General features: G+C 40.7%; 3 protein-coding genes across 8 annotated transcripts in view; 2 read left to right on the top strand and 1 right to left on the bottom strand.

Annotated features, from left to right (window-relative positions):
• The window catches only part of LOC143298134 (uncharacterized), a 34052-nt gene extending 28405 nt beyond the window's left edge, over positions 1-5647 (top strand). For 2 of the 3 annotated variants that reach the window (XM_076610855.1, XM_076610856.1), the window contains exons 2-3: positions 1-3984; positions 5114-5647. The exon at positions 1-3984 is cut by the window's left edge and continues 816 nt beyond it. In XM_076610855.1, the coding sequence (XP_076466970.1) occupies positions 255-3984; positions 5114-5508 (4125 nt within the window). In that variant the 5' untranslated portion in view covers positions 1-254 and the 3' untranslated portion in view covers positions 5509-5647. The remainder of the gene's footprint in view (positions 3985-5113) is intronic. The other variant, XM_076610859.1, reaches the window with a different exon arrangement.
• A 6487-nt stretch (positions 5648-12134) lies between these two features.
• LOC143298322 (uncharacterized) lies at positions 12135-42120 on the bottom strand. Its single transcript, XM_076611158.1, has 9 exons — positions 41931-42120; positions 33872-35705; positions 27491-28062; positions 27017-27170; positions 25841-26022; positions 25220-25280; positions 23259-23351; positions 20185-20309; positions 12135-18115 (listed from the first exon to the last, which is right to left on the bottom strand). Exons 2-9 carry the CDS (start codon positions 35181-35183, stop codon positions 17960-17962), a joined length of 2655 nt encoding a protein of 884 aa, XP_076467273.1. The 5' UTR covers positions 35184-35705; positions 41931-42120; the 3' UTR covers positions 12135-17959.
• On the top strand, positions 29816-65841 carry LOC143298323 (uncharacterized). 4 transcript variants are annotated; one of them, XM_076611162.1, is made up of 8 exons: positions 29816-29862; positions 39662-39757; positions 47185-47272; positions 50323-50441; positions 51845-51980; positions 57012-57184; positions 58794-59079; positions 60199-65841. In XM_076611162.1, the coding sequence occupies exons 3-8, from the start codon at positions 47197-47199 to the stop codon at positions 60456-60458; spliced, it is 1050 nt and encodes a 349-aa protein (XP_076467277.1). In that variant the 5' UTR covers positions 29816-29862; positions 39662-39757; positions 47185-47196; the 3' UTR covers positions 60459-65841. The 4 variants fall into 4 exon arrangements, with proteins under 4 accessions (XP_076467277.1, XP_076467275.1, XP_076467278.1 ...); XM_076611160.1 differs by lacking the exon at positions 29816-29862 and having other exon boundaries at positions 39546-39757; XM_076611163.1 differs by lacking the exons at positions 29816-29862; positions 39662-39757 and adding an exon at positions 42877-43335 and having other exon boundaries at positions 51848-51980.
• Positions 65842-72089: the final 6248 nt, after the last annotated feature.

Raw genomic sequence — 72089 nt, 5'->3', positions numbered from 1 at the left:
GTGTTCAGCCTCACAGGGAATTCTCCATCACCTCCCAAAACGAGAAGTTCATTTATTTGGTATTTGGAAATGCGCAAACAGTACATCTAGAATGATAACGCACACCCATCCAATGTGAACACACAGAAGACATAGAAATGCTACCATATTGACATGACGTAATGCTCACGCACAACAACCACATGTGATGATCATGGTCAGAGGAAAGGCATAGAATATCTCAAGCGCCCCAAACAACACAATAATAACCAAATATGACATTCTCGGTGACGCTTTACGTTGTAGGTACGAATGAAAACACGTTGAATGGAAAAGGTGAACAACACCAGCGGAACTCCCTGTTGAATTCCGACAGCTGTATAGAGAAAGAAGAGCAACGAAGTGCCCTGGTTGACGAAACGCTTCAGCAAGGAGAGGAAAAAGAAGATGAAATCAGCACCACTTCATCCTTCACTCGTTTTCACCGTCTTTGTCAATTCTTTGAGAATTCATGGCTGCGCATACTGCGGTCAGTAGAGGAGTGTATAAAGAAAAAAGAGCAGCAGGCAACGAAGGGCTTGAAAAAGACGCAGGAAGAACCTGAAGAACTGTACGACGATCTTGAAGCAGCCAAAGGCAGCGTTTCCAGTAAACTAGATAATTTCATTTATCTGCTGGGAAACTTGTCTGATGTTTCGGTTTTTGTATTGTACACTAAATCTGGAAAGCAGGACGTGAAACACGCGGGTCTCGAGAAGGCCAAAAAAAGTGCTGCGATTATCGACGACAAGGATGAAGAAGACGACAGAAAGGTGGATGAATGGCCCGAGGACAAGAATAAACGCCGAGAAAATAAACTAAGTGAAAAGCCTCCCAACTGTGTATATTATACAACCAATTTGAACGCCAATTATTCCGTCATTAAATGCATTGACGATTACTTGAAACTTCGGTCAAAGGACTTGGAGAGCCTGGAAAGTGTGCAGCACGTGTCCAGTTCGCGTAATCTTCGTGATTTCAAGAAGTACCTGGAGGAAGAATGTCTGTGGCCTGGCACTCAGATTCAGAAGTCCAGAGAAGACCCGGAACCCCCAGCGTCTGCAGGAGGTTTGGTTGACCACCAGACTAAGAGACAATCAGGTCAACAGCTGCAGCCAGACAAAGGTGTTACACAGTGTCAAGAACAGGAAGAGGAGCAGAACATACCAGTGTGGAACCCAGAAAAGCTTGTTCCGCCATTGATGAATGCAGCGTCTCGAGAAACTGACCAAAGAGACGCACGTCAAATGCCTACCGATATAACACAAGAAGATCTCGGCAGTCCAAAGGCAGAGCCAACTTTCTCACCACCTTCGCCAGCACCACAAGGAAGAGATTCTGATGAAGGAGGAACCGAAACAGGGCAGGTTCACCAGTCGAACGAGGATACAATGTCAGGTGATGGAAGGTCTTGCTCCCAGACTCCACAGTCAGTTTTGAGGTCAAACTGTGAATATGCACCAGTGGACCAGGCCGGTGACCGTCACCACCACACCATCCCCAACACGAGGTCTGGCATCTGTCATCCAGACACAGATTCGTTTGGTAGTTTTCCCCCAGAGTTTTCACCTGACAGTGATTTGACATGTGATGCCTTCCTGGAGACTTCATCTGAAATGACCCATGGAGGTGTAACTGAAGGTTCGGGTCACTGTTTATCTGAAACAACTCATGGAAGTGGTCTTGAAAATAATTCACGTGGCCATCCGCCTGAAACGACCCTTGGCGGTGTAGCAGAAAGTTCACATCACAGTCTATGTGAAACAAACATTGGAGTTATAACAGAAAGTTCACATCACAGTCTATGTGAAACAAACATTGGAGTTATAACAGAAAGTTCACATCACAGTCTATGTGAAACAAACATTGGAGTTATAACAGAAAGTTCACGTCACAGTGCATCTGAAATGACCCCTGGAGGTGTAACAGAAAGTTCGGGTCACAGTGCGTCTGCAACGACCTATGGAGGTGTAAATGAAAGTTCGGGTCACCACGAATCTGAAACGACCCCAAGAGTTGTGATTGAAAGTTCACTTCACAGTGCATCTGAAATGACCCTTGGAGGTGTAACAGAAAGTTCGGGTCACCACGAATCTGAAACGACCCCAAGAGTTGTGATTGAAAGTTCACTTCACAGTGCATCTGAAATGACCCCTGGAGGTGTAACAGAAAGTTCGGGTCACAGTGCATCTGCAATGACCCCTGGAGGTGTAACAGAAAGTTCGGGTCACAGTGCATCTGCAACGACCCCTGGAGGTGTAACTGAAAGTTCGGGTCACGGTCTGTCAGAAACGACCCATGGAGGTGTAACTGAAAGTTCACTTCGCAGCACATCTGCAGCAACCCATGGAGGTGTAACTGAAAGTTCACGTCACAGTGCGTCTGCAACAACCTCTGGAGGTGTAACAGAAAGTTCGGGTCACTATGTATCTGAATCGACCTATAGAGGTGTCACTGAAAGTTCACGTCATTGTGTATCTGAAACAAACATTGGAGGTGTAACTGAAAGTTCACGTCATTGTGTATCTGAAACGACCCATGGAGGTGTAACTGAAAGTTCGGGTCACCACGAATCTGAAACGACCCCTAGAGTTGTGACTGAAAGTTCACTTCACAGCGCATCTGGAATGACCCATGGAGTTGAAATTGGAAGTTCACTCCACTACATACATGAACCAACTGAAGCAGGTGTAACTGAAAGTTCGGGTCACCACGAGTCTGAAACAACCTATGCAGGTGTAATTCAAAGTTCGCATCACAGTGCATCTGGAATGAACCATGGAGGTGTAACTGAAATTTCACGCCACTACACATATGAACCAACTCATGCAGGTGTAATTGAAAGTTCGGGTCACTACGTATCTGAAACGACCCTCGGAGGTGTTACTGAACGTTCAGGTCACGATCTATCTGAAGCGACATACGGAGGTGTAACTCCAAGTTCAAGTCACCGTTTATCTGAAACGACGCCAGGAGGTGTCGCTGAAAATATTTCACGTGACCATCCATCGGAAATGACCCAAGAAAGTGGAACTGAAAACTCACCCCAGGATTCACCAGGAACGAGTCACGACGGCGTCAATGAAGCAACGAGACATGCACACATTGCTCACCCTTCAAGTCAAACGTCACTGGAATTGACGCTGGAAAACTCAACGCAACAAAGCACCGAGCACGTGCATCCCGTATCTCCACCAGGGTCTGTGTGCTGTCACACTCCAGTGTCCGTTTCCTCCCCGTTGTCCTCAGGTTTATCCCACATGGGGTATGATTATTCGACAATCTTGTCAGAATATGTTTCCGATCGGCACCCCACGACTGACAGTTCGGGTCCCCCCCACATTGACGCAGAGAATGACAGATGGACAGAGCAGAGGACCAGTTACACATCTGAATCTGGAGCGACTGGGTTCACGCATGGTTCTGTTCACCCACCTTGTCAAATTTCGAACGAGGAAGCTTTTCCTTCGACATGGTCGTCTCAAATTTCGATGGAACAGGATTTTCAAAGGCGACCACCGTCACGACCAGATTCCTTTGAATGTAGTTTCCAGAGACATGTTTATTTTTCAGCTCAGGCACACGGTGAGCCAGAGGGTGTGCGCGGTGGACGTCATTTCCATCCAGAAGACGAGCCACTGTCCTCAATGAACAACTCCCAGTCCCAACCTGCACGTGATGGCCGTGCATCAGCGCACCACTTGGCTCCTCCCCCAGACTGGCGCCATCTTGGAGCACGTGACGAGGAGGACCCCGCCCCCCCAGTGCGTCTTCCACCAATCGTAGTGCACTCTGCCAGTGACCTGCCGCCCTGGGCTACGAAGAAGGCTCGCATTGACCTGAGCGTGGCGGACAACCGTGACTTCGTTCCGCTCAGGACTCGGCGAGGAACTTTCGATGACGACTGGCCCAGTTTCTGTGGCATCGATGCTGCAGACATGGCTCTGGCGGGATTCTACCGTGCAGGTCAGTTTACCTTTCAGCCCCCCACCCCACCCCTGTCCCTGTATGTATGAATGTATGATAATCGTCGTGTCCGACTGTGACCATCAGAACAGCCAGAGGAAGCAACTGCTGTCCCGATTATCTGGGCCAGAATTTGATTATAGTGGAGAGTATCTTTCCTGACACTCCTTGTAAATTAAAAGTCGTGGAAATAATTATTTATTTATTTATTTTGCTGCTGTTGCTGGTTACAAGTGATGCATACCTATAATTATGTGTGTTTGGGTATAGGAGGGGCACACACACATACACACTCAGACAGACATGTAACATTTTACGCGTATGACCGTTTTATTTCTTTACCCCCACCATGTAGGCAGCCATACTCCGTTTTCGGGGATGTGCATGCTGGGTATGTTGTTGTTTCCATAACCTACCCAACGCTGACATGGATTACAGGATCTTTAACGTGTGTCTTTGATCTTCTGCGAGCGTATACACACGAAGGGGATTCAGACACAAGTAGGTCTGCACATATGTTGACCTGGGAGATCGGAAAAATCCCCACCCTTTACACACCAGGCGCCGTCACCGAGATTCGAACCCTCAGATTGAAAGTCCAACGCTTTAATCAACCATTCGGCTATTGCGGCTATTTCTGAAACAGAAAATACAGCTGATACTGAATACTGTTACTGAAACTGAAACAGTTGAGTGTTGGCCTAGAGGTAACGCGTCCACATGGGAAGCAAGAGAATCTGAGCGCACTGGTTCCAATCACACCGGCAGTCGCCAGTATTTTCTCCCCCTCCACTAGACCTTGAGTGGTGGTCGACGCTAGTAATTCGGATGAGACGACAAACCAAGGTCCCGTGTGCAGCATGTACATAGCGCACGTAAAAGAACCCACGGCAATAAAAGGGTTGTCCCTGTCAAAATTTTGTAGAAAAATCCATTTCGATAGGTAGGAAAACAAAACAAGATTGCAGGCAGGAAAAAAAGTTATTTAAAAAAAAAGGAAAAAAAAAAAAGGGTTGCGCTGTCAGTGTAGCGACGCGCTCTCCCTGGGGAGAGCAGCCCGAATTTCACACAGAGAAATCTGTTGTGACAAAAAGAGTAACACAAATACAAATACAGACATTGTGTGCAGGGTCCGGCCGCTGCGTGCGCTGTTTCTACTGTGGTCTGCAGCTGGACCATGTGGACTCCACGGACAACATATGGGACGAGCACGTGCGGGCTCGTCCGACCTGCGTCTACCTGCGAGCCATCATGGGTGACGACACGGTGCTGCTCCCGCAGACCAACATCAGCCAGCAGCAACAGCAACAACAACAACAACAGTATCAGCATGAACAACATCATCAACAACAGCAGCAACAACAACAACAACAGTATCAGCATCAACAACAGCAACAACAGCAACAACAGCAACAACATCAACAACAACAGCAACAACAACAACAGCAACAACAACAGCCTCAACAACAACAACAACAACAGTATCAGCATCAACAGAGGGAGCAACAACGGTGGCAACATTAGCAAGTGCAACAGTAGCAGCAGGAAAGTCTTGTGGTCTTCCTGACCCCAACACTAGCGCTGGTCCAGATTTTTTATTGGGATCTCTTACCTACACCGAGAATTACTGTATTTCTTGTCCAGAAAGGTATCCAGAGTTGTAAGACTCCGCTCGAGAGAAAACATCCACTTCGGTTCCCTGCTTTGCAGTTTCAGTTTCAGTTTCAGTAGCTCAAGGAGGCGTCACTGCGTTCGGACAAATCCATATACGCTACACCACATCTGCCAAGCAGATGCCTGACCAGCAGCGTAACCCTACGCGCTTAGTCAGACCTTGAGAAAAAAAGAAAGAAAGAAAAGAAAAGGGTGAATAAATAATAGATAAATACATAAAAAAGAACTACTAATAATGATAATATGTATAAGGCGCAAAAACTTGATGAGGTCAACTATAAGCGTGCATAAATAAATAAATAAATAATAATTTTATTTATTAAAAAAAGAAGAGTAGTAATAATAATAATAATGAATAAATAAATAAAAAGACAACAACTATGATAAATAAGCAAATAAATGTAAAACATTGAGACACACATTCACACATACACCCACTGCTTTGCAATGCAAGGGAAGTAATTTACCGTAGATCCTACCCAGCTGCATTAAAGTTACTTGAAACAAAACAAAGTGCAATGGTTAAAATAATTGATGCAGTTGTTCAGGCCAGATGTTCGAGATTCGTGGGATACAGAAAGGTTTTGATAGTTTCACGTTCGTTACCCTTATATGAATTTCACTTGGGGTTCACGTTCTTTTACCACATAGCAATGTGGTGAGTAAAGATATTGAACAAATCCCAGGAGCTGCCGTCTTAAATATTGCTGTGAACTTCTTTGAGAAAGCATAATTGTATGATTACGCAGATCAGACGAAGCTACTAGCGGGGCAAAATAATGTTGACTGAATGGTTTGAATGTAGAATTAAGAAATAAAATCGCTTTTACAAACTATTTTTTAAACTTAACCCCCCCCCCAAAACAAACAACAACAACAACAACAGAAACAACATAGAATATTCATAATATCAAAAAGAAACTTTTCTTGATTTCATGATACATATTATAAGTATACCCCCCCGCCCCCCGCCTCCGACACACACACACACACTGAAAACAATGGAATATAAGATTTGTAAAACACCTTTCGAATGCACTACAGTTATATCTGTGTACATACTTTAAATGGAAATAGTCATACCGTTTGTCATGTCACGTGCTGTTGTGATAAATGGAGTTTGATCAGTTGTATGGTGTGTGAACTCATGTTATTATACATTGGGGAGTAGTTGTATACTGTGTCATCTCACCTGTGTTTCTTGTCTATGGAAATGTCTTTTGAAAATTATACTCAGCTCCATACTGTATTTGTGATAACTGCAGAGTCAAGGGTCAAAATTATGCATACATACAAAGGGAGGTGGGGGGATGGGGTGGCACAGTCTACATGAGTCAGGCTTTGGTTGGTTTAAAGCATGCACTCACCTATAACCATTTAGTATTAGAAGTATCCCCCACGTCCCCCCCTCACCCCCCCCCCTGCCCCCCCCCCCCCCACACACACATAAAAATATACCGAAAATGTATGGTTTCATAGGAAAACATTACTAAAATGATTTTCATAAGAGGCCTATTATAGCTCTGATTTGCAGATGGAAAATGATTTCGTTTGAGACCCACGTATGTCGGTAATGTTTCTTGTATCTGTGGTGCTCACATAACGGCCGATCATTATACTAATTTGTCATATGTTAAAGTCTCACATCCCTGATCTGAAATCATCTTCAGTGTTGACAATCTTTAGTTGTCCATTGCTAATGTATGACTTTTTCATACCCTTGTTAAATAGTCCAGTTGGTTCGCTTTCATAGTTGTTAGGGTTTTTTTAGGGGGTTATTAGAAAGATGTCATATTGTTATGCTCTTTTCTCTTTTTTGTTTGCTTTTCTTTTGTTTTTGTTTTTAAACAAAAACTTCAATTAATAATTTTCTGTATGTAACACACACACACACACACACACACACACACACACACACACACACACACACACACGCACGCACGCGCACACACGCACGCACGCGCACACACTCTCGCATGCGTACACAGTATTTTTTTTCCTTCCTTCGATTTTTTTCCCTACCCTCGTCTGATACGACTTAAGTGAAAAGACTTGAAACTAAAGAACGAATGCACACACACACACACACACACACACACACACACACACACACACACACACACACACACACACACACACACACACACACACACACACACACACACACACACACACACAACACAAAATGAGAGATACTGTAAATGTTTGTTATACGTCGTAGGTTATTTTTACAAATGGAGTATGGTGATTGACTTCTATTATGTTGAATATAACCGGAGGTTCATTGTTTTTTGCGTTATTTCCTTCGTGTGTGTTGTGTATTGTGTGTTGTGTGTCAGTAGAGATATATAACAGGGAAGAAAAAAAATAAAACGAAATAAAATGAAGAAAAAAAACACACACAAAAAACACACAAACAACACACACACACAGGTACAAGCAGAGAGAGACGAGAGAGAGAGAGAAATCCAGATACTTGGACCTCTAATCCACACTGAGATCCCTATTCTTAATTATGAACGGTATCCAAAGATGTACTATTTCACTAAAGAGTGAGATTCCAACTGGGTCCTCTGCTTTTGCAATGCAAGGGAATACTCTGCCATACATTCCCACACTTGCTGCATGTTGCCACTTAAAACAAAAAGAATTGCAATTGTTCAACAAAGGGTGCAATTTTTAGGTAAGATGCTCGAGTTCCATGGGACAGAAAAGTTTTGATAGTTTCACGTTGTTGAAAAAGAAAAAAAAAAGTTATACGAGCTGAAAGAATGTGAGTGGCACTGTACTAACGATTTGTATATGTATTTGTATTTTTTTTTGTCACTACAGATTTCTCTGTGTGAAATTCGGGCTGCTCTCCCCAGGGAGAGCACGTCGCTACACTACAGCGCCACCCATTTTTTTGTATTTTTTTCCTGCGTGCGGTTTTATTTGCTTTTCCTATCGAAGTGGATTTTTCTACAGAATTTTCCCAGGAACAATCCTTTTGTTGCCGTGGGTTCTTTTACGTGCGCTAAGTGCATGCTGCACACTGGACCTTGGCTTATCGTCTCATCCGAATGACTAGCGTCCAGATCACCACTCAAGGTCTAGTGGAGGGAGAGAAAATATCGGCGACTGATTCATTAGCGGATAAAATAACTTTTTTTCTGATTTTCAAACTTGCAGCAAAACCAACTCAAAATTATCGTAATGTTGTGGTTTTCCCACAGTTCTTTTTAACTAACTAAAAAAAACAACAACAAAACTTTAGTGTATTCTATGACTATATCCTCGACAGAGACAGACAGACAGACAGACAGAGAGAGAATATAAACATTCTTAAAAAAAAAAACAAAAAAAAAAAAACCGGAGTGACACTAATCCAGATTCTAACTGGGACCTCTAATCCACATTGAGAACCCAATTTCTCTTCATAAACGGTATCCAAAAGTAGTACTTCTTCTTCTTCTTCTGCGTTCGTGGGCTGCAACTCCCACGTTCACTCGTATATACGCGAGTGGGCTTTTACGTGTATGACCGTTTTTAACCCGCCATGTAGGCAGCCATGCTCCGCTTTCGGGGTGTGTGCATGCTGGGTATGTTCTTGTTTCCATAACCCACCGAACGCTGACATGGATTACAGGATCTTTAACGTGCGTATTTGATCTTCTGCTTGCGTATACACACGAAGGGGGTTCAGGCACTGGCAGGTCTGCACATATGTTGACCTGGGAGATCGTAAAAATCTCCACCCTTTACCCATCAGGCGCCCTCACCGTGATTCGAACCCGGGACCCTCAGATTGACAGTCCAACGCTTTAACCACTCGGCTATTGCGCCCGTCCAAAAGTAGTACGGTTCCGCTCAAGAGTGAGATTCCATCGTGTCCTCTGCTTTTGCAATGCAAGGGAAGTAATCTACAATGCATCCTGCACTTGCTTGTATGTGGCCACTTGAAACTGAATGAATTGCAATGGTTCAACAACTGATTCAATTGTTAGGTGAGATGCAATGGTTCAACAACTGATTCAATTGTTAGGTGAGATCTTCCAGTTTCATGGGACAGAAAGCTTTTGACGGTTACATGTTCGTTAAAAAAAGATAATAATGATGATAATAATAATAATAACAATAATGAAGATGATGAGGATGATAATAGTATCATGATTCTACATGGGTTATATATATATATATATATGTGTGTGTGTGTGTGTGTGTGTGTATGTGTGTGTGTGTGTGTAAATATCTTAAACCTTTATCTTTATTACATATTAAAAATCTACGCTCCATATAGGCAAGAACAATCACACACACACACACACACACACACACACACACACACACACACACACACATGAGAGACATACGGACAATCAGACAGACAGATAGACCGAAATCAGACATTCGTAACAAGAGAAAGAGAGGCCTCTTCAGTTATTTCGAGTTTCTCCCTGCTTCAGTGGGAATGCTTTTTCTACATAAAGTGCCCGGCCCTGGTGGTATTCGAACCAACACTTTGAAGCACTGTAAAACCACCCTCCATTTGGAAAAACGCTTTGTGGTATCCCTGTACTAAAGAGTATACCCATGGAATGCAACAAGAAAAACGCCTTGTGGTATCCCTGCACTAAAGAGTATACCCATGGAATGCAGCAAGAAAAACGCCTTGTGGTATCCCTGTACTAAAGAGTATACCCATGGAATGCAACAGGAAAAACGCCTTGTGGTATCCCTGTACTAAAGAGTATACCCATGGAATGCAGCAAGAAAAACGCTTTGTGGTATCCCTGCACTAAAGAGTATACCCATGGAATGCAACACGAAAAACGCCTCGTGATATCCCTGTACTAAAGAGTATACCCATGGAATGCAACAAGAAAAACGCTTTGTGGTATCCCTGTACTAAAGAGTATACCCATGGAATGCAACAGGAAAAACGCCTTGTGGTATCCCTGTACTAAAAAGAGTATACCCATGGAATGCAACAAGAAAAACGCCTTGTGGTATCCCTGTACTAAAGAGTATACCCATGGAATGCAACAATAAAAACGCCTTGTGATATCCCTGTACTAAAGAGTATACCCATGGAATGCAACAGGAAAAACGCCTTGTGGTATCCCTGTACTAAAGAGTATACCCATGGAATGCAACACGAAAAACGCCTCGTGATATCCCTGTACTAAAGAGTATACCCATGGAATGCAACGAGAAAAACGCCTTGTGGTATCCCTGTACTAAAGAGTATACCCATGGAATGAAACAGGAAAAACGCCTTGTGGTATCCCTGTACTAAAGAGTATACCCATGGAATGCAACAAAAAAAAAAGCCTTGTGATATCCCTGTACTAAAGAGTATACCCAAGGAATGCAACAAGAAAGGTCTTCGTTCGCTCATGGTGTTGTGGAAAAAAAGATTTTTAATTAAGGAAGTGGTGTTGGTCCATTTGCAGGTGTTGTTTTTTTAATAATTTTTTTAATAATTATTTTTTAACCTTTCGCAGATCACCAACAGTTTTCATGCAGGAGAAACAAGTCAAGTGTATGCCAATTTTTTTTTTTTTTTTTTTTTTTTTTTTTTTTTTTTTTTTTGATTTGTTCTGGCTGTACAATCATCTGCGCCGTTTCAGTGGCATTACTCCCACGCCGCTCATTCCGAGTTCCCCATGCACACCAACACCTGGATTCGTCCATAGCGGTACCAGCGTCGGCAGTCCACAGGGAACTTTCCGAATGTCAGGTCGCCAGGAGGCCACACACCAGAGAAGACCCTGCACTGTTGCTGAGTCACTTCGCTGGTGTTCAGCAGTGCCTGTTCTGATTTCACGTACTTAGGACACCACCTTCTCTGCCCCCCTACTGACAATAATGGACAGAGTGTGCGCCTCCCACACCCACCTGCCCCCCACTCCCCACTGTGGTGACCGCCACCACATCCCCACATTGACAGTACCCCCATGAATCTGCCGACAGCGAAGGCCTTGACAGGACTCACCCCAAGCACGGAAGTGAAGAGGGGTCGAAAATGAGGTCACCATGAGAGCAGGGCATGAAAGGTGTATGCCGAATCTGAAACCTAATGTCGTGATAACTGCAATACGTCAGGTGCAACGAGTGTGCCAGCTGATTATTTTAGTCTTATTCAACTATACTAGAAAGGAAGGAAGGAAGGAAGGAGTTTTGTTTAATGTCACACACACACACACACACACACACACACACACACACACTGGTGATTGAAGACATTGATTGATTGATGTCACGCTTATAGCCTAGAGCGCCTATTCTAGGCGCTTTACAAACACGAAGTCATTTGCACAACAAGGCTGCCTGCCTGGTAAGAGCCGACTAAAAGCTGTATGTAGGCGCTCGTCATTAGTTTCCTGTCCCATTCAGTTATGCATCAGTCACGCACACACGCACACACACACACACACACACACACACACACACACACACACACACACACACACACACGAATGACAAATAGAGTCTTTAATGCGTTGGGCCTTTCCAGAACAAAGGGGATATAATGTATCAGTATAAGCATTGTACACTCAAAATTGAACAAAGGGGATATAATGTATCAGTATAAGCATTGTACACTCAAACTTGAACACGAATCAAAGCCTGTGAAACTGGTGAAAAAAAAACAGATAATTGAACGATCACGTCATCTCATGTTTATTCATGTTCGTCAGAAAACATTCCCATTTCCACAAAATCAATGTGCTGCCATCATGTGAACCAATAAAATCGATGAAAAAAAAACGAACAAGAAAAAACAAAAACAAACAAACAAACAACACAAACTAACAAACGATATTCAAAGTAGGCTTGCGTGTTTTATTGTCCCAAAAAAGACCAACGACATCTTAAGCAGTCATGCACGTTTTTCTATGTACTCATCACACGGTAATCATGGAAAGTACTGCTTTCAGACAATAGTACGCAGGGATATGCGCTCAATCTGGTCACTCAAAACCACAGTGTTCATTCTTACCACACGTTTATCACAAATGATTTAGCTGCCTTTGGTGAAATAGCAAAGTAAAACAAAGGGAGAGAGAAAAAAAAGCCATATCGTTACATGAACACACACACACACACACACACACACACACACAAACACACACACACACACACACACGAGAGAGAGAGAGAGAGAGAGAGAGAGAGAGAGAGAGAGAGAGAGAGAGACACTTTTTGACTCTTTACTGTCATTAGCTTAACAGCCCATGTGACAGGGGGGTGCAGGGGAAGTTACAGTGTCGTTTTATCCAATCATTTGAAAAAGTAAAACAAAACAGAACAAAAACAAAAACTAGCGCACCTAATGTTACAAAGGTTATATCAATAAACAACAGCCAACAAAATTGCACACACACAAAAAAATAACAACATCATCATCATTAGATTGACCATCCAAATACTAATTCTATCTGCTTCTAATTTTAACCCTCAAAGAAATCATTTTGGAAACCATTAATGTTTGTATATATTATGAATTAACGGGCATTTTGATCATTTATTTTCTTTTTCCGTGTATCTACTGCCTCTGAGAGGTATTTTGCAAGTGAGAGGATAATATTTTCGTCATTTGATGTTAAGACACTGACCAGGTCTTTCCTCTTTGCTGCAGCTGTTTTAAAGACTGTACAGTTTTCCCGAACCTCCTCGTATCCTTTGCAACTGAACATGAAATGTATCTCATCTTCTTTATTCTCGCCACACACTGGACAAGGAGATGTTAATCCACCTGTCTCAAACCATCTTTTATTAGCATTCAGCCCGACTGTTCTCAATCTAAATCTAGCAAGATTGACTCTGTGCCACCTGTTTGTTATGACTGAAATATATCTTTCTGTCTGAAATGCTGTCTTGAAGGAAAAGAACCAGCTATATTTATCATTACTTTCCATTTCTCCATGCCAATTTTGTTTATAGCATGCTATCAATCTATCTTTAAATTCTGAGATAAACACATTTTCGTAACCCACTCCTTGACACATCCAAACAAGTCCAAATCCATGTTCAGTTAGAGTTTTTTTGATTTGATAAACCCAGTTTTGTTTGCCTCTCTCTTCTTGCAGTAACATCATCTCATACGCTTGCTTACACAATCTGGAAGCCGGTAGCCTTGTCAACTTAATCCAATACTTTACACATTTTACGAAAGTCTTAACATACAGTGGGTATCTGCCGGTTTCCCCATATAGTGCTGTGTTTGATGAGTGTAGTGGAACGCCGAGAAAACGTTTAATGGCAAATGTGTGCACCCTTTCGAGTTGACTATTAATCAAAAGTCCCCAAATTTCTGCTGCATATGTCAAAACCGGTTCAACCTGTGTGTCAAACAATTTCCAGAAAAGGCTCATATCAATGGAATGTAGCTTCCGAAAAGATTTAATAATTTCTATTACCCCTTTTTTCCCTTTTTTGCTTGTTTCAGCCCAAGCAGACGACAGACTCAATTTCGTGGTAAATAACATCCCCAGATACTTATAGGAATTCGTCACTATTAACTCTTTATCACCATAAAACCATTTTTCATGTGCTGAAAGGTGGCCCCCATTTCGAAAAACTATAACATTAGTTTTTTCAAGATTTACAGTTAGCCGCAATCTGTCTGCCTCTTGCTTTAAAACAGTTAGTTGATTCTGCAATCCAATGGCCGTATCAGACAAAAGTACAATATCATCTGCAAATAACATCAAAAACAATTCTACTGCTCCTGGAATCATCTGAATTCCATGTCTACCCTTTTTTGATATTTCAACAGCAAGTTCATTAATGAAAAACGAAAACAACAAGGGACTTAGCAGACAACCCTGTTTAACACCATATGGACATTCGAAAAAATCAGAATAATTACATTTATCACGTACACACACAAGGACAGAATCATATATACTCTTAACGGCCGTATAAAGCTTGCCATGTACACCAGTTTTTCTCAAAATATCCCACAAAATATTACGATTTACAGAGTCGAACGCTTTTCTGAAATCCACAAATGCTACATATAATTTAGAATTTCGTAAGAGATAATTTTGTACCAAAGAATACAGTGTGAATATGTGATCTATCGTGCTATAACCAGCTCTAAAACCCGCCTGCTGCTCAATGTTTTTCTCTTCTGTTTCTGCCCACTTCGTAAGTCTTTTATTCAAAATATGAGTATAAACTTTGCTGATTACACTTGTCAATGCTACTCCCCTGTAGTTATCCGGATCATTCGTGTTGCCTTTTTTATGTATGGGGATAATAATGGATTTCGACCAATCATAAGGAAATGTCCCATCTTCAAACAATTTATTGAATAAAGAAACTAAGAATTCTATGACAGAGTTATTTGCATTTTTTAACATTTCACTTACAATGAAGTCTGGACCAGAACTTTTACCAGCTTTTAAATTCTTTATACTATTAATAACTTCCTGCTTAGTTATTGGGTCATCGAATAAAGGTTGCTCTCCCCTGTTCTCTTCGTCTTCAAACAAAATTTCTTCTTGTTCAAAACTATCCCCAGCTGCGTTAAAAACATTAAAAAAGTGATTATACCACTGCTGAGTGCTGATATCATTATAGATCACTGCTTTCTTATTAACCGATCTTATAATTGACCAAAACATCTTTGGGTCATGAACATTATTTTTTAGTCTTTTTAATCTTTCTTGTTCAAACGCTCGTTTTTTGTCTCTCTTTAGATCAATATACACTTTTCTTTCTTTCGTATAGTCTTCTTTCTTCTGCTTCCTATCATTTTCCGTCTTACATCTTTGAAATCTCTTAAGTAATCTCTTAACCTGTTTTTTCTTCTGTTTACATTCTATATCAAACCAATCATTAAACTCTTTCTTTCCTTTTCCACACACTCTCACCATGCACGCAGCAGCTCCGTACAACGCATTAGTAAACAAATTAACTCCCCTGTCCACATTCAAACATAACATGCGGTGAGCTTCACATATACTTTCTCTAAATTCATTACTGTCCAGCTCATCTTTAAACAGCTGAACCTTTTCTTCATTCCACACAATTTTGTTTTCAACAGCACATTCTGTCTTTGGTTCCTGGTCTTCTACAACACACTGATCATTCTCATATTTCAGTACAACAGGCAAGTGCCAGGAAAACAAACAAACATCAATCTGCAAATCACAACGCTTACATAAATTTTCTGAAACAAGAAAGTAGTCGATGACACTATTTCCATGTGGTGACACAAAAGTAAAATCCCCACTGGTGTCATTATTACAAGATCCATTTATAATCAAGAGAGAGAGAGAGAGAGAGAGAGAGAGAGAGAGAGAGAGAGAGAGAGTGAATGAATGAATGAATCTTTATTTTCCAACGGTGAAGACATTAGCACTTTGGCCGACTTACACATCTGCCGTTGTTCTAAGAGACACACAAACATGTACACACACACACACACACACACACACACACACACACACACACACACACACGTGTCTAAGCGTTTGCACTTTTCATGTATTCTTTCTAAGGATACTAAAAGTAGTAGTAGCAGCAGCAGCGGTAGTAGTAGTAGTCGCAGCAGCAACAGCAGCAGCAGCGTTAGTAGTAGTAGTAGTAGTCGCAGCAGCAGCAACAGCAGCAGCAGCGTTAATAGTAGTAGTAGTAGTAGTCACAGCAGCAACAGCAGCAGCAGCGGTAGTAGTAGTAGTAGCAGTCGAAGCAACAGCAGTAGCAGCAGCACCATGATTTAACGGTTTTTTTGTTGTTGTTGTTGTTGTTGTTTGTTTTTCAGATAATCGTGGAATTACAATATCGTGTTTATTTTCAAGCGAAATGTTGCATGTTTTCTCATCAAGATACAATGCATTGTCTGTCGGCAAATGATTTCAAGAATGCCATAATTTGCTCGTTCTACCTGTGGTGGTGGAGAGGAAAACAAAAAGTGGGGTTCGGGGGGCTGTGTGTGTGTGTGTGTGTGTGTGTGTGTGTGTGTGTGTGTGAGTGTGTGTGTGTGTGTGTGTGTGCGTGCGTGTGTGTGTGTGTGTACGCGCGCGCGCGCACGCGCCCTCCCTCATGAAACCGGACACCACTTCTCCACAGATGAAAAAAAAAAATCACAATCCAATGATGTTCCAAAGCTTCAAGCTTATGATGATATATGATAATACTATCAGGAGGAAAATGCCAAAGGGAAACTAAAAGATGTAATGTAGAAAGAAGAACACACACGTTGCCAATATTCGTACTTTTTGTTCACTTCACTGTTGTGTTGTTCTCATTCCTTGTAATACTGCTGTATCTTTTTTTCTTCCGCGCGGTATCATATCAAATACAAAACATGAAAATCGCCATCACATGCAGAATTATGTATACATTTGCTGTTTTTACATTCATATTCACTGCTAATTTTCACACATGTCAATGAACAGACTGCAATCATGTAACTTCAAAAGTAAAACAAAACTGATGTTAATACGCATTAACAAGCCACATATACATACAGCAAATATTGAACAAATACCTGAAACAATATGACTTCAAAGTTTTAAACAAAGTTTACACATATCAGAATGGAATCTATGTAAACTGCAAGTTCTGTTCGAAGCTTCCAATATCAAACATTCTTCAAAGAAAGTTAGTCGTAGGCAGACACATGAGAACTTCAAACAGAAATATAAACTAAGTTTGGGGTTTGGTTTGGTTTGGTTTGTTTTTGTTTTTGTTTTGTTTTTTGGTGCTGTTTTTTTGTTTGTTCGTTTTTTTGTTTGTTTGTTTGTTTTTTTTGGGGGGGTGGGGGGTTTGGGTTTTTTTTGGTTTTTTTACAATATGAGACCTGTACGTATACAGTCCCTGAAGGTCAGTGTTGGATCCAAACTCCGGAAATCCAAACAGAAATAAATGTAGTCCTGTTCAAACAATTTGATAGCACCTGAATAATCTAGTTTAGAATAAAAACGTAAGAAATCTAAACAAATATGAATATAAACACAGTTTTCTACAAATAATACGAGAAGTATACAACTTCTACCAGTGATACCTGTGAAGTCACACACACACACACACACACACACACATTTTGAACCTTATAATACACAGAATCTGAGATATAAGAAAAAGAAGAAAACATGTCACATATTATTATATCCCCTCTTTGTGATTTTCCCTCAGCTTTTATACACACTCTTCACTCTCTCTTTTGGATTTATAGTCAGAAATCAGAAACTGATTTTGATTTCGTGTACTTTTAAGGAAGTAACTGCTTTCCAATATCATCAAATCTGGACGTTCTGTCACAAAATGAAATTCAACAACAACAGCTGGCAGATGCCCGATGCTAAGGTCCACCCGGCATGGTAGTGGCCTCCCCTGCCTCAGCGCCCTCTACAGGCGGCGCATCGGGCGGGTCGCCGGAAACGTTGTCCATGCGCACGCGCACTGAGCCGCTCACGGACTGTCGACAAATCGCGCAGGACCTCAAGGCAGGGGCACACTGCACAAACCAGCCAGTCAGTCAGTTAACCAGTCCATCATCCATCATCATCCATCCATCCATCCATCCACCCACCCGCTTCCCACACCCACCCACCTACCCACACGCACCTATCTATCTATCCATCCATCCACCTACCCACACCCACCTATCTATCTATTCATCTATCCACCCACCTACCCACACCCACCTATCTATCTATCCATCCATCCATCCACCTACTCACACCCACCTATCTATCTATCCATCCATCCACCTACCCACAACCACCTATCTATCTATCCATCCACCCACACCCACCTACCCACACCCACCTATCTGTCTATCCATCCACCCACCCACCTACCCACACCCACCTATCTGTCTATCCATCCACCCACCCACTTACCAACACCCACCTATCTATCTATCCATCCATCCACCCACCTACCCACACCCACCTATCTGTCTATCCATCCATCCACCCACCTACCCACACCCACCTATCTATCTATCCATCCATCCACCCATCTACCCACACCCACCTATCTATCTATCCACCCATCCACCTACCCACACCCACCTATCTGTCTATCCATCCACCTACCCACACCCACCTATCTATCCACCCACCTACCCACACCCACCTATCTATCCACCCACCTACCCACACCCACCTATCTATCTATCCACCCACCTACCCACACCCACCTATCTGTCTATCCATCCACCCACCCACTAACCCACACCCACCTATCTGTCTATCCATCCACCCACCCACTAACCCACACCCACCTATCTGTCTATCCATCCATCCACCCACCTACCCACACCCACCTATCTGTCTATCCATCCACCCACCCACTAACCCACACCCACCTATCTGTCTATCCATCCATCCACCCACCTACCCACACCCACCTATCTGTCTATCCATCCACCCACCCACTAACCCACACCCACCTATCTGTCTATCCATCCATCCACCCATCTACCCACACCCACCTATCTATCTATCCACCCATCCGCCTACCCACACCCACCTATCTATCTATCCACCCACCTACCCACACCCACCTATCTATCTATCCATCCATCCACCCATCTACCCACACCCACCTATCTATCTATCCACCCATCTACCCACACCCACCTATCTATCTATCCACCCACCTACCCACACCCACCTATCTGTCTATCCATCCACCCACCCACGTTATCTATTCAGGCATGGGAGCACTGCACAAATCAGCCAGTCAGTCCGTTAGTCCATCCACCCATCCACCCACGTATGTATGTATGTATGTATGTATGTATGTATCAACCCATCCATCTACCCACCCACGTATCTATGTATGTATGTATCTATCAACCCATCTATCCACCTACCTATCTATCTATCCACCATCTATCAACCTATCTATCTATCTATCTATCCACCCACCCATCTATCCACCTATCTATCTATCCACCCATCTATCCACCTACTTATCTATCTGTCCACCCACCCATCCATCTATTTATCTATCTATCCACCCACCCATCCTCTATTCCTCTCCACAGTCCAGGCATATGTCACAAAGGATTTTAACTAATCAAGCAAGCAAGCAATCAAAAAAAATGAAAACAACAACTTATGACTGTAAAGAACGTTCAGTGATGCTTACGGTACGGGCGCACGCAGTTGCACGAGCGCGCGCGCACGCACACACACACACACACACACACACACACACACACACACCCCACAAAGACATACATCCCCCCCATTCCCCCCCCCACACACACACAACACCCCCTACCTCCGCCCTACACACACACACACACACACACACACCACACCACACCACACCACACCACGTTCCCCCCTCCCCTCACCCCCTACACAAACATCCACCCACCCCCCCCCTGCCCCCAACACACACACAACAACAAACGCATACACACAAGCCCCCACCCCACCCACTACACACACACACACACACACACACACACACACACACACACAAACTCTTAACGCAGCCCCGCCCAGCCCAGCCCAGAACAAGACCACCACCCCCACCCCCAAGCACCCCACCCCCAACACCCACCTCAGCGCAGGCCACGAGGTGACCGCAGGGCAGGAAGAGGACGCTGACCTCCTTGCTCTGACACATCTTGCACAGGGTCTCGTTCTGGATGGCGTCGTTCTCCAGCTCCAGACGCTCAAACACCGCTGTAGCGAAAAGAGGGGTTAAAAACAAACAAACAGACAAACAAACAAAAAAGGACTGTTAAAGGAGGATTAAACAGAAAGGTTTAAAGGACGAACACTGCTGTGGACGCAACGAATGGAAGGTTAAAAACAAACAAACAAAAACCGTTAAAGGAGGGTTAAAAAGAAAGGTTTAACGGATAAACACTGCTGTGGACCCAACGAATGGAGGGTTAAAAACAAACAAACAAAAACCGTTAAAGGAGGGTTAAAAAGAAAGGTTTAAAGGATGAACACTGCTGTGGACCCAACGAATGGAGGGTTAAAAACAAACAAACAATAACCGTTACAGGAGGTTAAAAAGAAAGGTTAAAGGATGACCACCTCTCTAGACCCAGCGAATGGAGGGTTAAAAACAAACAAAAACCGTTAAAGCAGGGTTAAAAAGAAAGGTTAAAGGATGAACACCTCCCTAGACCCAACGAATGGAGGGTTAAAAACAAACAAAACCGTTAAAGGAGGGTTGAAAAGAAAGGTTTAAAGGAAGAACACTGCTGTGGACCCAGCGAATGTAGATTTAAAAAAAATTTAAAACGTTAATGGACGGTTAAAACGAAAACACTGCTGTGGACCCGGCAAAAGGAGGGTAAAAAACACACATAAAAACAACCAACCAAACAAAAGAAACCGTTAAAGGAGGGTTTAATAGAAAGGTTAAAAGATTGAAAACACTGCTGTGGACCGCCAAGCGAAAGAAAGGTTAAAAAAAAAAGCTAACAGGAAACAAACAAGAAAAACCGTTAAAGGAGGGTTAAATAGAAAGGTTAAAGGATGAACACCGCTCTGGAACCGGCGAAAGTAGGAGAGAGTAACCATGGAGAGAGTTACCACTCTTTACTATAGGGTTAAAAAAACAAAGCAAAAAACCGTCAAAGGAGGGTTTAACAGAAAAGGTAAAAGGATGGTTTGGTAAGGGTAATGCCGGGTTTAGAAAGATAAGGTTAAAGGAGGATTTGATTATTAAAATAAAGTTTAATGGAGGGTTTAAAAAAAAACACGTTAAAGGATGGTAAAAAAAACCCAAACACATCGTTAAATGATGGTTAAAAACAACGTTAAAGGATGGTTTAAAAGAAAAGCTTAAAGGAGGGTTTAAAGAAAAGGTAAAGGAGGGTTTAACAAAAAGTTTAAGGGAGGGTTGAAAAAGGCGTTAAAAGGATGGTTAAAAAAAAAAAACACAAAAAAAACACGTTAAAGGATGGTTAAAAGAGAAGTTCAAAGGAGGGTTTAATTTTTTTGAAAGGTTAAAGGAGGACGTAATTAAAAGGATAAAGGAAGGTTAAAAGGAAGGTGAAAGAAGGGTTTAATAAAAGGTAAAGGGGGGTTTAATTTTTTTTTTCCAAAAGGTGAAAGGAGAATTCAATAAAAAGGGTAAAGGAAGGTTTAAAAAAACAACAACAAACATTAAAGGATGTGTTCAGTGAAAAGGTTTAAGGAGGGTTTAAAAAAAAAAAAGGTTTAAGGAGGATTTTAAAAAAAAAACCAAAAAAAAAACCCACCTACACCTCCTCATCTTCCTCCACCTCCTCCCCCACCTCCTCCTACACCTCCTCTTCCTCCTCCACCTCCCCCTCTTCCTCCCACCTCCCCCTCCTCCTCTTCCTCCACCTCCTCCTCTTCCTCCACCCCCTCCTCTTCCTCCACCTCCTCCTCCTCTGCCCCCACCTCCTCTTACAACTTCTACTCCCACCTCATCCTACACTTTTTCCTCTTCCTCCCACCTCCTCCTACACCCCCTCCTCCTCTTCCCCCATGTCCTTCTGCTTCTCCTCTTCTTCCACCTCTACCTCCTCTACACCTCCTCCTCTCTAACCATCTCCTCCACCTCCTCTTGTAACTCTTCCTTTCCCCCTACCTCCTCTCCACCTCCTCCTCTTCCTCCCACCTCCTCCTCTTCCCTTTTCTTCACCTCCTCCTCCACCTCCCTCTTCGGAGCAAAGTCTGACTGATGTTCACTTACGTGTGTATGGTTCATCCGCTTCCTTCTTCTCCACCTCCTCCTACACCCCCTCCTCCTACACACCTCCTCTTCCTCCAACCCCTCATACACCCCCTCCTCTTTCTACACCCCTCCTCTTCCTCCACCCCCTCCTCTTTCTACACCCCTCCTCTTCCTCCACCCCCTCCTCTTTCTACACCCCCTCCTCTTCCTACACCCCCACCTCCTCCTACACCCCCTCCTCCTCCTCCACACCTCCTCTTCCTCCACCCCTCCTCTTCCTCCACCCCCTCCTCTTTCTACACCCCCTCCTCTTCCTCCACCCCCTCCTCTTTCTACACCCCTCCTCCTCCTACACCCCTCCTCTTCCTCCACCCCCTCCTCTTTCTACACCCCTCCTCTTCCTCCACCCCCTCCTCTTTCTACACCCCTCCTCCTCCTACACCCCCTCCTCCTCCACCCCTCCTCTTCCTCCACCCCCTCCTCTTTCTACACCCCCACCTCCTCCTACACCCCCTCCTCTTCCTCCACCCCTCCTCCTCCTACACCCCCTCCTCCTCCTACACCCCTCCTCTTCCTCCACCCCCTCCTCCTCCTACACCCCTCCTCTTCCTACACCCCTCCTCCTCCTACACCCCCTCCTCCTCCTACACCCCCCTCCTCCTCCTACACCCCTCCTCCTCCTACACCCCTCCTCTTCCTCCACCCCTCCTCTTCCTCCACCCCCTCCTCCTCCTCCACCCCTCCTCCTCCTACACCCCTCCTCCTCCTACACCCCTCCTCCTCCTCCACACCCTCCTCCTCCTCCACACCTCTTCCTCCACCCCCTCCTCTTCCTACACCCCTCATCTTCCTACACCCCTCCTCTTCCTCCACCCCCACATCCTCCTACACCCCTCCTCCTCCTACACCCCCTCCTGTTCCTACACCCCACCCCCCCCTCTCGCACCCCTCTTCCCTCTTCTCCTCACCTGTCAAACAGTCGTCGCTGATGTCCTCTTCAGCAGGCAGTCCGTCACGGGCCAGCTCCTTGCGGTAAGTGTCCACAGGGGACGGCGGTTCCACTGCCAGGGAATCAAACCCCAACCGTCAGCCAATCCATTCATCAAACAATGTAACCACGAACCAATCCTTCCAACCAACCAACCAGTCAACCAGTTGAATAGATAAATACATGCTGGCTGGTTAATCAAAAAGTCGATCACTCAGTCAGTCATTCATCAATCAGTCAATTCATCGATCGATCAATCAATCAATCAATAATCAATCAATCTAATAACCAACCAACCAATCTATTAATCGATCAACCCACCGATCGGTTCATCGACTGGTCGGTTGATCGAGCAGTCAGTCGGTCGAGCAGTCTGGTTGGGAGCAGTTTCACTGCTGTCTCAAAGACAGCAACAAAGACGGAGATAGCTAGTTCGGTAGATAGCTAGAGAGAGAGAGAGAGACAGACAGACAGACAGACAGAGACAGAGACAGACAGACAGAAAGATACGAAAAGGTTGTGGCCCCTTGAGAAGGGGTAAGGTGAACATTGACAAATAACAAAATCATAGTAAATAATTTGAACAAATTACACTGAGATACAAGTAACTAAATGCACAATAAAGAACGTATTTTGAAATCTTCAGATAAGTGCAAAACGAACTGGCTTGCAGCATCCTCCTGGATTGGTGCCATAAGTAAGATAATAAGTCTCAATAAAATTGTTTGCTCGCAATATTTTAACTCTCTCCATACGAACGGCGAAAGAGACGACGTTAACAGCGTTTCACCCCAATTACCACCATCAAAATATTGCAAGCGGAAGGCTCTTATACTGAAGAGGTGAATGTTGACAAAGAATACCACAATTCTGACGACAGAAGCTAAAGGTTGGGTCATTCAGACACCCACTGGACATCCGAGGGGTCTGTGTCGAAGTGAAGAGAGGACTGGCCGTACTGAGTGAGTTAAAGGAACGAACTGATCTCTGATATGACTCAGGGCAGGACGCTGAAGCACAGAATGAACTTCATTTTCTGGTGAATTGTTGTTGCACAATGCTCACAGCACATCCCTTTCTCGACGTTTTTAAAAACTGAAATATCAGATATTCCAAATCTGAATCTTGTAACTATATACTTCAAATGCCTGTCAAGTTTCACTAACAGATATTTGGGAAAACAGTGCAAGTTGTTAACATACCTATACAGTTCGAAACTTTCACTTTCATGAAAGTGAGAATTACATTTTTGCTATCTGCAACCAGCCAGTCTTGCAAGAAACAAACAAATACATCTAGCTATGATGATTCTTCTACGCCCTGATTATTCAACCAAACTTATCCAAAACCAAGTTCATGCAGTTTGACTGATTTTTTGTTACCCAGTTGACTTTGTCCTTGTCAATTACATGTCATGTTATGCTTTCTTTGCTAATCTGAACTGTTCCGTCTGCGTAAATTTTAGCCAATATTTCATGCATTTAACCATGGAATTCAAGTACACTGGTTATGAAATTATGTTTGTCTCACCGTATAAGATATGATCAGGTCATTTGGTGTTTGCATTGATACTCCAAGATATCTTTTTTTTAAGGCAAATAAGTGAATTTTTTCACAGTGTACTGTAGCTATATCAAGACCCCAAAGAGACAGACAGACAGATAGACAGACAGACAGACAGACACAGACACAGACACAGAGAGACAGAGAAACAGAGACAGAGAGAGAGAGCAAACGAACGCGCGCGACGAACAGATATATATACATGTATGTATATATATATATATATATATATATATATATATATATATGTATATATATATATATATATATATATATATATATATATGTATGTATGTATGTATGTATATATATATATATATATATATATATATATATACGAACTCCTTTTGGAGCAAAGTCTGACTGAGGTTCACTCACGTGTGTAGGGTTCATCCGCTTCCTTCTTCTGCACCTCCTCAACAACCTCCTGCTCACAGATCTGCACACACACACACACACACACACACACACACACACACACACACACACACACACACACCGATAATAATAACAAGAAGAAGAAGAAGAACAACAACAACAACAATGATAATAATAATAATGAAGAAAAAGAAGAAGAAGAAGAAATGAACCATGTTTTTAAAAAATGCGCACAATCTTGCACGATGATGTAACTTATCATCTCACACACACACACACACACTCTCTCTCTCTCTCTCCATCTCTCTCTCTCTCTCTCACCCACTACACACGCACACACACACACACACACTTTCTCTCTCTCTCTCCCCCCCTCTCTCTCACTCACTCACACCACTCACTACACACATGCACACACACACACTCTCTCTCTCTCTCTCTCGCTCGCTCTCGCTCACTCACACCACTCACTACACACATGCACACACACACACACACACTCTCTCTCTCTCTCGCTCACTCACTCACACCACTCACTACACACATGCACACACACACACACTCTCTCTCTCGCTCACTCACTCACCACACACACACACACACACACACACACACACATACAGTGGGTGAGTAGCCAGAACGGTTCATGTTCTGCACGACATCGACGAACATCTGTCCCTTGCAAAGCCTGACATAGGGGCAGCGAGGGAACCAGCGACAGTGTTCAACCCACGGCTGGTCCGACCTCTCCCACGTTTTCAGGCCTCCTTTGCAGTAGAAGCAGCGCACCAGGTCAGCGTGACCTGAAACCAAACCAAACAGTACCAGTACCAGTATCAGTATCAGTAGCTCAAGGCCAAGGAGGCGTCACCGCGTTCGGTCAAATCCATATATGCTACACCACATCTGCCAAGCAGATGCCTGACCAGCAGCGTAACCCAACGCGCTTAGTCAGGCCTTGAGAAAAAATAATAAATAAATAAATAAAAGAATAAATAATTAAAAAATTTATATATATATACACGAAACGAAAAACTCCTTTCTTCTCTGCCACCTCAGTTGTGGTCCAGGGCAGCTTGTCACCAACCCTCGATAACAAAGAAATTGTCTTGTCTTGCCTTGTATTGTATTGTCCTGCCTTGTCTTCTCGTGTCTTGTCTTCGTCTTGCCTTGTATTGTCTTGTGCTGCTTTGTCTTGTCTTGCCTTGTCTTCGTCTTGCCTTGTATTGTCTTGTGCTGCCTTGTCTTGTCCTGCCTTGTATTGTCTTGTCCTGCCTTGTCTTCGTCTTGCCTTGTATTGTCTTGTCTTGTCTTCTCGTGCCTTGTATTGTCTTGTCCTGCCTTATCTTCGTCTTGCCTTGTATTGTATTGTCTTCTCGTGTCTTGTCTTCGTCTTGCCTTGTATTGTCTTGTCCTGCCTTGTCTTCTCGTGTCTTGTCTTCGTCTTGCCTTGTATTGTATTGTCCTGCCTTGTCTTCTCGTGTCTTGTCTTCGTCTTGCCTTGTATTGTCTTGTCCTGCCTTGTCTTCTCGTGTCTTGTCTTCGTCTTGCCTTGTATTGTCTTGTCTTGTCTTGCCTTGTATTGTCCTGCCTTGTCTTCGTCTTGCCTTGTATTGTATTGTCTTGCCTTGTCTTCTCGTGCCTTGTATTGTATTGTATTGTATTGTCTTCGTCTTGCCTTGTATTGTATTGTCCTACCTTGTCTTCTCGTGTCTTGTCTTCGTCTTGCCTTGTATTGTATTGTCCTGCCTTCTCTTTTCGTGCCTTGTCTTCGTCTTGCCTTGTCTCAACCCTTACCTGTGTAATAAAAGCCCGCTTCGGCCATTCTGGCGGCCGGGTGAGTGGCCTGGTGCTGCCAGCTGCCGAAGGTGTTGATTCGCACCTGTTTCACGGCCATGTCCGGCCGCTTGGGCCGCTGGGAGAAAATGCCCAGGTCTTCGTAGGTCACTATCTGTCAAAAGGTCATCATCATCATCGTCGTCATCATCACCATTTTCATCATCTTCATCATCATCATTATCTTTACCATACTCATTTTCATTGTCGTCGTCGTCGCTGTCGTCATCGTCGGCGTTATCGTTTGTCCTTGTGATCTTTTCATTCCAGTTATCACGGCGAGTGTTGGCTGGCTTGAATAGAAAGACACTACAGACGTGATGAATGATTGGTGAATGTTAATGCGCGCGCACACACACGCACACACACACACACACACACACACACGTGCGCGCGCGCACACATACACACGCGCGCACGAACGCACGCACGCACCTGTCTCTCCGCCTCCAGGTTCTCCGTCGACGATGCTTCTCCTTCACTTCCATCACCACCGCCACTCTCCCTTCTCTCCTCCCCCTCCCCAGGGGTGTTCCCCGATAGCTCAGCGGTATCCCGATTTCCAGTCCTTTGGCCGTCAGGAGAGGCGTCTGCGACAGTATCAGCAGATGAGGCACCTCCCGGAGCTGAAGATACTTGCCGAGTGTCAGCTGTGGACGAGCCTGTGTCAGCTGTACCCCTGGCACTCTGGGATCTCTGGTCTTCGGCAGGTGTGGAAACATCACCAGTAGTAGTATTGGTAGAAAGAGTGGTAGTGGTAGCAGTAGCAGAAGCAGTGGCACCAGAACTTGTTGCAGGAGCAGGAGCAGATGCGTCAGAGTTTGTAGCAGCAGCAGACACGCTGACAGGAAGAGGAGCAGATGCGTCAGAGTTTGTAGCAGCAGTAGACACGCTGACAGAAAGAGGAGCAGATGCGTCAGAGGTTGTAGCAGCAGTAGACACGCTGACAGAAAGAGCAGAAGTAGCAGCACCAGTGACGTGTTGTTGTTCAGTTGCTTCAGAGTACCCTGCAAACACACACACACACACACACACACACACACACACACACACACACACACACACACACACACACACACACACACATCTGATATCACTCAAAGTGAAAAGACGCTAAAAATTAAAGAAAGAACACACACCTAAAAAGCACAATATACAATTCTATTGACTTTCACATACATGAACTTCCCTCTACCCCATAACCTCCCTCCCCCCTCCCCGCCCTTCCCCCTTCACACAAGATCGACACTGTCGTTACAACACACACACATGGATATTTCAGCTGGGCGGGTTACAATGACAAGTTCATGCCACTGGCCCCCGAACATTCCTTCCGCCAAGTCTTCTTCTTCTGCGTTCGTGGGCTGCAACTCCCACGTTCACTCGTATGTACACGAGCGGGCTTTTATGTGTACAACCGTTTTTACCCCGCCATGAAGGCAGTCATACTCCGCTTTCAGGGGTGTACATGCTGGGTATGTTCCTGTTTCCATAACCCACCGAACGCTGACATGGATCACGGGATCTTTAACGTGCCCATTTGATCTTCTGCTTCCGTATACAAACGAAGAGGGTTCATGCACAAGCAGGTCTGCACATGTGGTGATCTGGGAGATCGGAAAAGTCTCCACCCTTTACCTACCAGGCGCTGTTACCGAGATTCGAACCCCGGACCCTCAGGTTGAAAGTCCAACGCTTTAACCACTCGGCCGTCCTTCCGCCACATCCAAAGCCCACACAACTTGACTCAACGTTGTAGAGTGCTTCGCTGCCCGCCCATTTCCTTCTACATGTCGGCATGGGTGCGTTGGTGTTCAGTGTTGTCATTCAGACTTTCTGTTGTTGTTTTTCACTTTCTTCTTCATTTTTTAATGTGAATATTTTTACACAAAACATGGACAGGACAAGGTTTTTCTCTGGGCTTAATCAGCGTGTTGGATTTATGCGGAGGTCTCTATTTTACATATAATACATAATATTATTTATCGAGGGGACTTGACTGTCATTTGAACACCTCGTCCGTCCTCCGTCCTCCAAACTTAACCCAGACACAACCAACTGCAGTGTGTCTGTCTGTCTGTGTGTCTGTGTGTCTGTCTGTGTGTCTGTCTGTCTCATTTCTCTGGGACATTGCCGTTCGTTAGACGATATTAATTTTGTTAAATGGAAACATTATGGGCGCTTCTGATGCACTGATATGGTGCATAGTCTGTGTGTGTGTGTGTGTGTGTGTGTGTGTGTGTGTGTGTGTGTGTGTGTGTGTGTGTGTGTGTGTGGCTGTGCGTGTGGCTGTGTGTGTGTGTATGTGTCTGTGTGTGTCTCTGTGTGTGTGTGGCTCTGTGTGTGCGTGTGGCTGTGTGTGTGTGTGTGTCAATAATGTTCCCAAGATACTGCACTCGTTGACTGATCGAGAACATTCGATGTTTTTCATCATGGCGATGGCTGACATTCTGTTCCTCTCCTGTTTTGTCTCCCTTTCCATGTTTCCTTTCAACTCCATCGTTTTTGCTAGTGCTTGTCACTTCGTGGCTGGCTTCCAAAACAAGTTAACTGTTCTCGTTATCAATCTGCGGTTGGTGGTACTTATACCATCACGGAAGTGCGAGGACGACAGTCAACTGTTCAACTTCTCTGTCTCTGTCTGGGTGTCTGACTTGCGGGAATTCCCAATGAGTCATCATCGTCAACGTCACCGTCACGTGACTTGCTCTATATAATTAGAAAAAGGACAAACTGCGCCACACATTGTCAGGAAATGTTTGGCCGCACAGCCGGTTTGGTTTTTGCCCAGCTGAGTGACGATTACAGTGAGTTAGAAAATGTTCTGTTTTCATTCGTTTTGATCATTGCTCTTGTTTTTGAAGTCTTTGAGTGGGTCAGGCTCCAAGCAAATTTAATAGTCATTGTGCAGGCTATAATGTGCTTCCTGTTTGATTGGTATGAATACGTTTTCGTTTCTCGATCTGAGCCACGTGCTTCTAATAAGCAAAAGTAACTGTGAAGCGATAGAAAAATTAGTTCCATTCGAGGACAGAACGAACGAACGAACGAATAAACGAACGAACGAAATTTTATTTCACGACGGTAAGAGACTGCTTTTTTACATCCGGCCCTCAGGGTGAAAAGGGGTAAGAAAATGCATGCACAAAAACTTTTTTTAATAGAAAAAAAAGAAAGAAAGAAAGAAAAAGAAGAAGAAAAAAATCTCCTGCCTACCCCCGCCCCCACCACTCCAAAAGAAATGAAAGCATGTTGAACACATAATTCAATACATCAATAGCTTACATGAATAGTACAAAGACATGAACAAAATAATACAGTAACAGAGGAGAAGGAAAGAAAGAATGAAGGGAAGAAAAAAAGGAAAAAAAGAAAAGGAAAAAAAGACGAAAAAAAGAAGAGAAAGACTGGGTAAAGAAACAGAGACAGGTAGACCTGACAGATGCACAGACAGGCAAAGAGGCGTAAACGCTATAATCATTGATAATCAATGAAACTGTGGATTATAGTATCGTAATAAAGTGAAACATGTTCGCAGATTTTTCATGAGATAAGCACGATATGTGTTTCTGAATGCTGAGATGCTTTGATCTGTGTTCACTTTTATACATAGTAACATATCATACCATAAGCAAACCCCTGCGTGAGAAAGACTGGACTTGAATTGACCAGTTCTATGATGCGGTACAGAAATCTTGTGTACATGACGGTGGGTATAAATAACAAATCTGTTTTGAAGAGAAGAGGCAGGAAAACCTGACGTTATTTAAAACATAAATAGAGCCTTGTCATATTTAAGTTTAAGTGCCTGAACCCCCTTCGTGTGTATGCGCACGCAGATCATCAAATACGCACGTTAAAGATACTGTAATCCATGTCAGCGTTCGGTGGGTTATGGAAACAAGAATATACCCAGCATGCACACCCCCGAAAACGAAAATGTTACATGTCTGTCTGAGTGTGTATGCGTGTGCGTCTGAAATCTGATTGAATGACACAGGAAACGATTGATGAGCGCCCAGTGGCAGCCGTCAGTCGGCTCTACCCAGGTAGGCAGCCTGTGGTGCAAATGTCCCCGTGTATGTAAAGCGCTTAGAGCTTGGTCTCTGACCGCGGACAGGCGCAATATAAGTATCCACATCAATCAGTCAATCAAATCCAGCGCTGACAGAGAAACCACAGTAAAGTAGACTGGCTGGCTCAGTTTCGGGGAATAATTGTCATCGGGGTTCATTGAAAAGTGCTTGCCAAATACACTCCGGCGTCTGCCTGCTTCAGTGACTCATGTGCTAGGAGTTTGCGGTTTTCTGGTAAGTAGAAGATTGCATGTCGTCATTCGTCTTGATGTTTAACTTATTGTTTGAAGCTGTTCGGAGTTGCTCAAGCTACAAACAAGATACTTTCTGACATCTGAAATAAAATGTAGATGGTATCCGTGCTTTGTTCTTACGTAGGATTAGGTTACGTATCAAGTTTTCGTCATTCATTTATCTATTTAGTCTTTTTTATTTACTCATCTGTTTGTTTATTTTTTGTGTGTAAAAAAAAACATTAATGATATGAGCATACAACAAAGTAATGTGAACAAACAGAACATCATTTTGAATATATAGGATACAAGAGACACACAAGACAAAACCTGTAAAACAAAAAGTAAATGAATAGTACAACTGATAATGAAACAAGGCAGACAAATCATGGCTTCTGACATCATACAGCATGGAATAGTGGGTATGCCATGTGTATACCCACGATATGAGCAAAGAGGAGCTTATTGAAATCTTAACACAAATATTAAATGCACTGCATCGGATACACTTTGTATTCCATAAGGTCCGTACTATAATGTGGTTCCAAGGAAGCGAGCAAGATTAGAGCTATAGGAAACAGTATCCGCATTCATTTTGGCAAATTTGTTTTTTCCATTATTTTGACTTTTTTTTCCATTAATTTTGTATGAATCGTGGAATTGTTCTTCAAAAACATAAGATACATATATTTTTTTTCAACTTAGTATCTGGAAACTGAGCTGCGTTCCACATGCATTGAATTGTGGAGGTTGTTTGTTCCAAATGCATTGAATTGTGGAGGTTGTTTGTTCCAAATGCATTGAATTGTGGAGGTTGTTTGTGGGATTTACTTTTGTACAGAGAGTGTTTGGCAAGTAAAATGATAAGACCGAAAAAGTCCTCGTTACAAAAAAGAAAAAAAGGAAAGAAAAAAAAAAGAGTGTGAGTTTCCAAATAAAAGAAACTATTGTTTGTTTTAATTGGACACTTTGTATATTATTGAATTTGTTACTGATAACTGTTTGAAGAGCAGACCAAAATCTCTGCACAATCTAAAAAAAAAGAAAAAAGAAAAAAAAAGTTCAGTGTATTCTGAATGTTGTCCGCAGAAGCTACATTTATAATCACCAGAAAAAGTTCATCTGTTTCAGAGGTATGTTCACTGCAATAATCCCGTGAACTATTTTTATCTGAATCCATTTTAAACTCGCATCTCATTTATGTGTGTGAGTTTTGTTTTTGTTTTTGTTTGTTTTTTTGTTGCTGTTTTTTTCTTCTTTTTGCTGTTTTGTTGTTGTTGTTGTTTATTTAAAAAAAAAAAAAAAACCGTTTCACGTTAATATTAATTTCCAACAAATCACGCCACTTGTTAGGGCATTAAGAATCATTTCATTTTAGCAAGTGTGTCACCATAAAGTCTAATCCAATTTCCCACAAAATGAAGGCCTATCATTATTGACGATTTTCTGGTATGTGAAGCAATGTCGTTTTGAATTTCAATGTTCAGGTTTTTTTATATGATTTAACAGACTTAACACAACCATTAAACAACAAGTGCATCTGCTATGTTTCCATGCTTTTGACTGAAATCTTCATATAAAAAGGAAATGGCTGTTTCCATGTACAAACTGAAAAATATTCCACTTTCTTTTATATTTTTCATCAGTCCATCTACTGTATAATAACATTTTATTTTAGATTTTAGTTCTGGTTCAGAAAGATTGGTTGTTGTTTTTTTTAATTTAAAGATTAAAAAAACAAAAACAAAAAAAACCCAGATATCTTTACTGCGTGATTGTGGCAACTTCTGACAAAATTCTCTGAAGGCTTGGAATCCGTGATCACATAATCTGTTCTCATTGTCTGGTGCTGGTGTGGGTCCACACATATCGAGATACTCAATAAGGCCTGCATGACAAATTGCTTTTCTTATAATGCCCATTTATGGTTAGATTTTTCTTTCCACTTAAGGACTGGCTACATTTAGTTTCTTGCGAGTATTCATTTTGTTTTGAGAGAGAGAGAGAGAGAGAGAGAGAGAGAGAGAGAGAGAGAGAGAGACAGAGAGAGAGAGAGAGAGAGAGAGTTGATATATTTTACTGAATAAACATACATGTTCATTTCAAGCCCCACCGCCATGAATAAGTGTGATCAGATAACTGAAAATTGGATTCTAGAAGCATTCACGCACAGCCCCCATGCACATTATAATTATACGTAATTTATACGCATTCACATGCATATAGACTTTACATATATATACGGAATCTATACGCATTCACATGCGTAGTTATAGACTTTACAAGAGAGAGAGAGTGAGGCCATGTAGGGGAAAGATTAGTAAATAATATGGAGACATTTTCGGCCAGGAAGAAAACACACATAAACACACAAACACGCGCACCCACCCCCACCCCCATCTCCTACACCCACACACTCACGCACGCGCAGACAGACAGACAGACAGACAAGACAGACAGGCAAGACCGACAGACAGACTAGAGCTGGCCGCACAGGCACCACTCACCAGACAGTTCAGGTGAAGAAGCGCGTCCCTCCGGGGTTTGACCCTCCGGTCTGGGGTGACTCTCAGAGATGGTCACTTGGTCGACGCGCGCTCCGGACACGAAGCGACAGGTGGGCGACACGCGTCTGTGGACCTCGTCCGCCCGCTCGCCCTTGAAGCGCAGGATGGGAACCCTCACCCCGCAAAAAGCACACTCCACCCTCCTCTCGGCATTCGGCCTCGCGGGATCCGGCGAGTCGGCAAGGAAGAAGCCGCTGCTGGCAATGGGAATGAGGTAGACACCGGGGGGCACCTGGCAGTCCTGGAACGATGCAAGACGGTTCCATTCGCTGCTGAAATGTGCGCGCTGTCTCGCGACATCTGCTGAGTGTGGTGGGGCCGGGGCTCTCAGCATGGATACCACCCACTGCTGGAACCCGGGTCTGAGGCGGGAGGTGCCACAGCATTCAGACAGCACCACCTCTTCATTGGTCACACCATTCCCGCCCGTTCCGCTTCCAAACTGGCGCTTGGAGAGCTCCTTTGAGTTCGACTCCGTTTCCTTGAGAAAGGCTTCCTTCATTTCTTCATCCTTTGGGATGAACAAGTCTGGATGCATTTCGGTACCCAAGCCTTTTCCAATTGTCGCAGTTTTTCTCGGAAGTGGTTCCAAGACATTTTCAGCGACTTTGATCTTGTCGACAGGAAGGCGGTTGCGAGATTTCATGATCAGAGAGACGAAGATGAGCTTGTAGTGAGCGTCCTGGAGGTAGCGGGTGGCGTCCGTTGTGGTGCCTGGCCTCCTTGAGGGTGCAGGGTACTCATCTGTCCTTCCTCCATTCACCATCACCCCACGAGTCGTCGTGCCGGAATCGGTCCCTTCCTCCTGTGCAGGGTCCACGTTTATCACGTGCTCCTCGCCACAAAGTTCAGAGTCACAGGAGTGTGTCGGAGCGCCCTGGAGCTCCGCTGGGTCGGGTGTCCGGCTCCCCTTCCCTTCAGCACCACGGTCCGGTTTCCGATCAGCGCGCGGTGTGCAGTCTCCTGTCATGGCTTCGGGTGTGGCGTGTTGGGGTCTTGCCCGCGTCGGGTGTTCACTGTTGTTTCCTGAAGGCCGTCCGCCCGGCCCGTGTTTTTCCTGCAGCGTGTGTCCTGCTCTGCCCCATCCTGCAGCCTCCGTTCTGTGAACGTCGTTTGAAAACCTGGCGGCTGGGCAGCGAGGCAGAGTCACTCCTGATGCTTCTTTTTCCTCGCTGTTCGTGTTTGGTCCATTGACTTGACCTTCTTTGTCGTTCGTGTTTGGTCCATTGACTTGTCCGTCCTTATTCTTCATACTAAGCGAAGATACTTGTAGTTCCTTGTCTTTTTCGTCGACTAAATTGACTTGTATTTCCTCGTCAAATGCTCGTCAACAGATAAGTGAAGAAAACAACAACAACAAAAAACAACAACAACAACAACAACAAAAAAACACAAAAAACAGCCGAATAACCTATTCAGCAGTTGTTATTCCGGACAGCTAGTCAACACGGACTAACAGAAAACGACGGAACCGGAACCTGTTTATTGAACTTTTTCTGCAGAGGGAAAGCTAAAGACAGCAAACAGCACGCTAAATATAACTCGGTTTTCTGTGGCAGTTATGTTCCAACAGGCCCTTTTTTTCTCTCTCTTTTTTTTTATCAATACAAATACGTTGTGCGACACATTGAAGTTGAATGCTGTTATAATAGGCTCAGCAGATGTGTGGACAGATCATGTTTCAGGGACGGTCAGTCACAAGTATGCACACAGTGTCCATGCAAGCTGTGCAGCACGTGAACAGGGGTGGGGCGACTGATGAAGTACGTGGATTCTGAAAGACAAAATAAACGCCTTCGATGATGATTTTGTTGACATTCAAAATCTGAAATGCTTCGTTTTACCACGACACATGTGTGTGTGTGTGTGTGTGTGTGTGTGTGTGTGTGTGTGTGTGGTAGTAGTAGACAAGACAAGACAACACAACACAAATACTTTATTTCGAGGATAATAGATAAGCACTGGTGTGCTTTTCTACATCCAGTCCCCGCCCTGAATAGGGTCTACACTGCACAATATTTAATAAAATGAAAGCATGGTGTTAGTAGAGATACATAACAGAGGAAAAAAATATATAAATCAAAACAAAACAACCACCACACACACACACACACACACACACACACACACACACACACATGGCATACAGGCACTAGCATGATGTTAGTAAAATGCATAGGAAAAAAAATGAACAAAATGGAAGATACAAACACACACAACACACGCCGCACCACAGACCAGAATGGGGGATAGAGGGTGAGGAAGGTTCTCAGGCAACCATACACATTTGACAAACAGTATCAATAAAATGAACGATTTACATTACACATTATGGCATAAGATGGGAAAGGCAATGTTTTTTTTTTAAGGTGGTTTGGCAATGGTGTTGTTTAATTGTTTCTGGGAGTGAGTTCCATAGGGTGGCGCCTGAGTAAACCAGACTGGATTTTTCTTGGAATTGGGATATGGACTTTGGGGGGATTCCTTGATGAATTTACAGAAAATTCGTCTGGTGCATTACCTGTCATAATCTTTTGCATCATGATTCCTTTATTGTACTTTAATCTACGGATTAGTGGGAGAATATTCGCTTGTTTATAGTCTGAGTCTAAAAGGGTAGTCTTTTTAAGGAGTACCAGCTTGAGCCCCCGTTTATGAAGATTCTGTAATGGCTTCATGGTATTCGTACTTGCGGAGCCCAATAGTGTTGATGCATAATCTATTGTAGACTGGATATGCGCTTGCAAAAATAATTTCCGTGAATGAAGGCCAAAGAAATGTTTGATTTTGGATAGTTGATGGGTTTTCTGGGCTGTCTTTTTGCAAAAGAAATTTATGTGAGGATTCCAAGTGAGATTGTTGTCAATTATGATCCCCAGAACTTTATGATCGCTGACCTGTTCAATAGGTTCGCCTTTAATTTGGATGGAAGGAAGATTATGTATAGTGTTTTGCCTCTTTTGTCTGGTTGTGATTAACATGCATTTTGTTTTTTGAGGGTGAAGAGACATGTGGTTTAGTTCGGTCCATCTAACGAGGTCATCAGTACTTTCTTGTAAGCCTTTTGCAAGAGTGACAATGTCAGTATGAGAAGTGTGGATTGTTGTATCATCCGCAAAAAGTTCGCAGACGGATTTCACAGGTCGTTTATATCTATTGAGAACAGTAAAGGGCCTAGAATAGACCCCTGAGGAATGCCATTATCAAGTGTTGTTGGTGCGGAGATTGATGTACTCATTGTCACGCATTGTTGTCTGTTTGTCATATAGGGTTCAAGCAAACTAAGACAATTGGTTGACAGACCATACAGATCAAGTTTTCTAAGTAAGAGTTTGTGGTCTATCACATCAAATGCTTTTTTAAAATCGACGAATAAAACACCAATATCGCTATTGTTATTGACATTGGTAATCCAGTCATCTACAATGTTGACCAATGCTGTGTGGCATGAATGCTTTCGTCTGAAACCAGACTGAGCTGGATGTAAACGTTCACTGACATCAAAGTGATGTGAAATATGCTTGTTGATGTGTTTTTCCAGTGGTTTTGAAAGAATAGAAATAATGGAAACTGGCCTGTAGTTTGAAGGATCTGTGGTGTCCCCTGATTTGTAAATAGGAATAACTTTCGCTTTCTTAAATGCGATCGGAAAGTAGTTTTTGTCAATACAGATTAAAAATGTACGTTAATGTGTCCGTGATAACTGGAGCGGCTAGTTTAAGAATTCTGCTGTCGATGCCATCCAGTCCGTGAGTTCCTGTCTGTTTTAGTTGGATAAGGTAGTTATAGACTTCAAATACTGTTATGGGTGGAATATTCAATTTAATTGAAGTGTTTTTATTACGACAATACAATTTTGATTTTTCAAGGTCATTCAGTTTTGTGTAATCTGTGGTAATATTTTTTTTCTAGCTATAGTGGAAAAGTGTGTATTTAGTTGATTCACAGAAACGTCTTTGATCGCGGTTGATTTTGACGAAGATTGCTTGTTGGTGAGTTGGTTTATAGCTTGCCACACTGATTTTGGGCTTTCTTTCGAGAATAATTCTCGGTAATATTTCCTCTTTTCTCTGCGCTTTTGTGAGTTTATTGCATTTCTCAATTTGTTCGATTATTCGTGGTAGCCCTGCTCTTTTAGATAGTCTCTAATGTAGCCTGCCTCTTTCAACTCTTTGGAACACCAAGCTGGTTTAGGGGTGTGTTTAACTCTTATAGTTTTGAGTGGGACGTGTTTATTATATAACTGTAAATATTTCGATCCAGTGTTCTATTGCTAGATCGGGGTCTGTTATATCATATACCGATGGAAGTTGGGAGCTACTCACATCATGTATAAAGAGCTGCTCATTAAATTTAGAGTAGCAACGAAGAACTGGCGAGAGGAAGCGCTGAAGACAATGTCTTATTGTAGTAAAGAAGGCGACTGGTCCGAAGTAGGAGAATCATGTGAAGAGGACGGGAAAACAAGTGAAATGTATAGTCAGACATAATGAACAAACTTCCGATAGAGAAACTAGTTGAAATATATGGTGAAAAATACTGTACAAATAATAAACAAAAATTGACATATCGTAAAAAGCCGAATATAAAAACAAAACAAAAAAAAACACTAAAGGATAAGCTAGAAAGAATATCAAATCATATATTATATCATCTGGCAAAACTGAACTCATCATAAAGATATTAGATCAAGAAGACAATAGAACAAATGTCATTCTTAGTAGACGAAGCTACCATATAAGAAAAGAAGAGAAAAAAAAGGCATACAACCACGACTGACAGCGAGCCACCAAGAACAATATTGAGGGTTCCGTAAACTATGGAACGGTTGAAGTGTCTAAAGACAGGATTATTAAAAGTTAAATATATTAGCCCTGCAAAAAAGTAGTGGGATGTAAAATCGCAGTATTCATGATCTTTCATCTAGATATGACTCAGTTAAATGTCCAAGGGCAGATACGACATAATATTAATAGCAAGAATAATGATAGTAATGATGATTTTTTTTTTTCAAAGCAGCTACCAATTAACATTTGTGGGAATGAAATCAGCGCAAATTGACTGATTGTAAAAGTGGTGATGCATACGAAAAATGTAATCATCTTGTTCTCCAAATAAAGATTTTAAAATTGATTTATTGCCCCTTTCTTTTATTTCATAAAAAGTATACACACACACACACACACACACACACACACACACACACACACACTATGCATACATATATATATATATATATATATATATATATATATTATATATATATATATATATATATCACAAATTAAATTTTTTCCTATTTAGTTAATAATAATAAGCGCGCCAGTGGACAACTTGTTGTAAAGTCCATTATCAAAGTCAAAATCAAGCTCATCATGAACTTATTGCGAATGTGGTGATGCACATAAAAACAACAGCAAAAAAAAAACACAAAAAAAAAAAAAAAAAACAAAATCCGAAAGTAAAAGGCCACAATAAATTATAGTTATGCTGACGCTAGCATCGGCTTTCCAAATAATTATAACAAATCGGCATCATTACTAGAATCGGGTTTTCCAAACATTACTAATGCTGTCACCGATCAGCGTTTTGGGTTTTCCCGATGTGTCGACGATCTCGTTACTTCTTATTTTTTGGTGGATACGTCGCAGGGGCCCTTCGTTGAATTCTATCTTTGGACGAGTACGATCGTATTCGTAACAAGTTAACTTATTCTTCTTTTCTTTTCAGGTTCCTTTCGTTTATACCTGTGACGACCCCGACCCGCAGTCTGCGCAGCGAACTGGTAAAGTGTGGGGAACCGGTCAGCTATAATAGCTGTCGAAGGTCAGATTAAATTGTGTGTGACGCTCGACTGATCTGCGTTTTATTGTCCATGTAACGTTTGGTTTAAACAAAACAAAACAAAAACAAAAAAACAATGTATATAAATCTATTATCCTGTGTGACTCAATACTGATTCACCGAATCACGTGTGTGTGTGTGTGTGTGTGTGTGTGCGCCAGTGTGTGTGTGTGCCAGTGTGTGTGTCAGTGTGTGTGTGTGTGTGTGTGTGTGTCAGTGTGTGTGTGTGTGTGTGTGTGTGTGTGTCTGTGTGTGTCTGTGTGTGTGGTGTTGTGTTGTGTGTTGTTTATTACTAATATTATTACTACTACCTTTTTCTATATTATAATTATTATTTATTTATTTATTTATTTATGCAAGCTTATCTATTATTTATTCCCCCGTTTTTTTTTTTTTGTTGTTTTTTTTTTGTTTTTTTTTTTTGTTGTTTTTTTTTGTGTGTGTGGTTGTGTGTGTGTGTTTTTTTTTTTTTTTTTTTTTTTTTTTTTTCCCAAGGCCTGACTAAGCGCGTTGGGTTACGCTGCTGGTCAGGCATCTGCTTGGCAGATGTGGTGTAGCGTATATGGTTTTGTCCGAACGCAGTGACGCCTCCTTGAGCTACTGAAACTGAAACTGAAACTGTGTGTCACAGTGTGTGTGTGTGTGTGTGTGTGTGTGTGTGTGTGTGTGTGTGTGTGTGTGTGTTCGTTTCTCAAGTTTCTTTCTTTCTTATTTATCTGTCTTTCCGCCGAACACGTCAGTGCACAGTGATATTGGATGATGATGATTTTTTGGTCTCCTAAATTACGACGTTTCCTCCATTATTAGACGAGGCATGTGATCGGAAACAACATCTATGATATCTATCTATCTTTCTTTCTTTTTCTTTTTCTTGCTTTCAAGTTTTGTATATCTACAATGTCTACTGAGTATCTATCTATCTATACTGATGTATACTAGATAGATAGATAGATAGATAGGTAGATAGATAGATAATTATGGTTATAGACCGGGAGGTGGGGAGTTATGCTGCTGCTGTGTCCAGGCCACTGATATATGAGGTGAATGATCCATAATTGGCTTCTCTTTCCCCATTTCGTCAGCCCTGTCTCCCCCTGTCAGTTTTAGTTATCAGTCTCCCCCCATATAGTAGATGTAACGTGGCGATAGCCTGAGCTTGAGATGGCCTTAGTGGTCGGCGAGGTTCTGCTGAAGCACCATGAGTTCTTTCGTGAACAGTTTCCTCCGGCACCGACCCCGTCCCCAAGTGCCCCCTCTCTTTCTGTCTGAACTTCACAATGTGATACCATTTTGATGATGCCAATGTACTACTATGGTAAGGAAACTAGGTTTCAAATGTACTGTGACACATTTGTCTGCGTAAAAACTGACATTTGACCATGTATTATTGAATCAGCTGGGCGGCCGTATTAATTGGTTGTATTAAAAGTTTGCCACGGCGGTAGGTATGGCTTACATATTTTGCCAACACTTAAAATGATTGCGGAATTCTTGTAATAAAATAAACATGTATAGTAGACAGATTATTGATAGACATGTAAGGTGTGGTTATACCACAACAAGATTTATACTCGGTATGAATTATTCCGGCCGCTGCATGTGTATTGCAAGATTTAGACTCCGGCGACTGGTATATCGGTATGATTTGGCTGATCACCGGTTCGGTCGTTTAAGGAACAGATATGAGAACACTCATCAGTTTGAGAAACTTCAGATTTATTTTGTCCATTTTGAAATAAATGGAATGGAAACGAAGACGGTATATTCTTCTGAAAACGATCAAGTACATTTCGTCCTCCAATGCGATGAAGCAGCAACACTCATTCGACCTGGATACTATAAATAGCCGGGCCTGTGTGTTAAAATTAATTGTTGTTGGAATCAAGACGAAGGGGAACTGGAAAACATAGACCTCAGCTCAGGGAACAAGACCAGAAACGGGGGTCAGGGAAGAGGGGGATGGGGGTGGGTCATAATGAATATATTAACCCAGGGAACATAGACCAGTGTGGAACATAGCTAGGCCTGTAGACACAGAGACCCGCTCCTAAGGGACCGGAAGGGGACAAAATCTAATTCTCACGCAGTCTCCCTCGATCGATTAATTTCTAGTATTAAAACAAAACAAACAAAGCTTGGTTAGCAAAGTACTTACCGTTGTTCACAAAACACAAACAGTTTGGTAGCGTGTCCAAGATACATCCATGCACACGAACTGTTCTTTGGTAGAGCTCATTTAGAGCAAGTTCACAGTTTCTGAGAAAAGCGTTTGTCGGACAAACCCGACATCTCACTTCCGTGACTTTGCCAAACGGGAAATCCCGAACGCGCCCTCTTCCTTAACGACTGGTGACGTCTTGTCGTTGCTAGGGACATCGTACGTGTTTCTTTCACACACACACACACACGCACAAAATGGGAGGAGCCAGCCACAGAGCGGGGAAAAAACAAAAGCTTTTGCAAAAAAACAAAAAACAAAAACAAACAACAAAACAACAACATATGAATGTATACGCATTGTATATTTTTCATTTCCTTTGAGTGTTGTGATTACTATAAGCACACATTGCCCTACTTTAAAAAAAAATATTTTTTTTAAAAAGAGAGAAAGAAAAGAACGTTAAGAAAAAAAAGATGAAAAAAGACACCCTGATTACAAAATTACAAATACAGCTGATACATAATTGCGTCATAACATCAATTATCTATTTTTTGTCCATTTTTTTCAAAAAAGATAAACGCCAGAAACAAAGATACCAACATGCATTACAATAGTACAATCAAGAGAGAGAGAGAGAGAGAGAGTGTGTGTGTGTGTGTGTGTGTGTGTGTGCGTGTGTGTGTGCGCGCGCGTGTGTGTGTGTGTGTGTTTCAGTTTCAGCTTCAGTAGCTCAAGGAGGCGTCACTGCGTTCGGACAAATCCATATACGCTACACCACGTGTGCGTGTGTGTGTGTGTGTGACAGAGCGAGAAACTGAGAGAGAGGGAGGGAGAGAGAGAGAGAGAGAGAGAGAGAGAGATTTAATACCCAACAGAGGATGACGTAAGTCTAATATTATGATGTAAGACACAAATCAAAATTTAATCAAATGTATCTATCTGTATTTCTGTGTCACCGAATCTGTCCATCTACCCGGGCTTTCATGCTATCTGTCTATCAATTTCGTATGTGTTTGTGTGTGAGGGGGTGGGGGCAGACAAATAGGAACAGAAACAGAATGAGAGAGATCTTTATACTTGTACATCAGACTGTAACAGCCGATAAAATAACTATGATAATCAAACTCGATCACAGTGTTTTTCATTGTTTTGTTGAATCCGGAATGCGTTTTGAGAAACGAAACGTGACAGATTTTTAATGGCAGAGTTTTCGTGTTCGTTAAAAATTATTCCAAGCATATAGTGCGTGTTTTATTTCAGTTTGACCTGCCTCTCCCACGATCACTGTTGTAGATAACTTTAGATCAGTGACATAACAGGAAGTGACCTTTTATTTGGATCTTGTGACTGGGAGTGAGGAATTCTCGTTGGGACGATCAGCAGGAGCTGACGAAAACTGGTGAGGAAAAACGATATCATATACTTTCTATCTGAAATGTTGTAGTTCATGTATCTAGAAGATTACAAAGTAAAGTGTCTGGGCTATAAATTTCTGCACAACTTCATCCATTGCGTTCGTCACAAAACCGGACGTTAGTGAATAGTTCAGCCCCTTCAGCTCTGTGACGTTCCTTATAAGGCAACATGGCGACTCTGTCCGCTGAAACTGAAAGTGTAGTAGTAGTAGTTGTTGTAGGGATTGGCATTTTTGCCTTTAGGCCTCACGGCCAATAAACGTCCCCTCTTTTTATTAGTATCTTTGTGGTCTGCACTGCATGCTTCATGTTAGATGTATCAAAGCAATTATTCGTCAAATGTATCAAACATATTACCGAAATTTGGATCGCAGTCCAGAAAGTTATTAAAACTGTTAGTATCTTTTGCAAATGTATCTGTAGGTGGTAGTGAATTCCACGTGTTAACAACACGAATAAAAAAGTTATAATTTTCATTTGTTAGTGCAAACGTGCGTTTTACTCCATGAAAGTTAAGAACCGAAAGAGTATTCAAAGAACGGACAAATGATAAGTGGCACGAAAGTTGAACTTATATGTCGAGCAAAAATTTTCAGTTGTCGCGGAACCAGAAACAAGAAGGCCAAGTCAAGTCAGTTTCTGCTGTCACAGAGGCATTTCTGCTGTCACAGCGGCATCAGGCCCCCCGCACATTTTAACAACTGAACTGAAGAAAAAAGTCTCGCTCCTGTGTGTGACCCATTCATTCAGAATCTCTCTCTCTCTGTATATATACTTTCCAGAATTTGATATTGTTGCTATACATAGTATATATGAGAGAGAGAGAGTGTGTGTGTGTTTGTGTATGCCTTTTAGTAGTAGTAGTAGTATAGGGACTGGCAATCATCTGCCTAGACCTCTTGGCCTTTTTATGTCCCCATCGAATCTTCATCTTCACTTCTTCCATTTTCTTTTATTTATTTATTTTCATCTTTTGTTTGTTGTTGTTGGGTGGTGTACACAAGTACACTTTGCCAAGAAACTTTGTTGTATTCATCATAGTAAAAAAAAAAATTTCTTTAAAGATGGTGTTGTCAAGGAGATTTTTGAACGTGTTAGTATTTTGTGCAAGTTTAACTTTGATTGGTAGTGCATTCCATGTTTGTGCAATTTGGTTAGCCAATGAATTTTTTCTAATGTTGGTGTTTCTAATGTTGTTTTAAAACAGATTTCAGACTTGAGAAAACGGCCAGTGCTGTTCCAGTGAATTTGATCTTTTTCTGGCTTTTCTATCACATTACTACTTCTTCTTTCTTTTTTTCTTTTTTCTTTTTTTAATTTTTATTATTTTATTTTATTGGAGTTGCTTAAAGATATATATTATTATCATTTTTTGTTCAAACAGGAACTTCCTTTGCTAAGCATGGAAGTTTTATTTATTGCAAACGTTTTGGTGGAGACATTAAAACAAGGGAAATTACTCTGCTGGGGAACTTAGTTTGCTTTAAACTGATCTTTCTCATCTTAAACATTACATTTTGAAATTATACTCAATACATAAAAAGCTTGGATTTTTTTTAAAGTGCATCACAAGTGAGTCTTGAAGGCCTTGCCTCTCTTGTTTCAAAATGTAATGTTTAAGATGAGAAAGATCAGTTTAAAGCAAATTAACTCCACTAGCATTACAGAGTAATTTCCCTTTTTTACTATCTGCATCAAAACGTTTGCAAAATAAATAAAACTTCCATGCTTAGGAAAAGAAGTTCCTGTTTGAACAAAAAATGATAATAATGACTGCTCTAGCTGTTGGGTCAGAATATCAGATCAAAGTGCCAAGTTTAGAGAATACAAAAAATATAAATATAACAGTAAATGCAGTTTGTATATAATTAGGCTTCATTCTTTATTTTTTTGTGCCCATCCCAGAGGCGCAATATTGTTTTAAACAAGATGACTGGAAAGAACTGAATTTTTCCTATTTTTATGCCAAATTTGGTGTCAACTGACAAAGTAGTTGCAGAGAAAATGTCAATGTTAAAGTTTACCACGGACACACAGACACACACACACACACACACACACACACACACACACACAGACAACCGAACACCGGGTTAAAACATAGACTCACTTGTTTACACAAGTGAGTCAAAAATCGGTGGCACTGTAGTGTAGCAATGTGCTCTCCCTGGGGAGAGCAGCCAGAATTTCACACAGAGAAATCTGTTGTGATAAAAAGAAATGCAAATACAAATACACACACACACACACACACACACACACACACACATATGGAGTACCACAGGGATCCATCTTAGGGCCAATGTTATTTTCTGTTTATGTTAATGACTTGCCTTGTTCCATGACATGTAAATGTGAAATGTTTGCAGATGACACTTCCCTTCATTCAAGCAATTCAGGTGCCTGTAAACTCACAGATGATCTTCAAGACAACATTCAGAGACTTAGTGATTGGACACAATTAAATCATATGTCCTTAAACACACAGAAAACTAAATGCATGTATGCAGCAGCATGACAAAAAAGACAAAGGATGAAACACATATTCAAACCACTTTTCCTGGGAGTAAATAGAATTGAAGAGGTAGAATCACACTGGGTGTCTTTATTGACAAAGATCTCTCTTGGACTGACCATATAACTTACTTAGGAAAACGTCTCTCCAGCAAAATATGTCAGTTAGCAAAAATAAAAAAGATCCTAGATGTTCATTGACAAAAGCTTTTTTTCTGTGCTCATGTTCTGCCAATCATCGATTATGCATCAACTTTATGGGACAACTGCAGCAATACAAACTTAAAATTTATTCATCGTATGTATAAAAGAGCATTAAAATTAGTATTGTTGAAGTCAAACTCCCTGACCCATATTGATTACAAACTACTTAATGTATTATCTTTCCACAACAGGCTGTTCTTCATCAAGGCTGTTTGCATGCATAATGTGATATATGGATATGCTCCCCAAAAGATAACAAACTTTGAAAACTAATGACCGCAGACACAACCATATGTTATGTATACCTAGACCTAGAAGCAACCTTTATAAATCCAGCTTCCTCTGGTGGAAATTTATGGAATAACCTTCCACTCATTTTAAAAGATACATGTATATCGAATAAAAAGTTAATGTGTTAAGAAAAATATGAAAAATCATCTTATTAACTGTCCAAAAGATGAACAAAAATACAAATCTCTATCTATTAGTTACCAATATCATGATTTGTGAAATGTTATATATATATATATATATATATATATGCCTTTGGTGGAGGTTTGCTTGGTGTAAGAGGGTGTATCACTGTATGTGTATATGAGGGGATGTGTTGTAAATGTATTGTAAATGCTAATTATGTGTATTTCATTTTGATTTTTTGCATGATTCGTATATGAACGGAAGTATAAGATTTTCAGATGGCTTGATGTAAAAGAAAGCAGTCGTTGCTTATTCAGTTACCATCTTGAAATAAAAAATTTGACTTGACTTTGACACACGCACATAGTGTTGTTTCACTTCACCATAAAATGTAATATCTTACCTGAATGTTTTTCATTCTGCATGATAACTGATGTGCACTCTTTTATCAGGGAAGGGTGTGCCATTTACTCATTCATTTCTTGCTTTGATATTTGTTGACGTTCATATGAATGAGCCAAAAGAAAATTTTCAGTTTTAATTGCATGAGGCAGACAATAACTGAATAAGGTTGGGTTGTTGTTTTTTTAACTGAATTGAATTGAATATCATCAGTGCTGTTGTCATTGTTTTTGCTTTTGTGTTTCACTTTCCAGTGGTTGTTGTCCTTAATGGATTGTAAATGTTGTGTATTTCAGAATATCTGAAAAATGAGTTCTGATGCCAGTTCAGGGAACGATGATCCACCCGAGGATCAACATACAGAACACAGCCGACAGTCTGAAGGTATGTGATCTTCCATGGTACTAATTTACCACTGAAACATTTCAATCACTAAATAATATTAGGTTATAATGTATAAATTTGTATATGTACAATTAAACCTCCCCTCCTCAGCCTCTCCTTCTCCCCCCACTTCTCAATGAAAAAGAAAAAAAAGAATCCTTTTGCAAAAGAGCAAGAAATGGGTACATGGGGTATAAAAGATCAAAATAAGGGTTTCTAATTGGTTATTATTCTGTGGTCACTTTTTTGTGCGTACCATGAATTTGAAAATGCACATTCTTGTCATCCAGTCCACTGTTAGCCACAGACAGTTAACGAGAGTGCATGCCACTATACAGAATAGATAAAGGCAGAAATAACTTGTCACTTTTAAAAGGGAGAAAATCACACTTAGAAGTTGATGAGGCCCAGGGAGGGTTTTAGTACTACGTTAATCCATGATATCTGACCTGCTGAGTGAACCTATTGGCTGTAGCTTAACTCACTCAGTACGGCCAGTCCTCTCTTCTCCTCTACACAGACCCCTCGGATGTCCAGTGGGTGTCTGAATGACCCAGCCTTTAGCTTCCGTCATCAGAATTGCGGTATTCTTTGTCAACATTCACCTCTTCAGTTTTAGAGCCTTCCGCTTGCAATATTTTGATGGTGGTAATTGGGGTGAAACGCTGTTAACGTCTTCTCTTTCGCCGTTCGTATGGAGAGAGTTAACTTGAACCAGTTTGACTCGGAAAGTATACTAACCAGCTAGGGAGAATACAAAGGAACATTTATTTTTCAGAAACATTTACATAAAAAAGCAGATGCCTTTGGAACACTTCCAGTATCAATAAATCCAAACTCTTTTTGAGGACACATGAAATCTTTAAAGCAAGTTTTCTGAAACATTATGGAGAAGACTGGCCTGGGTCTGACTGGAGAAACCATCAAAAGCATTTCAAGGGAACTATTAAAAAACAATAGAGGCAAGACCTTCAAGACTCATTTTTTATACGCGCTTAAAATCCAGTAATGGAATCTTTTTGTTTTAAATATGGAAAACAAATCATTAAAGCGTGTTCTGTATGAAATATTAAGCTTGGGAGGGAAAAAAAGGCATACTAGCAGAATCAAATCATGCATGTTATTGTCAGTTTGGAAGCAAGAACGCTTACAGCGTATCTGACGTCATATGACCAAATTTATATTCAAAGCAATGTTTTATTTAGCTTGATAAATATTGTATTCGAGGTTATAACATTTTTTAAATCACTTTCTTTTTTTTATATATATCTCATTTATTTTAAGAAATTCTTTTAATCTGGCGGTAAAGGAGATGTTGCCATCGCTTCAGGCACACTGCAACATGTAGCTGTTTCTCCAGATCAGCACAAGCCAGTCTACAGCCGGCTGATCGAAACATGATACTGTTGATTCAGTTTTACTTTTATGTTCATTCCAGTTAATCCAGTATCCACTTTTGAATTTTCATATGCAGTAAACAAGTCAGTGGTGTACTTAGTGTCATTGTATGTGTTCTGTCCAGAATTTGAATTTCTTTTCTTTTCATTGTGAACAAGAAAAACAGCGTTATATGCTGTCTTCTAAACAAACGTAGGTTCTGGCAACTGAGAACAGCCAAATTATGTTGTTGTTTTTTTGGTTTTTTGGGGTTGTTTTTTTTTTTTTTTTTTTAATCTGGAGCCTCAATGAAATAAACAGTTAATGATTCAGAAATGCGACTGAAATCAGAAGACTTAAAACCCATTGTTGGTATTTATAACTGTGAAGATTTTTTTTCCTACATTGTTTGATCCATATTTGGTATTGACAGACAAATTATATCCAGAGAAAATGAATTTGTTGAAGTTTACCTGAGACACGCACACACATGCACACACACACACACAGACACAGACACAGACAACTGAATACAGGGAACTGAATAGACTCACTTTGTTTACACAACTAAGTAAAAAATCACCTAATGGTGACATCATGGTCAACATTTTGGGGGGAAGGCAATATACCTCTTCTGTCTTCAGTCAAGGGCACACAACTTCAAGTCATGGGAGACTATTTCTACAGAGGGCAAACAGGAATCACCAGCCTGGAATTTTTGGAACCTGAAGGGCAAAATGGTTGTTGCTTGCTTGCTTCCTATTAATAGAATTTGACTGCACTGTCGCCAGTATTTTCTTCCCCCCCCCCCCCCCCCCCCCCCCCAGTAGACCTTGAGTGGTGGTCTTGATGGTTGTCATTTGGATGAGACAATAAACTGAGATCCCGTGTGCATCATGCACTTAGCATGTGTAAAAGAACCCATGGCAACGACAGGGTTATCCCTGGCAAAATGCTGCATACAGTACAATACAATACAATACAGTACAATACAATACAATACAATGCAATGGAATACAATACCGTGCCTCTTTTGGATGACCAAAGAAAAAGCTCAGCACCATTTGGGACCTGCTGATTTGCTATTCTCTTCATCATTTATCTGATATACTAAATGGCTAAGTGATTCCACATCATAGCTTACTCCATCAAAAGAGCAGTATGTACCAGCCTCCATTTAAGCTTACATGGTCTTCGGCAAGCAGACTAGGTTTTAGTCAAAGCTTTCAGGTGTGAAATCTCTTAGAATTGCAGTATTATAGTGAGTCATGTCTGCCTAAGACTGTCGGGACAGCAGAGGAGGCAGCTGCTGTCCCGACTATCTGGGCTTGAATTTTCCATGGAGTGTGTCTTGCCCAAGTTATATCCCCTCTCTCTTGGCCAAGAGGGTTTTAGGACAGTCGGCACTGGGAGGGTTCCAAGTGTTTTTCTCTGTGCATGTAGAGTCAGGTTATTCTGTAGCAAAGATTATGCAATTGATGGGAGAGAGTGTTCTCTTTTTTTCTTTTTTTTTGTGGTGTGTGTGTGTATGTGTGTGTGTGTGTGAACTAAATCACAGGTGGGGTTTTTTTTTTAAGCAGATGGAAATTTTGCAAACTGTAATTGTTTTGTTTGAAATTCCAGTCTGCGGGAGCAGCATGTTGATGCAGTTTGTGTGGATGTGTGTCTGCCAGAGGAGGAGTCTGCTGAGAGTGAGAGTGGCAGTCATTCCACTAGTTACAGCACAACGCCAGTGCCTGAAGAAGATGAGGGGGACATGAGTCTAAGAGGAGAAGATGACTTTCATAGAAGCGTAAGTTTTTTTTTCCTATTCAACAGTGAAGAAAACAAGAGACAAAGCCTTCAAGACTCACTTGTGCTTCGCGCTTTGTCCAGTAAAGGAATCATGAGGGAAAAAAGTGATAAAAAAATCATTGAAAAGTGTTCTGTATTAAATATAGAGAGAGTAGAAAGAAAAGAAAAAAAAGGCCCACGAGCGGGATTGAACCATGCATGTTCAGTTCTGAAACAAGTTGACTAATCCCCACTGCTGGGGCACATCTGACATCATTTGCCTAAATTTGATACTTACAGCAATGTTGACGTTTTCTTCTTTGTGTGATAAACATCATTTTATTGGACGTGATAACACTGTTTAAAGCATGTTTTTTGTGTGTTTTAGTGTATCTCAGTTAATGAGTTATTCTTTTATTTCGTCATTGCTATCACTTCAGTTACATCGCAACACATGGTAGATCTCTAGATCTGCACAAACCAGTCTACAACGGGCTGAAAGAAACGTTCGATTCAAATTTTCGTGTATGTTCATTCCAGTTAATTCAGTGTCCACTTTAGAATATTGTGTGCAGTAAACACATCAGTGGTGTAGTTAGTATCACTGTATGTGTTCTGTCCAGAATTTGTATTTCTTTCCTTTTAATTGTGAACAAGAAAAACTAGGTCATGTTCTCTTCTCACCAAACACTTCTAGCAACTCAGTGGGATGCGGTTTTTAGAATTTTCGGATTTTGGAATGAATCTCAACGAAATAAACCAGTGATGATCTGCAAATTCAGCTTCATTCAGGAGACTTACAACCTATTATTGGTATGACTGTGAAGATTTTTTTTCATGCTATGTTTAAGCCAAATTTCGTATTGGCAGAAAAAATTATTTCCAGAGAAAATGGCAATGTTAAAGTTTACCACAACACACACACACACACACACACACACACACAAACAAACAAACAAACAAACACACACAACTAAACACCAGGTTATAACATAGAGTCACTGTGCTTACACACATGAGTCAATAATGTTGGGGTTCATTTACTGAGTTGTCTTCTGTTTAAGATAAAAAAAAAGAGAAAGAACTGCCCTTAAAGGATACACTAAGAGAAAAGAAAAAGGACAGAGTTTGTGTTTATAATCAAATAATAAACTGAGTATGTGTGTGTGAGAGAGAGAGAGAGAGGCACATATTTGTGCAATCACACACACACACACACACACACACACACACACATATGTGCAACCTCTTCTCAGTTGAAATGAGTCAGACATTTTAAACCATTACATCAGACTACGGTAGACATCCATGCTTAAATAGCACCTCTGCAAACACAGACAGCCATACACACACACATGGGAAAGGAACTGTGCATCCTGAGAAAGCTGGAAATTGTGTAAATTAGCTTGTGTGATTTTGCAGCAGAGATTGAGGCATCCTGGGAGACAGGACTTAACAACAACCCACGCTAGGCTTGACACCTTCAGAAACACAGGCTGGCCCCACAGCCAGAATCAGTCACCAGAGGAAATGGCCAAGGCAGGATTCTACTATACAGGTGAGATTGAAAGAATGCTGAATTTAGTGCAGCCCCCTGACTGCTATTACCAGCATGTCTGATGGGATGTTTAACAAATTTCTTCTTCCTCCTCAACTGACTTTAACATGTCAAAAAACTTTTTATTTTCATTATTTAATTTTTTTTAATTTTTTTTTTTAATTTCCGTGTTTATAATATAATCATAGACAACTGACAAAGGTACGTGTATATTTTAGAGAGGAAAAGGGGACAAAATAGATGTAACAAGAGAGACAAGGCCTTCAAGACTCACTTGTGATGCACTTAAAAAAAAAAAAAAAATCTAATCGTTAAAATGTGTTCTGTATATGTTATTATAAAGCTTCGGGTTAAGAGGGAAAAAAAAAGTCCTAACCAGATTCGAACCCCGCGTGTATGGGTGAGAAGAAACTGTCTTACCCATCACACTATCATGGCTTCTTAACTGACGTTCTAAAATTTAATATTTGAACATACTTTTTTAAAGGGCGATAAATCAATTGCGGTATTCGCAGTGAGAACGCTGTTTAAATCATATTATTCTGGTGTACCTTGGGCATTCAAAAAATCTTTAAGGGCAATAAAAAATTCTTTTTAAGTCTGCGGTAAAGGAGACGTGGCTATCGCCGCAATCACACTGCAACATTTAGCTGTTTTCTCTAGATCTAAATAGATGTACAAGTTTAGTTACACCCGCCGGGAATGTAGTACGACACGGTCGATTCAATTTCTCTTTTATGTTCATTCTAGTTTTATAGTTTTAAAGTTGATATGAAAATTGAGTATTTTGCTAAACTAATAACATGTAGAATCAAGTACAAGTACTTCTAAACATCGTAAGAAGTGAAAAGGACTTCATTTTGAGAAAAGTCAAGACTGGAATTTTTTTCCTTTCATCGTGATCAATTCAAGGGTATTAACTCGCATGGTTTACAATTTTTGACTGTGAATTCCGACTGATCCTGTGGATATTTTTATGGCAGTTTGGGGCTTAATCCAGTAAGTGATGAGGCGTTCACAAATCTTTCTCTGAATAAATATTTAATGGTCTCCTTCTCCAACTTTCCATCACATGTTATCGTGTATTGTCCTTCGAATATAGGATTGAACAGGCAGGTCAACAACTTGAAACAAAATGGCGTCGTTTGCGTTCGCGAAGAGTATGAGCACGCGCTTTGAATGTGTATAAATATGTGTGCACAATTGATTTTTGCCCATGACCTTCAGGACTCAGCCAATAGATCTGTAAAGTCCACTCGTATTGATTTTAGTATTTTCTGAAAAAGACCACTTGGGTGAATGAACATAGTGAAAGCCCTGTACACTGAGAGTAAAACACACAAGCTTTTTATGTATTGAGTATAATTTAAAAATGTAATGCTTAAGATGAGAAAGATCAGTTTAAAGCAAATTAAGTCCCCCAGCATTAATTACAGATTAATTTCCCTTTTTTACTATCTGCACCAAATTGTTTGCAAAATAAATATAACTTCCATGCTTAGCAAAAGAAGTTCCTTTTTGAACAAAAAATGATAAAAATGACTGCTCTTGTTGTGTCAGAATATCAGATCAAGTGCCAAGTTTATAGAATACCAAAAATATAAATATAACAGTAAATGCAGTTTGCATATGATTTGGCTTAAAAAAAAAAAAAAAATTGTGCCCATCCCAGAGGTGCAATATTGTTTTAAACAAGATGACTGGAAAGAACTGAATTTTTCCTATTTTTATGCCTAATTTGGTGTCAACTGACAAAGTATTTGCAGAGAAAATGTCAATGTTAAAGTTTACCATGGACACACACACACACACACACACACACACACACACACACACACACACACACACACACACACACACACACACACATACACACACACACATATCACACACACACACACACACACACACACACACACACAAACACACACACAACCAAACACCGGGTTAAAACATAGACTCACTTTGTTTACACAAGTGAGTCAACAAACATACAAAAGAGAAAACACATAATGATAATTGAACATGGTATTCTGACATAAAGTTAAAACTATTGCAAATACATAAATAATTCATTTGATCAGATCATGCAAACATGCAAGGAAACACCCATTTCTCCCCCCAGAATTATCATTTGTATAATTATATGTTGATGTATATATACTGCTTTTACGTACTCTGCTTCAGTTATGTTGTTTTTGGGTTTTTTGTGCTTGTCAGTACTTATGTATAAACAGTAAACCAGTCTTTAGTCTTGAATTACTTTAAATTTGCACCATCATTACACGCATATACAACACGCACACATGCATGTACTCACACACGCACGCACGCACCCCACACCTCCAACACACACACGCCTACACACACACTCAACCCGCTCCCCCCCACACATACACTCAAAATCTCAGTGTCCTAGTTTAGATTTAGACTTTATGATTTGAGTAGCATTTGCTGTTAAATAGGTTTTTGTATATTGTTTCCAATCAAAGGTAAGTATGGCGACCATTTTACCTTGAGCTATGCAAAACACAGGTGATTATCACGTTATATTCTTCAATTTTGCATCATCAGATAATATAGTGTTGAAATGAGTGAATGTTTGGGAGGCATTTATGTAATTACTGTGAAGAAACCTTGTATCTTTCTTGTTTTATTTTCTCTTCATCTTCTCAGTCTTATTGTTGTTAGTGTGGTAGTGTGGACTGAAGTTCCAATTACCGCCCGTTTTGTTGTGTTGTGCATTATTGAGGTAAAAAGATTTGGAAGTTTTTATTTTTTTTTTTTAATTAATGCTTTTCTTTTTAATTTATTAACCAAGAGTATTTGTAGTATTGATGAGTATTTTAATTTTATTTTTAGGATTATTTTTGTTAAATGATTAATTTTATGGATTTTACTTTAAATTTGATGTGAATAGTCCGATTTTAGTTTTTACAGAGACACCAAGAAGCCGCCATGTTCAGCACCCTGTAGTAGTTTAGCCTGTTGTTATAAAGGTAAATTTTCTGTATAAAATGATTACAGATGCATAAATGTTAGTTGGTAGAAATAGATGAAAGATACTATTTTGTTTGTCTGTAGAATTATAAAAAAGATGATGCCAAATTGAGTAGATCTGGTTAAGATTTTCTCCAGGTTTTATAAAACGAAAAACGCGGGAGTGGAAAGTGGATTTGAGAAAGAAGAGAATAGATCTGAGTTCAGATATCACAGGAGCCACTGTTGTCTGTTGGTGCTACAAACAATATTGTTAGTGTTTTAATAACACTGTCAGGTGCATGCTGGGGTGTTACTGTGGTTGACACTGATGTTTGATTTGCCATTTTGGGCATCCACGTGTGGATCTTATTTTTGAAATGTGCCAAGAGATCTCTGGGACTGTTTCTTGCAGTCTTATATTTTAAGTTTTATAAGATGTTACCAAAGAAAAGAATAAGGGTTTTGTGTGTGTGTGTGTGTGTTCCACAGTGTTTTGAAGGGTGTGTTTTGTGATTACCTTAAAGATAGTTTATTCTCTAAATGGCATGATTTAATTGTCACTACCTAGGAGTGACAATTGATTGTCTCTTTTATATAATGAGTATTGAGATAAGCTGCTGTGGCTCTGATGTATGTTAGATTGTTTTATTGAAAATTGCCGTTGGCTGCTTGTTTTGTGTGCAGAGGCGCGGCAGCAGCGGTTTTTTTTGTTGTTTTTTTTTGGTTTTTTTGTTGTTGTTTTTAGAGGGATTTGGATTAGGAGTAGGAACAGCAAAATTTGGGTTTAGTAAGGGGTTAAGATTAGGATTTGCCAAATTTTGGGACCGGGTTTTGTTGTTAATAGGAGGACAGGAAAATTTATAGGTTTTTTTGGTTGTAGTTTTTGTTTGTGAAATAATTGTGGGAGAAGTTAGAGATGCATGGTTGTGTGTTCTTGCGTTTTTTTGATTTTTTGACACATTGTCCACCCCATAAGCCCCTTCTAAAATACTCCTTGATTAATAAATGGTTGTTTGAATATGATAAAGCAGTCTCTGTTATAATCTGTGTATTGTTAGTGAGGCTGTATATTTGTTTTGTAAATTTTTTATTGTGTCCTGATTAGACTGTATGACTGGGTGTTGATATTGTTGTTTGTCGTATCCGTGTGTTGTTCTGTATTACTCGTAGTCAGGTGAGTGTGTTGTGGGTGTGGTGGGATCCTGCAAATTATAAATTTAATGTGAGCAGCTAAGCCTTCATTTGTTTTCTAAGGGAAATAACCCCTGGGCTTTATTTATTTATATGTTAAATACTTATTTTATTGACTCACTTGTGTAAACAAAGTGAGTCTATGTTTTAACCCGGTGTTCAGTTGTCTGTGTGTGTCTGTGTGTCCATGGTAAACTTTAACATTGCCATTTTCTCTGCAAATACTTTTAAATAAAATTTAATGTGAGCAGCTAAGCCTTCATTTATTTTCTAACGGAAATAACCCCTGGGCTTTATTTATTTATATATTAAATACTTATTTTCTTCTTCTTCTTTTTTCTTTTTTTTTTCTTTTTATGCAATTTAATCTCTTTTCTATTTGTTATATTTATTGACTTATTTTATTTCATTTCATTTAATTTATTTTATTTTATTATTTATTTATATTTTATTTCATTTTATTTCATTATTTATTTATTTATTTTTGGTTCACACTGCCACATTAGTAATATAGTATGTTTACTGAAATCTGTTCACAATTTTAGCCAGATGTTTTCAGAATCAAGCCAGGTCATTGCTTTGAATCGTCAGGTGTTCAGTACACATGCACACACATCTGGTAAACTTTTGATTATTTTGTCACAAGGGAATTTTATTTTAGGGTAAATGCAAGGCTTCAACAGAAACATACAGGAGTTAAATTCTCTTGCGAACACACACACACACACGTTACACACGTGTGTGTCTGAGTGTGCATAACTATGCACACTATGTAGACATACATTGTTGCGAGCTTATCCTGCCTGCTGTATAAGACAACATGACATCTAGATCTTTAGGGTTTGGATGTCTGCACAGGTCCTGCAGATCTGGTGAGATGGTTTTGCTGTGGTGAGGGTCTCCAGGATTGGGAGAGTCAAGACGACCCTTTGGAAGAGCATGCACGGTGGTTCCCTGCCTGTACTCACATCGCCACCTTCCAACAACAGAGAGCTGAAAACACGCAGCGCAAGCAAGACAAAGAAACTGAGGTGAGTGTTGGCGATTTCAGCCAGCCAGTCTGACAGACATTCTGTCTCAGTGAGTCTTTTCAGTTTCACCTCTCTATCTCTCTCATTCTTTCTTTGTGCGTGTCTCTCTCTAACACACACACACACACACACACACACACACACACACGCAACAACAAATATGCAGTCTCACAGATGTGAAAGGACGAACAAATGTACACAGGCCAAAAACCAATTACATGAAATAAAGAGTTATATAATCATTGACTCACTTGTGTAAACAAAGTGAGTCTGTGTTTTAACCCGGTGTTCAGTTGTCTGTGTGTATGTGTGTGTGTGTGTGTGTGTGTCCATGGTAAACTTTAACATTGACATTTTCTCTGCAAATACTTTGTCAGTTGACACCAAATTTGGCATAAAAATAGGAAAAATTCAGTTCTTTCCAGTCATCTTGTTTAAAACAATATTTCACCTCTGGGATGGGCACCAAAAAAATAAAAAAGAAGCCAGATTATATGCAAACTGAATTTACTGTTATTTTTTAATTTTTTTTTATTCTCTAAACTAGTCCTCTTTTTTTTATAGTCTCATGCGCTGTTTCTCGGCTAATCTTATCTTTTTTATTATTCCATACAGATTGGTAACACACATTCTGCAACATTTGGAAAAAGGTGTGAGAGGAGAGTTGGGGAGAAGCAGCCATAAATGTATTAGTTTTGACAAAATGAGTGATTTTGATATTGCCACCCTATCTATTGGTGTTAATTGTCTCCTTACCCAAATCGTGAATAAATGTAGAATGTTTGTCTGCTTTTCTGTGTAGTTTAACTGTGCACATTTTAAAAAATCGTTTGTGAGCCAAACGCCTGGTATCTTAAATTTTTGGTTCACTCCATTTGTAAATGCTCCAAATAATGAACAGGTGAGTTTTTACAGCTACCCTATCTTCTTCCAATCTGGTCTAATGTATTAGTACAAGATTGGAATGACTTTTGTCAAAGATGAGATAACTTTATTTTCTCACAAAGAGAAAATAAGTCAGATGCAGCAAAAACACAACCTGACAATTACTGAATTAAACAGCAAACACACACACACACACACACACACACCCAAGAAAACTTTCAACATTACTTTATTAAACAAGAGCTCTGCTCTTTTTTCATAACCTAAAAGTAAAGGTAAATTGCAAACATGTTTTTAATATCATGTAGAGGGACAAATGGAGCCCACACAGAGTGCTTCTGTGCAAGCCACGTTTATTCCACCAAACAGGGATCAGCCGGAGTTATTTCCCTTCGTTCATCTGGATACGCAAAGCACTACAAACACATGCATCAAACTATAATGTTGACTTAAAATTTGGTGTCGTATATAACGTTGACTTAAAATTTGGTGTCGTATATAACGATTTGGTTTCAGTTCAATACATAGAAAGACACATGTACACTTGCGAGTACTAAGTTTCCAAACATTGTTATTGAACACTGACTTCAATCCTGTGTTTTTACAATTCATACATTGTGCATGGTCCTGCAAAATGCTTGTAGTTTTATCCACACTGCCGTCACTTTTTTTTTTTTTTTTTTTCTCAGAAACTGACTCATGCATATGTACATCAATTCCCCAGCTTTCCATTGACCCACACCTACTCAGGCGACATGTCCCGGAAAGTTCAGCAGAGACTGAGGAAGCAATGAACGTGCACCCACACAGACCACTGCCCAAGCCACAGTACGTATGGAGTGAGCATGGTCTTGCACAAGAGAACATGGCGCCTGTCCAGGTGTCAGAATCTGAGGGAGATTCAGATCGACCCATGCCAGCATCTGAGACAGCCAGTCCATTGATGGCAGAATTTGAGTACAGCAAAGAAGGAGTTTGGTTGTCAGGATCACCGCCTGTCACTGAAGAAGGCAAGCATGTTTGAATAGACTGTATGTCTTCCCCCTCCTCCACCTCCCCTTCCCTGTAGAAAGATTATATATATATTGTTTTTTCAGGTCTGAAATAAGTATAAATTTGTGTGTGTGCATGTGCTTGTGTTCTTCTGTCCACATAATGTGATTTTAGGGGGGGGGGGTTGGGGGGGGGGGGGGGTCCATATGCAAAGGAGCAAGAACCTAGTACAAAATAAACTGTGAACTTAAATCATGGTGGTGTGTCCATCGAGATCGATGATGACCATCGTTGTCATCCAGATGGGGGATGGGGGGAGGGTGGTGGTGGGGTGGGGGGAAGGATGCTCATGAATCTATCTGTGAGTGCGCAGATGGCTGAATAGTCCAATCTATTGCCCCTGACTTTCTAGCCTGCCTCTTCTCAACAGCTGCAGCAGTCCTCCACTTAAATCATAATGTTTAACTGGACTGCGAAACAAACTTTCAGAAGTTTTTAATGGCAGTACAAAATTATCAACATCTTTAAACTTTTTTTTCCAAAAATCTGGGTAGAAAGGGCTTTAAGGCCGCACATTCAAAAAGCTAATGTGTATTTGACATTTGTCCTCCACAGTTGCATGTGACGTTTTTTATTTTATTTTAAAAGCATTAAGTGTTTACCTGTGAAGTAGTGTGTGTGTGTTTGTGTGTGTGCATGCGCACGTGCGCACTACATGTGTGTGAATGAAGAAGTAAATGTATAGGTGTCAATATATTTTTGTGTGCAAACATGGCTGAACTAAACTGACATTGTCATGAACTTTCAACACAATAACATTTGCAGTAATATAAAACAAAGAGTAGAAACAGCAAAACATACTCCATCACCTACAAAGTAGATGTGTCGTTATAATCGCTCAGAAAACCTGAACTCGCACAGTACAATAGGAAAAGAAAGATTCATTATTATAATCGTTTGGAAAACCTAAGAAATTTGAACTTGCGGAGTCCAATAGGAAAAGATAAATCCATCATTATTATCGTTTGGAAAACCTGAGAAATTTGAACTTGCAGAGTCCAGTAAGAAACTTTCTGCTAGCAAGCCTCTTCTGACATGTCGGGATCAGAAGTGAAGATTGCAACACTGCTTTCCAGGTACAAGGTGCCTACACTGCAGAGCCAGGGAGAAGGAAGTCCTGCAGGACTGTGGTCACTGTGTCCTGTGTTCTTCCTGCGTATTCTGCAAACAGTTCTGGACACACCACCTCGACCAGAACGGAGGGAGGAAGCGATGCCTTGAGTGTGGAAAGGAGTTTGAGTCCTTCACTTTTCCAGCTTACCACCATTTAGCACTGGGTTTCCGGCTGGAAAGGCCCCGGAATACCGTGTGTGGATGTTACAGCAGGAGGGGGTAATGGCGGGCAATGGCATCGCTGATTGCAACCATTGCTGCAGGAGGATGTGATGGATACAATACATGCTGAAACCACTGATGCATGGCCACTGTCCATCTCCAAGTATGGCATACATGCACTACCCTCCCCTTCCCCATCTTCCTCCACTCAGTCCTCTCCCATTTACATGAACCATTTTCCATCTTTTTTTCTTTTTCTTTTTTTCTTCTTTTTTTTTTTTTTTTCTTTTTTTTTTGAGCCATTTTCCATCTTATTCTTTCCTCCCCACCTGAAGATTTACTTACCCCATCATCCCCAAACCCCCTTGCATGCTTACTTTAAGATATTGTACATTCCCAAATGCTTACAATCGCTCAAGACATTCTGGTTTTTTGTTTTTGTTTTGTTTTTTAAGTGTGTTGCTGTTGTTTCAGAACTTTCTTTTTATTGTTGCTATCATTGAGCTTTTTGCTTGGTTATGGACTGGAGCAAATTCTATTGATTTTTTTTCAATTTTATTTTCTACCTTTTGTGTGTGTGTGTGTGTGTGTTTGTTTTTTGGGTTTTGTTTGTTTGTTTTTTGTTGTTTTTTTTGTTTGTTTTTACATTTTGTTTTTTTATTTAACCAGTTATTTCATCTTTGTTACTGTATTGTTTGGGTATATTTACATTGTTGTTAACTGCTCATGAACATGTATTAGTAAGCTAGGGTTATTAGTTTGTATATGTAGTGTGTTTGTACATTTTGTTGTTAGTGCTTACTTTGTAGTTTGGAGAGGATAAAAATGAAATATATATTGTTCTTAGAATCCTTATCAGAATCGTATGTTTGCTCTGAACATTCTTCATTTCATTTATTTCTTACTTTTGACTAACTGCCGAGATTGATTTTTACAGTATACTTGGTGATTTTTTTCATATAAAGATGTGCCATGATTTTTACAGTGTACTTGGTGAATTTTTCCATATAAAGATGTGCCATATTATAACAAAGTTTGTTAAAAAAAATTTTTTAAAAATTTTTGTTAAGATTTTTTTTTTTTAAACCCTACCCTTCAACCCCCAATCCCAAAAAGAAGAAAAGAAAAGAAGCCAGCTACTTTTTGCTGTGGATCAGCAAGTCAAGGGAGATAATACATGACATGAGAACGGCCTCCAATCTTTGCTGGGTTTTTTTGTTGTTGTTGTTGTTGTTTTTTGTTTGTTTGTTTTTTTGTTACGACTAGTACTACTACTACAGTTTCTACTATTGCTGTGTTTTTGTTGTGGGAAATTTCAACCCAAAGTCCCATGCAAGCATACAGTTTTAATTGTTTTTCCATTCAAAGAAAAGGGGGGGACCAAATTCTCAAGAATACGCGTTGTTTCTCATTTCTCTGGTCTTGTTGAAGAAAGCTCATGGCGTTTATGATATGCCTTGCGTTTTGTTGACTTTTTTTCATGCAGGTATTTTCATTATTATTTGATATAGATAAACAAATACATTGTGTGTGTATGTGTGTGTGTGTGTATATATATATATATATATATATATATATATTTGTAGAGGAGGCAACTGCTGTCCTGGCTATTTGGACCAGAATTTGATTATAGTGCAGAGTGTCTTCCCCAAGTTGCATCCCCACTCTCTTGGCCAATAAGATTTTTGGACAGTTAGCGTTGGGATGGTTCCCAAAAGCCAACCAGCACCCAAGGCTGCCGCACTAAGAGCCAGTGCAGTTTGGCTCCTAATGTGAGAGTCATAATCCTTCACAAAAGACAGACAGATAGACAGATATTTCTTTTCTTATTCAACCTTTAAAATGTTGCAGATATTGATATTTACATGACCAGTTTGCATGAATCAAAGCAGAGATTCTATATCATGATGATATTTTTCTAACGAAAAGAAGAAATCATTTATTCTTGTTGTTGATTACCAGTCAGCATGTGTGATATATTATTAATATGTGCCTTTCCCCTCACTTCTTCAGGACTTGAGCTTTCCAAGTTAAGGGTGTGTTTGTTGTGCTTTCCATGTTTTGACTTGAGCATTCCAAGTTAAGGGTGTGTTTGTTGCGCTTTCCGTGTTTTGACTTGAGCATTCCAAGTTAAGGGTGTGTTTGTTGTGCTTTCCATGTTTTGAAGACACACTGGTTGTTTTGGTTTTTTTATCATCATCACAACAAGAAAAAAAAAGTATATATATATATATATATGTGTGTGTGTGTGTGTAATCCATGTAAACAAAATGAAAATAGCCTGTGATCAGAAGAGAGATATAGTGATCAGTATCAGTAGCTCAAGGTGGCGTCACTGCCTTCGGGCAAATCCATATATGCTACACCACATCTGCTGAGCAGATGCTTGACCAGCAGCGTAACCCAACACGCTTAGGCCTTGAGAAAAACAACAACAACAAAAAACAAATAAAGAAGTGAAAGAATATTTGAATATGAAAAAATGATATGTACAAATCTCAAAAGAACAATATGGTTCATACTTTGTTCATTGAATATAGGTCAGCCAGCAAAGAACCTTGCAACAGTAGTATCCGTTGTTATCGAATGATGCCTGACCAGGGATGCTTGACGTAAGTCCTGATTGAATTCACTCACATTAGTACACAAAAACAAAATGGTGTACAGTATAGGCTCATTAGTAATAGTCCTCAAAAATGCCAAGATGAAAGAAATGATCTGTGATGGATTTAGAGGAACGTTGTCAGGAAAAGAATGGTCTGTGATGAATTGAGAGGAATGTTGTGAGGAAAAGAATGGTCTTGGTGAATTGAGAGGAATGCTGCGATGTGAGAAGAGGAATGCTATGTGATGAATGCTTTGAGTCAAGAAATAATGCTCTGTGATGAATTTAGAGGATTGCTGTGATATGAGGAATAATACTTTGAATTGAATTTAGAGCAGTGCTGTGAAGAAAGGAATGATCTGTGATGAATTTAGAGGACTGTTATGATATGAAGAAATGAATGCTCTTTGATGAATTGGGAAGAATGCAGTGAGGAAAGGAATGCTTTGGTGAATTTAGAGGAATGCAATGATTTGAAGAAAGGAATGCTTTGGTGAATTTAAAGGAATGCAGTGATTTGGAGAAAGGAATGCTTTGGTGAATTTAGAGGAATGCAGTGATTTGAAGAAAGGAATGCTTTGGTGAATTTAGAGGAATGCAAAGATTTGGAGAAAGGAATGCTTTGGTGAATTTAGAGGAATGCAGTGATTTGGAGAAAGGAATGCTTTGGTGAATTTAGAGGAATTCTGTGATTTGAAGAAAGGAATGCTCTGAAATGATTTTAGAGCAACGCAGTGAAGAAAGGCATGCTTTGTGATGCCGCCCATTAGCTTGCATGCAGGAAAAATACAGATGAACAAAGCCAGAAATGCACCTAGGTAAAACCTGGGTTGTGTGGATTGGAATTTCAGTTACTTGGGAGAAGTCGTAACAGAAATACACGCACAGAATGTATTGTGTTTAGAATTCAGTTTAGACTGTGCAGTGGGTTTGACATTAAGCAACAATGAAAGCAGTAATATCTTCTTTTTTCTCCATTATGGCTTGTTTGATTTTTGTTTGTTATTTTTTAGGAAAGATACCCTTTGTTTGAATTGCAGGGATGTAAACAAACAAAGGGTATTGTCCATTGCACAGTATGACCAGGGATGTAAACAAAGAAAGGGTATTGTCCATTGTACAGTATGACATGCATTGTTGCATATGATAAAGGTGCATCGCCAATTGTACAGCACTAAGTTCTGAGATGTGGCATCCTGAAAACACACACAGGCAAGCAGACTGTCCAATTTCTCAAGGTATCTTCCTTCGGTCCTGATGCAAGCCATGTGTTTGCGTACATCAGTGTTTTTGGGATGCGAGTCCCAAACACTGAAAGTTTGTGAATCTTTCTCTGTCTTTGTCATCCTCTCAAACTATTTGTCAGAGGAGACCCTATCATGTTGTACACCTTGTGGTTCAGAATGCAATGGCCAGGCATTCTTGAAAAAAATGTGTGGGTGCTAAGACTAAAGAGTAGTCATCATGAGGTAATAACTTATTTCGTCACTTCATACATTATGTCACATCTCGAACTTACGCTCACATGCTTAATTCAGAAATGTCTTGAACATTGACCTGTACAGTATGGCGTGCACTGATGCATGTGACAAAAGTGTATTGTCAACTGTCTATGTTATCTTTCTACTACATTAAAACAGAATGATGTTGACTTGTCTTGAAATGTTCTTCAGTGTCTGCTGAACTCATTTCTACTTTTACATGTTCCCAAGAAAAACATTGGGACACATTCAGAGTTACTGCCCTTGGCACATGGGTACCCTCTTGCACCCTGGTATCCTCACCCCGCCTCCCCCACCCCCAGTGATCAAATGATACTTTTTTTAATGTTGTTTCCCTTTAATTCAATTCTAGATGTTAGCGTGTAAGGTATGTTCTTAAACTCTGTTTTAATGCAATGGAAAGATAACATTTGAAGATGTGTCATAAGAAGGGAGAGGTTATGACCCCTAAACCTGCCTAATGGAATTTGAGTGATGTCAGAAAGTGGAGCTAGTCTTGGGGGTCAATAAAAGAAATTTGTGTGAGTGTGGACAGAGTTCCTTCTCCCAGAGGAGAGAGAGAAGAAAGAGTTCTTGTTTGTTTGTTTTTTTTATCATGGAAATATACATGTGTTTATTTTTTTCTGTTACTTGTTTAAAGTTTAAAAAAAAAAAAAAAAAAAAGTTCATAGCAACATTTTGTGCTCAGTGTTTTCATTAAAGGATGTCTGTTTTATTATGTGTATATCTGACTCTGAATGTGATTTCTGTTTTATTATGTTTATATCTGAATCTGAATGTGATATATATGTGTGTGTTTTGTGGGTTTTTTTGTGTTTAGATTTACTTTTGACACATTTTTAGAACACTTGCAGTGACAATGCTTATAGCTGATATGAATGAACAAAATCATGTGTTACTCTTCACTTATCATTGTATATATTATGCCTTTGTCATCTAGTAGAAAATAATCACAAAAAGCAGATTGTTTCTTGTTTAGAGACTTGGTTTTCATTGTCCATATATTGTTTGAAGATTCTTCTTGGGATACTTGACTTTTATAAGTTCTTATAGTTTGAAGAATCTGTCAGTGTAAGTGTTTTTAAAAGTAAAATATTAGCTGGTAAGCAAGTCTTTGATAGAATTTAATGGTGTGTATGATTGATTTTGGTATGGTTTCCATTATCATTGGGCTTGCTTCACCTGTGCTCTCAGATGAACTGCATACATTAAAAAATCAACATATTATACATTAGTATGAGCTAGCAACATCATTATTGATCACTTCTTTGATACTCTATTCACTGCTTGATTTTTACAACTTGCTTGCTTTCATATTAAATTGATAGCATTCTTAACTGTTTTCTCTGTGTCTTTTTTATGTGAGTGTGGTTGTGTTGTGTGAACAAAACTCACTGGCCCTGCCATAGGTACCACACAAACACACACACAATTAAATGCTCTTTCATGCATGCTTAATATTTTGTAAAATAAACTATAAAAAAACAACAACCCCGTCCCCCACTCCCCCCCCCCACCCCCCCCCCCCCACCCCCAATAAAAACCAACACAGATTGTATATATCCCCTCCCACCCCCCACCCCCCAAATAAAAACCAATATAGATATATATGGAGTAATGGCCTAGAGGTAACGCGTCCGCTTAGGAAGCGAGAGAATCTGAGCGTGCTGGTTCGAATCACGGCTCAGCCGCCGATATTTTCTCCCCCTCAACTAGACCCTGAGTGGTGGTCTGGACCGAGGTTCCGTGTGCAGCATGCACTTACTGTACGTAAAAGAACCCACGACAACAAAAGGGCTGTCCCTGGCAAAATTCTGTTAAAAAAATCAACTTTGATAGGAAAAACAAATAAAACTGCACACAGGGGGGAAAAAAGGGTGGCGCTGTAGTGTAGCGACGCGCTCTCCATGGGGAGAGCAGCCCGAATTTCACACAGAGAAATCTGTTGTGATAAAAAAAAATATATATATATATAAAGTGCTCTCCCCTTGCCGTGGAAGTTTGAAGATACAGGGGTAATGATAAAATTCTAAAACAAAAATTGTAAGAGATACAGAAATTAAATACTTTTGTGAAAGAAAGTCTTATTTTTCTAATGTGATTGTAGGCTGCAACTCCCACGTTCACTCGTATGTACACGAGTGAGTTTTCACGTGTATGACCGTTTTTACCCTGCCATGTTGGCAGCCATACTCCGTTTTCGGGGGTGTGCATGCTGGGTATGTTCTTGTTTTCATGACCAACCGAAAGCTGACATGGATTACAGGATCTTTAACGTGCGTGTTTGATCTTCTGCTTGCGTATACACACGAAGGGGGTTCAGGCACTACCAGGTCTGCACATCAGTATGCGGAAAAATAATAATTCTGATTCTCTATTTTTATTGCAGATACCTATTCAGGCATTTTGTGCACACAAAAAGAAAAGAAAAAAAAATCCTCCATAGAATGACAGGCAAAAACGACACAAAACAAAATGAAGCTGGAAATAACATGCTTGTCAGTTTATACCCACAGAAAAAAAAAACACCCTAACTAAATAGGTTATAAGTTTACAACAATAACAATTCATGAGAACATGTTAGCGAATAACTGTGCCAACGATGACAAACGTGGGTTCAATCAACATAAAAGGTCAATCATATACTCAGGAACAGAGCAGTGATGCTTTGTGACAAATATAGAACTTCCCACTACAGAAGGGGCAGCTCTTTCAGAACACTCACTGTAACAAAAGTGTCCGCTGCGCATGCTGGTTTCGTGGAAATGAGTCGGTCCATCTGATCAGTGACAACGCCCCCCTCCCCACGCCCCTCATCCCCCTCCCCCCCCCCCCCCCCCCCACCCCCTGCCCCCTAAAAAAACAAAACAAAAAACAAACAACAACAACAAACAAACCTTGAAAAAAAAAAATACACACACACGTGCACATACACGCCAAAAAAAAAAAAAAAAAAAAGAAGAAAGAAAAAAAAAGGTGGTTGCCGTCCTTTGCACTTTCAACCGAGGGTTTCACACAAAAAAAAACATGGATTATTAGCTGTTGCTCATTAGTATTCAACAGTCCACTGACGTCGACAAACTATATATGTTGTTTGTTGACAAAACGACCATTTCAGTAAAATAGCGAGTATATAGAGGGTATGAAAGACACACTGAAAGTAAAACACAATAGCCTTTCTATGTGACGAGACATATCTTAAAACCTAATGTTTTAGTTGTGATAGCTATTCTTTTTTTGATGATGCCCCATTGCTTGACATATTTTTGCAACTCCTCGCAGATATATGCACCAATGCATCTTCCAGACAAAGCAGAAGAAATTTCTAGTTGAGCTATAAAAAAAATTATATTAAAAAAAAAAAAAAAAAAAAAATATATATATATATATATAAAGAAATGACAGCTATTGAACAGTGAGTCAGTCTGTCTGATGATTTGTGAATAAGGAAACAAAATCAACAGTAACCTATGGAAATATATTTGATTATGATTATAATGTGTGGAAAGAACTGACCGTTTCCCTATTTTGAAGCTGAAACAAAGACTCATGGTGTGTGTAAATATACACGAAAGTAAAAAAAAAATTCAGGCAATAAAGAACATAATCTAATGAGTGCGCAAAACATCACATAGGATGTTGTTCTTATTGTCATTTTATGTGTGTGTTATTGTTGTTGTGTGTGTGTGTGCGGGCATGCGTGCATACAGGCTGATACATGCGGGCATGTGTGTGTGTGTGTGTGTGTGTGTGTGTGTGTGTGTGTGTGTGATCAGTATAAAAGCATTATTAAAGAGAAACGTCACTGGCTATTTTCTTTTGAACATTTCATTTATTTCACATTCACACCTGATCCCCTGGAACCTGAAAAATAAAAACAACAACGAACTCTCTCTCTCTCTCTCTCTCTCTCTCTCTCTCTACCACACACACACACACACACACACACACACACACACACACACATTCGGCAGAATCAATTATTACCGGAATGTAGAACAAACGACAGGAAACGCAGTCAATACGAACACCAAAGTTCAGCAATCAAGTTGTTAATCTTAAAATCTCTCTCTCTCTCTTGCTCACGTGACGTAGCGCGAGAGCTGTAAAAAAAATCGTCAACTTTCTTTCAGAATACCAGTTACTGGGCTTCCAGCGACTGTGAAGAAAAGCCTGTCTGCACCGCTGACAGACAATGCATTGACAAGTTGCAAAGTGGTGGGTGACGGCGACAGCACAGTGGTCGTTTTGCGACTGACGCTAGTTGACACTGAGATGTCAACAACAATGGTGGACCCCGTCTTGAACCGCAGCACGCACGTGCGTGCAGTACTTCAGGAAGAAACCACCCAGTCAGATGGGAACAGACCAGGAAAGATCCAGGCAGCAGAAAGAAAGACAGGCGGGTGCTGTAGCTAGAGCTGGGTGTGGTTTGAAGGGACAGTCTTTTTCTGACGACCATTCCAAACAAGTTGACGTGACAGACAGACACACAACATATTCTGACGGTGTGCACGGACCAGAAGGACGAGCCAACAGGTGTGTCACCACCTGTCCCAGACTTCTTCTTCTTCTTCTGCGTTCACTCATATGCACACGAGTGGGCTTTTACGTGTGTAACCGTTTTTACCCCGCCATGTAGGCAGCCATACTCCGTTTTCGGGGGTGTGCATGCTGGGTATATTCTTGTTTCCATAACCCACCGAACGCTGACATGGATTACAGGATCTTTAACGTGCGTATTTGATCTTCTGCTTGCATATACACACGAAGGGGGTTCAGGCACTAGCAGGTCTGCATATATGTTGACCTGGGAGATCGTAAAAATCTCCACCCTTTACCCACCAGGCGCCGTCACCGTGATTCGAACCCGGGACCCTCAGATTGACAGTCCAACGCTTTAACCACTCGGCTATTGCGCCCGTCACCTGTCCCAGACAAAGTGGCTCTTTTTTCACCATCGGATTGCGACACCTCTCGGTCTCTTCAGCAGTATAACATGACAATAAGTCAGTAATTGACAGTACAGTGGCTGGGTTCGATGTTGGCGTTGTGAAGAATTACGTGGCGACCTTAACTGACAGATCGACACAATGAAAGGTGTTTGAGAGATAAACACAGAAATGTAGCATTTCGAAAGGTAGTTTCCAATAGACCTGTTAGTACAGATGTGATATTATATGAATCAGATGATATTGTACTAGAATATTCAGTCAGTTCAAATAGTGATGTCGATTGTACATTCTGGTTCATAAAACAAGATGAAAAGAACATGCTATTTGGAGAACGTGTCAAACTGTCCAAAATAAGAAAAGAAAAACGTATTCACAACACACAGCACACTGACACCCAAGCAACGGGACCTGCAAACTCTTCGTGACCTGATCCAGTTTTGCCTGGGTTGTTGTGTTCGCTGCTCACACACACACACACACACACACACACACACACACACACACACACACACACACACACACACAGAGAGAGAGAGAGAGAGAGAGAGAGAGAGAGAGAGTAAAGGCTGATCATTTTCATTTTATTGAAAACTTATCCATTTAGCTAAAAGAGAAAAACAAAGGAAACAAACAACATGTCACATCTGTGATACCTGAGCTGTCTTTGAAAGGCACTGGCGTCCACATCACACACACAGCTCTTGCTGAACACACACACACACACACACACACACATGCTTTCTCTCTCTCTCTCTCTCTCTCTCTGTGTCTCTTTCCCTCTCATGCACGCACGCACGCACACACACACACACACACACGCACACACACACATACACAATCAAGCAGTCACACATATACAGACACACATAAACACACACACACACACACACACACACACACACACACAGAGAGAGAGAGAGAGAGAGAGAGAGAGAGAGAGAGAGATTCAAAGACTAAAAAACTTTATTACTCAAGGGTAAAGATTTTAGGCATCGCCTAGTCTTCCAATCTGTCCTTGTGACAACAATAACAACATTAACGATAACGACACAACAATAATATTTTTTAACACTGCTACATCTACTGCTACTACTATGAATGATCATCATCATCATCATCACCAACATTGTAAAAAGTAATAAACGTAATAAAACGAACGCATTCACACATTCACACCGACCAACCCCCACCTCCACGTACACATGCACACACTCTCTCCACCCAACACAGAGAGAGAGAGAGAGAGAGAGAGAGAGACGCACACACGCACACACACACACACACTTATGCACATACAGAAACGTGACCGAAGTGAGAAAGAAATAGGGAACATAAAGAGAACATAGAAACACAACTGTACCATTGTACATATACAGAAGCGATTCATTTGCTGATGCAGATGTTACAGGTAATAACATCCAATCAACAGGCGAACAAGTAAAACATTAAAGCACAAAGGTAGAAAAAATAAACCCACTGCATGTAAAGGTACAGATGCAAATTTCACAAAAAGCATGATTTTGTCTTTTTCAGCTGGTAAAATGCGTAATTTGAAGGAACTTAATGAATCGCATGTCTTAATGAACGAAGGAAGAAAGTTCCAAACAAATGGTCCAAAAAAACGCAAAGCTAGATTTGTACAAATCGATGCGCACACGAGGCAGAATATAATTATCTGAATCGTAACGCTCTGATGCCCGTTGAACAAGGTCACTGAGGTATTGTGGTGATATGTTTTTGTGTACTTTGAACATGAGGACCATTTTATTGTAATCGCATTGCTTGTACAGTGGTAATATTTCCAGTTTTGTTAATTTTTCATCTGTTGATAGGGAGTGGTCTGGCAAAATAAGTTTAGCTGCTCGTCAATGCAATGAGTTATTTTTTTTAGCTGGTTGTGACTGGCATTGCTCCAGACTGTATATGCATAATTGATTGAGAAAGACAATGTGCCCCGAAGAATAATTTTCTGGTTGGAACATCGACGTAATATCTACATTTATTGAGTAAAAACAAATTGCGGGCTAATTGTTTCTGAAGAATACAAGCCTTCACGCTGTGGTCTGTTTTCCAGAAAAGACCGGTAAAAGGAAACAGTTGACTGGTTTTGAGTATAATCAGTCAGGGTTGTTTTTGTTTTTTTAATTTTTTTTTTAATCAGTATTCCGTGATCCACAAGATCAAAAGCCTTCTTTAAATCTAGAAAAAAATGTTTCAGTGATCTTGTTTTGGTTGACTGCAGATAACCACGTGTCACAAAGCCGGATTAAGGCTGTGTGACAGGAGTGATAACAGCGGAAGCCAGACTGAAGGGGATGAAAAAGGCTATTTTGCTCCACATGTTTCATAAGGTGCTTATAGGTGTGCTTTTCGAGAGGCTTGGACACTACCGATAGTTGGGATATCGGTCTTAAGATGCTGAGATCTGTGATATCGTTTGACTTTGGCAGTGGGGTTATTTTTGCTGATTTTAGCGCAGAGGGAATGTTGAGAGAGAGAGAGAGAGAGAGAGAGAGAGGTTGGTTTTTTTATTCAAGGATTAAGATTTTAGGCATGGCCCATTCTTCCATTCTCTCCTTGTCAATCTACATCAGTCACAATAGCACACATATATCTAATGGAAAGGGGAG

The sequence above is a fragment of the Babylonia areolata genome, chromosome 23 (genome assembly GCF_041734735.1).
Source record: "Babylonia areolata isolate BAREFJ2019XMU chromosome 23, ASM4173473v1, whole genome shotgun sequence".
Taxonomy (NCBI): domain Eukaryota; kingdom Metazoa; phylum Mollusca; class Gastropoda; order Neogastropoda; family Buccinidae; genus Babylonia; species Babylonia areolata.
Note: the sequence above shows the minus strand (reverse complement) of the source record. Positions and strands in the feature narration are given on the sequence as shown.

Coding starts and splice junctions, on each gene's coding strand:
- LOC143298322 (XM_076611158.1), bottom strand. CDS start 35,183: ATGAAGAATAAGGACGGACAAGTCAATGGACCAAACACGAACGACAAA. Junction 25,281..25,840: donor GTTCTGGCTACTCACCCACT/GTATGTGTGTGT, acceptor GTGTGTGTGCAG/ATCTGTGAGCAGGAGGTTGT. Junction 18,116..20,184: donor ACCTCGTGGCCTGCGCTGAG/GTGGGTGTTGGG, acceptor TGGTTTGTGCAG/TGTGCCCCTGCCTTGAGGTC.
- LOC143298323 (XM_076611162.1), top strand. CDS start 47,197: ATGAGTTCTGATGCCAGTTCAGGGAACGATGATCCACCCGAGGATCAA. Junction 51,981..57,011: donor GGCAGGATTCTACTATACAG/GTGAGATTGAAA, acceptor ATGTCTGCACAG/GTCCTGCAGATCTGGTGAGA. Junction 57,185..58,793: donor AGCAAGACAAAGAAACTGAG/GTGAGTGTTGGC, acceptor TCAATTCCCCAG/CTTTCCATTGACCCACACCT.